We start from the raw sequence: 69,681 nt of genomic DNA, 5'->3' as shown, positions 1-69,681 counted from the left end.
GTCGTCACGTCCCGCGCTCCTCCGAATCTAGTCTAGGTAGGATCTCGACTACACGGGTCCTCATCGATACTAACACATTAGATCTAGCGACAAGAACTCATGAAAAAAATTAAGCTCACCGTTTCCGCCCCGTGATCAATCGAGCGCTGTGCTGTGATCAGTCGAATGAGTATTGGAATTTTCCGACGTCGAAAAAATACCGCTGATCCTTTTTTTCTAGGGGAAACTTCACAGCAACACACAGCTAACTGAGTTAATAATAATAATCCTAATGACACAAGTGGTGCTCGTCGAATATCAGAAGATTTCTGAAAGCTTCGTCCGATCCGAAATCCACGCAGCAATAAAAGCAGAGGCCACGGGCCCGGCGCAGACTGAGAGCACGCGGGAAGGGAAGCCAGAGGGAAAGAGACGGGAAAGGCGCTCCCAGCTGGAAGGGACGACCGCTTCTCGACGAACAAATAAGCTTCCCGATCCCAACATATATCTGCTAGAACAACAGTCAGCCCACGGCAAACAACAGAGCCCTTGTCCCAGAACGGCATCAGTTTTCCGGTCGCGTCGCCAGAGTCGTGGTATCCCGCGTACGCCGGGCCGCCGTCGCGTCGTCGCCGGCGAATCTTCTTCTCGTCGAAAGAGACTCCTCTATCTAGAGCGTCCGGATGAGGTCGATCGAGTCGGGAAATTTCCCGCAAGTTGGGAAAGGGTCCGACGGAAGATTACAGCGGGATCTTGGTCGTGGCGGGAGACAAATATTTAAGTTCTGAATGATTGCTGGGGGCAATGAGAGCAAGCTCATTCGATCAATTCTGTCCCATGGGGCTAGGGAGCCCGGTGCAGTTCCAGCATCTCGTAACCTCCGTTTGCCGAGTGAATGAATGAATCGTTCGCTCATTCATTCAGGGATCAGAGCCTCGGTGAGTCGGACGATGACTCCGTCCCGTAACCGAACCTGGGAGAGAACAGGAGATAGGAACGAACGAGCTTTCGGTTAATTCCATTCACGGTCATCAACAACGTCGCTTCATCAGCGCCCGACTGTTCTTCGGCTTCGGTAGCCGTGGCTCTCCACAGAGCAAGGAGCTTTATTTACTGTCAGTCATGAGGACAAGCAACGGACCTTTCACGTCAGAATCGGATTCGACTCAAAATGGTGGGCAGTGAGGAGGTTCTCGAACACCCGACTCACGGGGGGCATCTTCGTCTCTCTTGACGAGCTCGAAACGCCACAAGTAAGCATCGGGGGAAATTTCCAATAGAGATCTCTGCTCATGAGGATCGTTTTAACACGAGCACGGAGTCCTCGAGCGTCCAGTGTATAGAAAGAAGAATGAGAGTTGGGGAACGGGAGGAGTCCAGCGAGGAGGAGAACTCTGGGTTCCTTGGAGAATTCGCCGATCCGACCCTGCGCCGACCGTGGACCGCTGAACAAAGTTTTCCTCCGCAGCAAACTAGCATTTCCACTCTCCTACTCAGGTTAATATATTTGGTTAGAGCAAGTCTACTTCGCTCCTGCTCATTCGTTTTCCAATCCCCCTGAACCGCACCATCCCGCCATCAGGAGAACAAACGTTTTCGGTACAAACCAAACGAGTGGCGTGAAAACCGTTGCGCCATCAATATACCGAGTGGTTCCGTTTCGTTCTGTGTCACCCACTAATTGTTTGACTCGAAAGCCTCGAGCGTGAATTAGCATGGCTGCCAGTGCTTGTCGATTATGTCCTGGTCGATTGACATCGGATAAGCGGAAAGGACTCGAACCTTCCATCGGGGCCTCCTGGTACCCTCGATACCCGGGAACGATTCGTCAAGCCACCCATCCCCCCATCAATGTTGAAGTGTTCGAATATATCCAAGGATGATCGAATCAACGGATGTTGCTCTGGCAACTATATACCAGTCTTGCAATTCTGAAGATTTGAGGATCTGTCTCTCCAGAGGTTGCGCGAGGTTGAGAACGATTAAAGCCCGAAGCTCGCAGCTTTATTCATTTATCATTCATTATTCAATGCGAACGACGAGCGACAAGTCCCCAGAGGACCCTCGTCCACTGCGACTCGAGCCTCCCGCAGCAATTATATCCATGTTTACGCGAACCAGGTGGGAAACGGCGCGCAAATTACAACCGGACAGAAAACACTGGAAAATTCGGACTCGAGAAGGCTTCACCGGTGAAATAATTGACGCGGGTCGCGCTCCGGAGTGAGAAAACGCCGAGAGCACACGAACGGGCCCGAATCTGAGCGACCGGAGGTGGGGGAAACGCGAGCGCACGCGAAATGAAGGCCAGCGATACGATTCCACCATGTTTTCACGACGCGGCGGCAACGATTCCCGTGACGTTGCCCGAGGCGAGTCAGTGACTTGCTGGCTGCGGCAGATGCAGTACTCAGGATAGACGGTGTTCGAGGACGCTTGGCTTGCCCCACCTGGATACCTCAATTACCCTAATGAAATGTCCGCAAGGATGCGATCTTCCGCTCTCTCCCCTCCCTCTCTCCCCACTCGTCTCTGGCTCTCGTGGGTTTCCGACGTTCGCCTTTAGCTATGCTCCATCGGCGTCGTTGCCACCGTCGCCGCCGCGGCCGAGTCGGAGCGAGGTCGTCAGGTACGCGGAGCGGGCGGCAGTCTCATGCCAGCCGCCCTGCAAGTCGAGATCTGATATCCATCGCCAATCTCTCGGAGGCAACAGCGGCCACTGTATGCTAATGATCTTCTTGGAGATTCCGCCGGCGGACGGTCGGTCGGTCGGCCGATGGGCAAGTTGGCAAGGCGCCGGTGGCCGATCATTCGGACTCATTGTTTGCGGGGAAGCCGCGTCTTACATGTATAGAATCAGGAAGTGCTTTGAATAATTCTCCGCTCGTATCTGGTGAACAATAAAAAAAAGTAATCAGGGTGGCTGTTTATCACGAGGAAGGATCGCACCTCGTGCGCACGCATTTGTTTCCTCCCCGACGGCAAGCGCACAAGGGAATCCCCATTTTTCGGCTCCGTTCGCAAGGGAGAACTCTTGCAACCCGGGAGCTTGGACTCGGGGACGCATCGGCACCATAGAGAGGTTTCGAGGAGAAAATTGATCAATCTATTGCATTCATGACCTACTACTCTATTACTGTCGAGATCATTGACAGAAATCGATATCCTGCCGGAGAAGATTCCGTTTCAATCGAGTACGAGTCTCGTACGTAGAGCTCCGAAGCGTGTACTACTACGTGACCTTTCCCGACTAGCCGGGCGGCAGCGAGCTCCAACAGGGATGGGAGCTGAGGAAAAAGAGACCACTATTCGCTTCGCAGTTGAGAAAAGAGGGCAGCGAGCGCAGAAATGGAACGGCGAGTTGGAACGAGGGTATTTTTAGTCGACTGTGAAAGCACCGCAGAAAGAGATGACGACTCGACTCCTTAATCTCTGCGTGAGGATAAGTGGGAGGAAAGGAACGGTGTGCCCAGAGATGGGCCCGGAAGAACTGCATGCACGGCCAAGGAGCCTCAGCAGCGATCGAATATTCCTCCGGGTGTCGTATTCCCTCTACAACGGAGACCTTCCGGCTCAGAAAGGGCAAGGAGGGACATTGGCGGAACGGTCGCTCCCAATCCTCGTCGGATGTCCGGATGCTCCTGGCGTCAGCCGTCTCTGCATTTTGCTCCAAATGGAACGAAAAAGCGGTCTAGGTCGGTCAACGTCGAAACATGCGGCGTGTCTTTCGCCTCCGCTGTGTCTGTGATCAGGTGGAAAAATCGTCCCTCCCGGCATGGTCATCGATTTCAAAAATACATTGCTCTATTGTTCCATTATTCGTTTCCCTCCTTGACACTCGGTGTCGAACCGCCACCGTCATCCGCTCACTCGGAGTTTTCTATGCCCAGTGCCCATATTCAGAAACTTTCGACCTCATTTAGCTAATAGTTCGTCCCTCGTTTCGAAGTTCCATCAAAAGATATTTTTTTCCCGGCTGTCGAGGGCCGAATCAATCTCCGTTCCTTTCCCTGCGGCCCCGTCTCAGAGCTTCCAGCCTTCCACGATCCGTTCGCTCGAATCTTCTGATCTCCGCCTTTCTAGACTTTTCTCCGTTCATTCATAACACTACATCAACTCGCAGTTCAGTGTTCGTCCATCATCTCGGAGTCACAGGGAGTTTTTTTCGGCAAACTGTCAGCATAAGAACCCTTTTAAAAAGCCTCGCTAAGAGTGAGGGCTACCGGAGAAGCGAGACTTTAGAATTTCGTGCGTGGATTGAGATCCTTCCCTGAGAAGAGGTCTCGCGCCTGAGAATGGCATTGGCTCAACCTTCCGAGAGCTACGAAAAGCCAGTATTCTCTTGCGTCTGATTCATCGCTCGAAAAGCCAAGCCAGGTCGAGGAAGAAGAGGGAGCGAGCAATTTGCATCATCTGTTTTTATTCCAATCGTGATTGATGGATTGATTAGGTAACTATGAATATCATTATTATCCTGTTACAGCATTTAGGCAATTATCGCAAAGATGATTGAGCGGAAGCTGCAAAATTAACTATGCACAAGAGACTCAGCATTTCTCCCTCACGGAATCGCACTTTCTGATTGGTTCCTGGCAAAACAGCAGGGCCGATTTTGGGTTTTCGCAGGTCTGCAAGACCGCGTCGGGACTGTGAAACCCCATTCTTATTCCGAATAGACATGCTTGAGAAACTGAATTCCCAGGATCGCAAGGTTCTGGAATACTTGATGGGTCCGCCTTCTCCGAGACATCGTTTTTTTCCTCCGATCTCGTCCGGCTAACCATAAGCTCCATCGGTAAATTGGCTTCTCTAGGGTACGTTCGGTATATCTTTGTTGATTGCACTCATAATGAGTTTCTCAAGATACGGCCGCTTAGGGATGACCCGATGCCGTGAGCTCCGTTTAATCACAAGAAAAGACTGACGCTGATGTTGTTCATATTTATCACACACTTGAGCAGCACGACGTCAACCCTCGCTCGTACCCGACCGGAGAAGCAAGTCGGAGCGCCTCAAGCAACACCGACGTACCTTCAGCAACTCGAAGCCACTCAACACAGCATAACGTAAGCGAGGGCACTGCCAGAGTCAAGCAAGGAGGTTTTGAATGCTCCGCAAACAGGAAGAGAATGCGATTCTCGTATACTACGACGGAAGGTGGCTTTGCGACTTGAGATGACTTGTGATGCGCCGAGAGACGACGGGTGAGATGCGGCTAGCATGATGATTAGCCGAAGGAGTGCAGGGTCGTTGTCGCCGCCGCCGCCGTCGTCGTTAAGACGGCCAATGGCGTCACGTTAACGAGAGCGACCAATAAATCGAAGCTTTTAGGGTTTCACCCTAGGGGCCAAATATCGCTCTGTCGGTCGGTCGATCGATCCGTCGAGCGGGCGAGTAAACCACGGGGACCCACTATGAGGGCGGCGTGGAATTTTCTTGTAGTTTCATCGAGGTCTCAATGGCGATGACGGCGACGTATTCTCATATTCGGGCTGTGTGGCGAATGGACAACTGGTCGAGTTTCCCATGCTCGTGGAAGGATCGGGTTGCGAGAAGGAGCCGTTTTCCGTTACCACACCCTCGACGCTAACGATGGCGGCACTTTATGGCAATGGAAAGAGTGAATTCAGACGATCTGCGGTCGGAGACCGCTTCTCGGTCTATCGGGACGGGTTGCGACTTTTTAGAATACTTGAATGCGATGGTTTTCCCGATCGCATGCGACAATGTCTCCTTTGCTGCTGACAGCGAGGTCCTCCAGACCCTTAAATTTACCGCTCTCGGCACCCCAGCTGCCGAATGCTTTGATGAAACTTCCGTCCGGCTGCGAAATGAGATTTCCGATCGGTTAGGAGCGGAATCAACCTTCTTCTGATAGCTGGCGGATAAATCCGCCGCGAGAAATGATTCGTGTGCGTTCCTTAAAGTGCGCCAAGAAATCAGAGATGCTGGATGCTCGATTCTAACCTGGAAAACTTGGATTCTGTTGTTGCCCGAGTCGGAAACAATGATATAGCCTTGGTCATCCACGGCGATGCCTCGCGGAAATCGAAACAGGCCTTCTTCAGAACCCTCAGCGCCGAACGTGAACTGACATTTGCCGTTGACGTCAAACACCTGGACGCGGTGATTGTTGGTGTCACTCACGATTACCCGGTTGGTGCTGGATACGGCTATGTAGGACGGATGTTCAAGACAGCCGGGCCGACATCCAACGCTGCCCATTTTACCTACGAAACTTCCATCCGACTGAAAGACCTGTCAATAGAAACGTCAGCTCGGGTTAAACTCGTTTTCGACAGGTTCAAACTCGTCTCGAGCTGACGCCGGTTGCGCACCCGGCCGTTCGTTACCAACTTCCCTCTACCCCAAACGCGAACAAACTGGAAGCACAGAGTCGTTTCAATCGGGGCCGAGACGCGAGAACTGGTGAGTTTCCATAAAGATAATGGATGGCGAACGCGAAGGATCGGAAAATCACGTGTAATCGAACACCGGAGGAGCGCGAGCACCGGCCGAGACGCTGTTGAGTTTCGAGATTTCGAGGAACTCTTGAAATTTCCTCTCATGAATTCGTGGCCCACCGATTCCCTCAATTTACCTGGACACGGTGATTCTCTTTGTCGCAGACGTAAATGAATCCTAGACTATCTGTGGTGAGACCCCAAGGGCACTGGAATTTTCCGTCGCTGCGACCGTCGCCTCCGAAAGCTCGAATGAATCGTCCACTTGCGTCGAAAATCTGCACTCGATTATTGTACCTGAGGATTAGAAAAATTCGGTGACCTACCGTTCTGAATTTGTAATTAAGAGCTTTTCCCGGGTCCCCCCGCAGTTCCCGATATTCAGAAGCCGCGTTTGTCTCCGATTTCGTTCGAAAATAATTTCCCTCACGAAACTCTTGGGAGGGGGGGTCGGCCTCTAGCTCGTCCGGATTGGATAATCGGACTTGTACTTGTTATCAGCAGCTCCGGGAAAACCCTCCCCCATGCCGCAATGCTTTCGCAACGCAGATCCCCTTTATTGCCGACAATTTTCCGCGACAATTTTGATTCCGTAATGCGATACTTCGGAGAGATTGGACCGACGCTCTGTGACCAAAGACCATTACGGTAGCCTCTCGATGCCGTGTAAAGGTATCCCGAGCTGAAATCTGAGAGCAGAGAACCGATGCCTCAGGATCGGCGGAACTATTAACACTGAGAAAAGACCGCATCAGGAATCGGTTACGTGTGCCCACGCTCTCCCGCCGGAACCTTTCGTGCTCAATGCGGCATGCACCCTCCGCTCACGTCGTCGTCGATCACATTATCGCGGAAACTCTCGCCATCCCAATCGTTTTTCCTCTTTTTCCTCATCGCAATCTTCATCCACGGCGTCACTTTCATCGTCCCCGTAGATTCGTTAAATCCGTTCCGCTCCGGCTGTCTACCAACTCCGCGTGCAGCGACTCACCTATCCGAAACGATTATTTGCCCGATCCTGTTAACGGCAACTCCTGCAGGATTGTCGAGTTCTCCATCTGCACTTCCTTGTTTCCCGAATGCATGCAGGAACCTCCCATTCGAGTCGAACACCTGCACTCGATGATTAGACGAGTCGGCGACGACGAGCGATCCGTCAGGCCCGACAGCCACGGAACGAGGCCACGTGAAGCTGCCGGTCTCAGAGCCTCGCTTTCCGATGCTCAACTTGCATTCGCCCTTCTGAATGTACGCAGTCCGGGGGTTGCTGGGATCGGAGAGGGACGAGAGAGGGAAAAAAACGTTCTAGAGAATTCCTCGCATCTATCGATTTATTCCATTGGAAATTGAATGGGATCCGAACCGAAATCATCCGGTTCGCCGGCCGTTCCGAATAGCTGCTGACATAACGACCGACGACGGCGCCAAAGCGAGGGAGTCTGGCAAGACAGGCATTGTAACATGTTAGGGATCACAACGCGGCACAGCATGGCATAAGTTAAGCGAGAGACGCCCTGATCCGGATTGTTGTCACGAACGGCAGCGTTCTCGACGACTATCACGCGGGAATCCCCGTGCAATTTCATGCATTCACATTCACGCAAGCACAATAGAGGTGGGAGATATTTTCGCGATGTCGTGGAGCCTCGTCTGAAGGTCCTTTTTCAGCGACTGACAACGCCATGCCATCGTCAACTACAAGCCTAATAAGAAGAACTTTGTGAGTTCCGCCGAATTAAGCCGGATAAGCTCCCGTGAACAAAAGTATTGCAACTCCGCGCTGATCCGTCTCCCGACTCGGACCGACGGACTCAAATGTCGTGGTGATCCGAACGCACGTTATCCCATGATCCGCGTCGATTTAAGTTCTCGCCCTCGCGGCGAGCTTCTTCCCTCTGGGAACCCCCCGCTGGAATCGACGTGGTCTCAGACTTCCACCGACACGCCATGTGGTCGGATTTCCGGGTCCCCGGCGCCGGAATTCCACGCCGGAGCTGATTATGTGGTTTCTGCCGCTTCTCCACGGAATTTCCGCGGGTCATACGCTTTCAGTTGCGTGATCGAGTTTTCAGCTCCATCTCGATCGGGGAAGGTCTGCGGCCGCACTCTGGTTTCAACAATAAATTCAACTCCGGTCCCGTTCCCCAGGATCCATGGGATAGTCTCGTGAGGTGAGTGGCTGACTCAAGTGTACCCATGGAAATGCAACGCACTGAATATGTAGACAAAGACTGCCTGTCTAACGGTCGAGCCATTCGTTCTCCATGCGAGGACAGATACGGAGGACGGGTTCTTTTCTCCGGGCCGTAAACGTGAATGCACCATGTCGATGTGAGGTAGATAATAGCCGACCGGCCGAACGACCCACCGACCGACCGCGGGTGCCCACGACGAAAAGAACATGAGCGGCTCGGGTCCGCGAACGATATTTTTTTCCATTCGCGGAAACGACAAGCGGCGACTCCATCTCGAGTTCGTCGTCGGAGATATGACATTCCACTACGACGAGCTCGCCAACGACAGAGTGACGCCGCGGCGTGGCGCCGAATATGGCGGCCCGAGTAATCGCCGATTTTTTTTTCATGCGGTGTCTCGGGTCGTCTCGATGAGGTGGGGCGACTCGCGCGCTTCGTTGGTACCGGGGCACGGCAAAATGACTCCTCACACAACAGCATCGAAAGGTGGGTCGGAGGACCCACGCTTCAGAATGAAGTTTCCTTTCAAGAACGGCTGTCTTCGGCCCACGGCGACAACATGAGTGACTGCGAAGCCACCGGAGCCTGTGATACAGTAGACGACGTCTTTGGCAACGCTGGGGTCTACGGAGTGGATGAGCGGAGCTCGAAGTACGGATCTTTTGTGAGGGAACAGGAGAATAGGGAAATGATGCACGGGGGGGAAACCCGCGTCGCCTCTTTCAATGAACTGAAGACTCCCGAACGGTCGCTCGCGGATATATGTACATGAGAATGTATCCAACACGGCACCGAGGGATTTGCTGGGCGGGCGAATAAACGCTTTGGTCATCAACATAGCAGTTGTCAAGGAACCCTCAGAGGGCATCAGCAGGCAGGACGAAAACCAGTCAGGTCATCTGAGGCTCCCTCATCAGAGAGTCAAGAGGTGGCATCGCTGAGTGAGTAGACGACAGCAGTGCAGGTATTGCTTACTAACCTCGATCAACTGGCAGGAAAGCTCTTGGTATTTGTTTTTTTTTCTCTCTTTTCACTAACGAGGAGGAGCGTACATAGAACACGAATATTACTCTATCTAAGCGATCTAAAAGTTGTGTCTGTAGTAACGCCTGGGGTAATACCTGAAAATACAAGATCGACCGATGAGAGAAGGTCTCTCCTCAACGAGAGGTGTGGACTCAGAGGACGAGATCCGCTTCTTCTAATCAAGGATCTCGGCAGGCAAACAGGCAGATTCCGATATTGGGATATAAACCAAGAGAGAGAGAGAGAAGGAAATCGGATCAGAGATTCGAAATTCGTTCAGACGTTTCTTGAACCCCATGCGTTATTACAAACTAGCGCGGAGCGCTCATTCGGGGCAAACGGGCCCCGCTCTGGGTACGAGTTCAAATATCCAGTTGCATCTAACTTCGGGAGAGGAGACTTGATTCAATCATGCGCTCCGATTCGATAACTATTGGGTTTCTCTCGGATATTTCCCCGACGTCGCTCATTGTTCCGCATGCTGAGCGCTACCTGGTCCGGGCGAGAACCGGCTCATCGAATGCTCATCCTTCGACCACCTACCGCTCATCACTCACCCCTAGTGTGAAGAATCACATTTTAAATCTGCATAGAAGCCTAAAGGGTTCAAGTACCTAATATTTGGAATAATAGGTGAATGATAGACCCTACCTCTCAGAAAATCACTGGGCAAAACATCTGCATACATGTGGCAACTTGGCACATCTACAGTGTATCATTCACGGAAATCGATCAGCGGACGAGCGCGAGCCATCCACTCTGACGACGTCTCACATTCGCAGTGAAAAGGAATATTAGGGACGGGATTGCGGCATGCGTCGGGTTGCGTCAGGCTTGTCTCGTCAGGGACGCACTGAGGTGTGAGATGCATCCGAAACTTATCGAATCAGGAGATTTCGCTGTCGCTTGTCTGCTACTTGCATTCGGATTGTCGACTGAATGAAAAATGACTCACCCGTAGCCGCCGCCAACCGTGGTTGTGTCGGGCCCGCGAGAATAGCTGCGGCGCGAACCGATGGCCTTCTCCTGTTCGCTATCCGAAACGTCGTCCTCGGAGTTGTTGCCGGCCGAAGAGCCGAGCAGGTGTCCGGACGATCGGGACCTTTGGAAACTGGATGAGCCTGAACGAAAATAATCTCGTCGTGAGCGTCTCGGAGGAAGGCGAACATCAGAAATTCCGTGTTTGAGCGGAGCATTCCGAAAGAATGAGTCGAACGAGTCGGGGCTCCAGACTTATTTAATGTACGCCTCCATCGGCACGTCAAGTTTCCGTAGATACGTGTAATCTATACTTCTTCCTCCAGAGCCCGGTGAATTAGTGGCGAGCCTCGCTCGGAGAGCCCGCATCCACAGCACCAGTTCCCCGCAGACGGGCTGCGGGGTCGCCGGAATAAAAGTGGAAGAATGAAAGAGCATCTCTGTGCACAAAGGAAAGCTGATTCAAAGTTTGCCGGAAACCGCGAGCAGCTCAATGAAGCGTTATCTTTGGCTGAGGCTTCGGCGAGCACAGGCTTCTCCGAATCATCCATCGAAGGTTGAATATTTCAAAGCCACACAACAAGCGAAGGAGTAGACGGGGGCGGCGGATGGGCGGCACCGAGCAATGGCATCGCTCCGACGCATTCTGTTCGGCCGACGTCGGCACCTCCTCGGCTGAGTCTCGTGAGACCCTCCTCAACAAACTTGGCTGCGGCTCTTCTACCGAGCAGTTCCTCGCAAGTCGACAGCCAACACTGTAGACGTGTAGACTGTCTGAAACAATTTCGATGAACCTTTCCCAACTGGCTCTTTCTTCCTCCCCCAAGCTGGTCGGTCGAGTCGGGATTCGTGATTGGAATTCGGAAGAGGAAAGCGCGAAGCGAGCGATATTTGAGCCAGTGACAACGGGCGCCTTCCGCGCAGCAAACTTAATTTTTCTCATTCGAGGGTTGATTTGAATCTTGTGAAAAATTATTTTCTTCGAATCCGCCTTCTGCGATCTGAACGGCGCTGAGCTCTGAAATTTCGCGATTTTTCTTCGAGTATGCGAATGAGATCAGCGATAGCTGACCATGTCGTTCCGAAAGCCCGACCCGTATTGGAGTCTCAAGAGGACAGCTGATCGCGATACGATCAGTTCCGCAAACGTCGTCTCCAACTCGTAATATGCGCGGCCTCTATCGAACTTCGGAAACAGTTCATCCATTCGACCATTCCCGAACTGTTCGCAGGGCATCACGCTGACCAGCCCTCGGGGTATTCTCCAGCACTTGCGGATCAAGCGAATCGAAGATCCATCGGAGAGCTCGCGCAAGCCGATTCAACGCTGTTCAATAAATTGTCGATTGGCGGACATGTCGCTCGAGCTTCGTGTGTGAACCCGATGTAGCGATTGCTCGTACGCTCTCACGCACGCCACGCCGCTGACCGGCGACCAGATGGACGCGTGAACTATCACGCAGATCTAGTTTTCCCTCGGCTGTCGAATATACTCTCATTCGGAGCATATGAGACAATCATGCGGCCGCTCGCCCCACGTCGATGAACTCGTTCGACCAGACGATCTGAACGACCGAGAAAGGCTCTAACGATCGGCCATTCCCATATCTTCGTCGCTCATTATCTCACTGGCAGTAGTCGCAGTGAGGATACGTGTGCATGTACGAGTGTGATTTATTTGAGTTGAGAACCACGGAACTGTGTACGCGCCGTAATACGAGAGCGACTCGCGCTAAGCACCAGCAACAGCGCCGGAAGCTCACCAACAGCTGTCTGATAAGCAGCCGAATACGACAGTCACCGAAGAATTCTACACCGAAACAAAAGTTTCTCAACGAATGAGAACGAATTCAGACGCAGGACGTGAAATGAGTGGAGCTTGCTTAATAGGGACAGACGGGCGCTGATCATTAGCGAAGAAAGGCTCGGAACAAAAAGCTTTCACTGGATAAGCGCGCGAGAAAAAAACCCGATGAATTTTTGCCTTTGAAACTCTCGACCGCCACGGCTTTCAAACGAGGCGAAGCGGTCCCCGCATCAAAGTGAACGAAAGAAAGGGCTCCGCAACGACGGTGGTCTCTGGGCCGCGAGGGTGTAACTGTGTTTTGAAAAATCTCTTGCTGGTTCTCCGTTCGGGTTCCCTTCCTCCCGCTCTTCGTCCAAGCTGCGACCGGGAACCTGCTCCGCTAATTACATGAACCGGTGACCTCGGCGCCAAGAAACTCCGTCCCCCGGCCGGACTCATACGCTCGTTTGCTCATTCATACGGTCGGTGGTAGTCCACCGGGATCTCTGGCGAGTGAGTCTGAAAATTGTCTCGCAGCCTCCGATTTCGGACCACTGAATAGCCCTTCGGGACCCGTGGTTCTCGACGAAAATACGGAATCGACGACACCCGCTCGACTAATGGCTCCGATTTTATGTGGCCCGGCTCGAGTTTTGGGAATAAATGCATAAATATAAGTCCGTCGGTGAAGCATCGAAAATGAACCCGGCTGCGTCGGTTCGGATCAACGAAGCGGCTTGGAGGCGGTGGCGGCAGCAGCACTCGCGGAATGCAAACGAAGCGCGGGAACTACACAGGCAGCGTTAAACTTGAAGCATTATAGCAGTAAATCTTCTAGAATGATTCTCTGGAGACTCGGGATCGTTAATTCCGTGGAGCTCCGTCTTACCTCGGCGGCGGTCAGTTTGAGCGAATGAATGCAAACTACAGTAATTGGCTGATAGCGGTCTGAGCCGATCCCATTCTTGGAAATGAACAGGGTCCCGCTCGAGCGGCAACCTCCGAGAGCTGTGTTTCGCAGTTGATAATTGCTGAGAGTGTCACGAAGGGAACGCGATATGCTCCTTTTTTCAGAAACTCTTTCCGAATCCGGGCCGAGACCCCGCAGCGTCCGAGACGATTATCGAAATATTCCCGGCCTCGAGAGCTCGCCGGAGGGGCAAGTCATCTAAAGCTTTAACAGCATCGCGAAAAACTTCAGGAATAGTCCCGAATGGCCGAACACCTCTGACCGAAATTCTCGGCTCCAGAATATTCGGAAGTCGGGCCGCCGAATCGTGACGGACTCGAGGCTCATGGCAAGCTCCGTGGGAATCGGAATCGCGAAGCAGAAGTCCGGCCGAGTCAAGCGATCAGCCGTTGGATCGGCGACCGGCAGTATCAAAAATCCAAGGAATCTCATTCAGGGATCGAATCTATGGAGTTTATGGGAGCGGGGAAAAATCACTCTACTGGTATGAAGATGCAGAAACTAACGAGCGGCGAAGCGCGGCCTTTATACTGTACCTGAGTATCGGCTTGGAGAGTCTGAGTTCGAGTAGGAAGAACCGAGGCCGGAGGAACCCGTCCGGTATTTACTACGGAGATATGTTGCCCAGGATGACGTGCGTTCAGGGGCGGGCTCTTCCTCCTCTTGATCGAGCGACGATTTGAATGTGTGCGTGCTCCTATGAACGACATCTCGATGTTATGTGAGCGGCTCGGGCTGTAGCGACGATCGCAACGATCGATATCTACCGAGCGATCGCTCGATTTGGCGGATTGTGCGCCTCGGGACGGCCGAAACTGCCACGAGCAGAGCCGGCCGAACGCCTGGCGCGAGCTCGAGAGCATCATAGAAGTCGGCACTTTCTCTAGAGAGGTGTCCGAGCAGAGTCCAGACGAGAGCTCGAGTCTCAGAATGAAAACGAGTCCTGGGTCGCGTACCTCGAGCGGAGGACATTTGAGGTCGAGCCGGCTTGTGGCTCGTCGGTGAGGTTGCGAGCGGTGCTCCGGCGACGGTAGGTCGACGGGCGGTCCTCGTCGTCGCTGTCCCCGTGGCCTCCTGCTCCTCCGATATCGGCGGAACTCTTCGAACGACTGATGCCGTACGAAGCGCTGGTTCTTCCGACGCTAGGTCGATACTGGCAGGGGAACGAGAGTTACGAGACGTTCGGAGATGGAACGAAGAGGGGGCACTCGCAGAATAAACGCTTGAGGACGCTTTCGCGGTGGGGAAATGCAGGCGTTGGGGGCTGGACGATCTCCGCGAGACCTTCCTCGGACAAAATCGTGCCAAACCGAGAGTCAATCGAAGTCGAAGAAGACAGTGGAACGAGCGGAATCAACGAACCAGATACGAAGAGAGAGAAAGGAGAAATAGATACAGTTACATTAAATCAAAAGACGACTATTGCCCACAGAGCTCCGACACCTCGTCTGTGGCGCTCCCACTTGAACACATGCTTGACATCGAGTCCGTGCTGAAACCAAAAGTTCTCCCCATCGAAATCCGCTTGCGAGTTCATCCCGGGGCCGGGCGGCGATTTCATCCTTTCGTCTGCTTTTCGTTCGTCCTCCTGTTCGCCCGCTGGCTCTGATGGTAGGTCAGCCGGCCGGCTGGCCGGGGGTGCATTTGAATGGGGAGAAGGCCGCAATTGTTATTCCGTAATAACATCCAGGACTCCACTCAGTCAGGCAGGCATTACGCACGACCGCAGACGGGCACGCAAGCACGCATGCTCGCACGCAGACAGGCTCCTCCGTCGCGTGCTCGTTCCTCCCCCGCAGCGGTTCAGCCCGGCCGAACTCTGTCAATCATTCAATCAGTGGGTCAGAAGTCAAGCGGGCGGCATTTCTGTCGTCCACTCACCGATCGCGAGCCGTATGTACGCGGGGGGTCTTCGTCGTCGTCTTGAACCAGGGCCGAACTTTTCGATCTCAACAGCGAGCCCCGCGATCGTTCTTCTGAAATGTCGGCAGTCGAACGCCTTCGTGAATAGTCGTCGGACGGCGAGACGCCATCGCCGGCGGACTGCCAGCGTGAGCTTGAATACGTTGAGCCGGTGGATTCACGTTGATATGAAGAAGGCCTCTCGCTCGAGCTGTATAAGTACGCTGCACACAAGAAAGCAGTAGTTGAGCGAGCTATTCGGAAAGCGTTAGTGCGTAAGATTCAAACCCCAGAGCCGGGTCCAGCGAAAGAATTTCGAGAGGAAACGCATTTCAAGGTACCGAAGCGTTGGGTCGGAGCATTATGAGAAGTAGTGCCGAGCTCGTGTATCCAGGGGCGGCAAACCCCGATATTTTTCTTCGCCAGCGATTCGTTTGGTGAAAGGTTCTCGTTCGAAGCATTTGAGGGGATATTGGTCGAGCGGTACTCGACTTCTAGATCGGGCCCGGAACGCTTGGCTCGCTCTATGGAGGTGGTTTTCCACCAGAGCACCGGGCTTTGATTTTTACCCGAAAACTTCAACATGGAGCCCATACCCCCCCCCTGACGCCTCCGCTGCAATCTGAAATTCTTCCCGACTCCCATCGAGTTCGCCACTGGCGAAGATCATTCTGTCCGCATGGAAAGCAAAGAAGAGACGCGAGAGCATAAAAAAGCAAACAGATCTTACGATTTCGACGTTCTCTCGACGCGTTCTCGTTGGCAGTCGATATGCTCTTCCGCGCCTCTTGGCTTCGGTTCAAGAGAGCGCTCACGGCCGAAGTCTCATCAAATCTCCGAGAGGCAGGCTGCCGTTCACTCTCCTCACTTTCACTATCGCTGTCACTTTCCTGGGCCTGAGAAGCGTCCAAGATTGTATAATACATCTTCCAATCCAGCACCGCCGGTCGCAGCAGCGAGCGGTGGCGTCGGCGGGACGTACTTTATAGAGCTTAATGACCCACATGGTTTAAAATTTATTAACAAATCGCCGCTCTCGTCCAAGCTACGGCGTTCTCTGAACTCGAACGCCAGTGCAAAGGTCTTGATTATCCTGTCGGGAATTCGGACGTCGACGGCGGGAGAGCGAGATTCGTTCGCCGGGCAAAGCTCTCTATTCTTTCCGAACTCATAAAACTTCCCCTACCCTGGATGACTGCCGACTTCCGTAGCTCTGTCTCCGGGACGTCGAAGAAGCTCCTACCCTTGAGGAGTAGTCGTTTGTAGAGCCCGACCGGTATGAACTCCCTCGGTCTTCGTTTGATTTATCACTTGAGAAATCTCGGGTGACTCCCCTGGAAATACCACGTGTTCAATTGAATGCCTGAATTGTCAATAAATCTAAAGCTCCCTGCACGCCTAGGAAGAATTTATGATTCTCAACCGAACAGAGGTCTCGCGCTCACGATGAGAGAACTACAGTAGAGACGAAAGCGGTTTTCCAAGGAAGCAGCTAGAACACGACATATTGCTCATTCGAATTTCCTTGGAGATAATGAAATGAATTTCCTTGCGAATGAAATGGAATTCCTATCCGAATTTCCGGAGGGAATATTTCTCCCGACTATTGATGAAAATAATCACTTTCGATCAACGTGTAGGTAGCAACCTGTTTTCTCTCGGCCCCATCTGCTTGCGCTGGCACACCTCGCACTCGGGGGCATGGCATCGAACTCGAGTCGGCCATGGCCCGAGGAATTTGAGCCGGGCAAGAAATTATGGGAACCGAGAGAAGCGTTTCGGGTGCTCTGAGGCTTCTCCAGAAAGTAACCGGCTGCCGGAAACTGGACTGCGGTTTTCCACGAGAGACAACGTCTACTGCAAAGGTCGATGCGCGTAGGCTGCGCGAAGCGTTCTGAGCGCTCGGCGATCCGTCAATTGAGCTCGAGGCTCGAGCCCACGAGCTGTTGAGAGCCGGGAATCCCGTGGGATCTCGGCAGATCCCAATCGTTTCCCGTTTGTTCCACCCCGAAAACCAATGCGATCCCGCGCGGACTTACCTTGTGGAAGGCGAATCACGTGACGAAGTCCTGCTTTCTTCGAGATAAGGTCTTCTGGAACGCACTGAGCCGGAATCGCTTCCACGGTCGTCATCGAGCGATGTGGTTCGGGGTGCAGCTGTCGTCGTCGTCGTCGACGAGGAGTATCTCGGCTCGTCGTATGCGGTGGTCGTAGTGGTTGCAGCTGCCTGGCCGGAGTGAGTCGTCTGGAAAAACGAGCGATCATGAGCTCTATTTTGGCAAGCGGGCCAGATCCGTCATCCGATATTCTCGCTTCTCCCCCTTCCCCCGCTGCCAACCAGCCAGCCCGCCCGCCAGCCGGCCTGGCTGCAGTTGTCGTTCTCTGGATGGGGAACTCATCTGTGTATAGACTTGCCGTCTGCCTCGTATATACTCTCATATAAGTGTTTATCTGTCCTTATGTCTATCCATCTGGGCCTACAGAGGCACTTCCACAGAAACACGCTTTTCATTGTGAAACTTCATGCTTTCAAGTGTCGGTTACGGACTGCGTCGCCACCGTGCCGGATGACGGCAGCTGCCGTAAACATCAACAGCAACGGTATGAGCTACACCAGCGACGTCGACGACAGCAGAAGCAGCAGCAATAATATACGCGCACAGGAAGCCGGCTCGGTGAACCTGTTGGCGAGTTTCAGGCGGCCGTTCGCTTGACAGCAGGAAGACGCAGTTCCGAGCTCGTTTTTGGGAAAAGTGGAAGGGAGTCACCTTCCGCCTTCGGCGAACGCCGACGTCGTAGACATTGCAGATGCGGGGAAACAAGTTGGATGTGAGGTAACAGGGCGCACAACGGAACAAGTGGCATACGATCGAGGTAGGGAGGGGGGGAGGGGACATATGAGGAGGTGATGTCGCCTATCGTTGCCGTCACCGAGAATAGACAGGCTCGGAACGAGCGAGCGCGGGGGACGGCGCCGGATAGTGAGCGGAGAGAGAGAGGTGGAAAAAAACGAGGACCCACAGACCAAGAGGGAGCGGACGGGTGGGTGAGGTAAGATGCTCGCTCGGCTGGGTGATAAAGTCGCCTAAACAGCCGAAAGGAGGGTCCGCTGTCCGGGTTTTAGGATACGCAGTTATTTACGACAAGTGTGCTGTCAACTACGACGACTCGTACCGTGGACGCAACAGGTTCACTCCTGTCCTGTTGTGCTCTGTCGGTGGCTTCCGAAAGCTGCGATGAAAATGCGGAGGAATTCCTCCCTGCCGTCGCTGGCGATCCCGTCGTAGAGGATGTCGTCGTCGCCGGGCTGGGATCCGTTTCGTTTTGTTGTTGATTTTGTTGTTGCTGTGAAGCTCTCATCGCCGCCATCTGTTGCTGCATTCTCTGTGAAAGAAGCGGATGTTACTTTCGATCTCTCGGCTGAGACGTTCCGGACGCGCCTTGCCGCCGGAAATCGCTCCGTTCGAGAAAAGTTGACGACGCCATGCTTGACGGGGTCTCGAGGAAAATATGCAGTCGATGAGTGGAGCTCGATGAGAAAATGTTCCCCCTCAATAAGGACGTGCGTTCGGCTCGGAAGTTCGAAGCGTAATACGATCACGGTATTTCTGATTTGTGTTTGTAGAACCAAGACGAAGACGTTCAAACCTGCTCAGCGGAAGCGCCAGAACGAGCAAACGTGCAAACGAGTCGACGTACTGGAGTCCGTTGGACCGAAGACGACGTCGACGATGACGTCGACGACGACCACACAGAAAGGACTCGCGAACACAGACTGCATCGAAAACGTCTGATTGTCGCCGTCACACAGCTGCTACCCTGATCTTTCGGGTCTGTGCTGCTCTCAAAGAGCTCGGGATGGATGCAGCCTCGAGTTTCGGTCGTTTACCGCGAGCCAGCGACCTCGAATCGCGGGGAACGCACCGCCACCGGAGCACAGGTTCGAGTGGCTTGTGTCGCCTGAACGAGATTGGATTATTCATCATTCTCAGCTGAATCAGGGATATCGTATTTGAATGAAGCAAGGAATACGACGGAACAGGTTCCGCGGCCGCGACAGGGTTATCGGTGCTCGATTTCTCCGACATCGGCTGAGATCCAGCGCGACCTTGTCAATACCATCTTCGCACCGGCCCAGAGCTGAATGTACGCATTCGTTTATACGTGCGTGAGTACGTGAGCGGGCGAGAACGACGGCGAGAGGGCAAATAAAGCAACGAACAACAACAACAACTGCCTCGGAAAAGTCTACCGGAGCCAAGAGAACCGGTGCTTTCTTCCTTACGAGCAGTTTATAGTGCTATAGGGTTAATGAGGCCAACTTTCTCGCAAGAAAACAGCCGATCCGACCGAGCAACACTCGTAGACCTCCCGTACTTGTGTGTACGTACGTAACATACGTTGCAGTGGCCGGAGGAGAAAAAAGACCAACAGAGGGAAAGACGATGCAATAGCGGCGGCCTGTGCGCGCCCACTCACGTCTCGCGTGGAGCTTCTAATCTACTTTCGGCGTCGTGATACTTGCAAACCACTAAAAGCCTTCCTGCCTCCAGGCTGATTTGAATCCCGAACTTATTATTCAGCTCAGGCTGTGCAACAATTAGATTGATGAGCTTTGCCCACCTCCCCGTCCACCCCTCCAGCCAGCCGACCAGCCAGCCCGCCCCCCTCCCCACCCTCTGACACCGTCGCGTCGTCCAAAGAGCCCCACCGTTCCCTCACTCATCATTGAACAAGAACCAGGATCACGACGACGGATGGCATATCGCATGGAATCGTCGCTCACCTGCTGGGCCATTTGCGTAAGCTGTTGTTGCTGTTCCTGCATTTTGCGGAGATTTTCCTTCTCGACTTTTTTAGTTTTCGCCTTCTTTTCACTCTCGAACACTCGCTCCATGAATTTTCCCGAGTCGTCGATCTTGACGATGCCGCTGAGTGGAGCCCGAACAGCTCCATCGACGTCAAACACTTTGGGGAGAGGTTCAGGCTCCTTGGTCTTCTCGTCGTCGATCCGACTGCAACGCGAGGAAGTGTTACGCAGAGCCGGCCGCGAGAAAATGCGTCGGAAGGAAATAATGCAAAAGTATTGCCGTTCTCGTTATTGAGTGAGTTCCTGTTCCAATCTGAGCACTTGCGCAGATTGCGTCAACGACCTCTCTTCTCCAGATAAGAGGACAAACCTCGCTGTGTTGAGAGACGGTCTCATCAGACTGTCTTGCTCCTGTAGGAGGTCTCGGACGTATTTCGATTTGTAGCCATGTCGGGAACCGCCGTGACTGTCCTCGTCACCGAGGAGTCCGTATCTTCTCAGAATGTCGCTTTTGCCCTGTCCGCGTTCCTCATCACTGGCGCCGTCACGCTGCAATTGCAAAAAGTCCATGCGATATTGACTGCGCCTCGTCCGGGAATTTTCGTCTGAGTCGCTCCAAGGAAGGGTTCTCTGCTCGAGCACATTCGGAACGGGAAAAGTCCACGGAGTCATGAGGTTCTACCGAGCGTCTGTCGTCCATCAATCTCGAATCTAACGGCCAAGAGTCGGGGAGCGGAGTCCCGATGAGGGGCATGAATAAGGAGAGTCCCGATTCGGATCAAACATAGAACTCCTGTTACCGAACGGAACTCAAAAAAAGCCAACTGCGGAGGAAACGAGGGAGCCTTTTGCGTTTCTGGGCGGCTCGGAGGACTTGAGAGGTTGCGGGCAGTGTGGTAATCTCGACGAGCGCTCGGGATAAACCTTCCTTCCCTTGGGAGATACTGGGCCCATTCAGACGGGAGTCCCCCTGTTCATTTCCGAGACATTGACGCAGTCTGTGCGTTGATGAATTCATCAAACAATTTACCTCATTGGATCAGATGGAGGAATTATTTAGAACAACAAGCAGTCGATAAGAAAAACAAGACGCCTTATTATTAGGTACCTGCATAAGTTTTTAGCCCTCTCTGTCGATCCGCGATATCTCGGCGCCTGGAGGCCGTAGAAACTTCCCAATACATGCGTTTTGCGCGCAAAGAGGCCAGCTTTCACACAGACTGGTCAAAATTGTGGTTGGACGAGCTGTTCTCGCGGAATCGCCAAAATACTGAAATTCACGAAATCGGCAAAATTGACTTCCTGAAGTAAATTTTTCAAAAAGTCCGAAATCCCCCGAATTAACATGCCCATTCGAAAGCTCGGCGAAAATGCAGTCGATTCATTTTTTTACGAAGGATTTTCGCCCATTGGAAGATCTCGCAATCGAGATCCGAAGGTTGAGATCGAATCATAGCGTCTCATAGCGAATCATAGCTCTCAGCGCGTCCACCGAGCCGAATCCCGACCGCCCTCTCTCAAAAAGAGAGAGACCGCCTACGCGCGAAGAATTCAAAAGCTCGAGACTCTTCGGACTGGCTCCTTTTTTGATTTCTTCCTTTTTCCCTGTTCGGAGTGACGCTTCCAGTGGCACGCTGGGTAGCGTTCCCATCGCTCCTCGGTCGCTGCTGACGTTAGACGCCGTGAACGAAGTGGGGACTTCCAGACGGAATTAGAGATGGAATCGAGCGGAGAAAAATCGATCTTGGGGTCTATATTTTCTGCGTTTTCCACGAGGAGAACGATGCGCATGTCGTCATGCGACCAGGGAAAGCCGGGAGCGGCGAGACGCTATGATTCGATCTCAACCTTCGGATCTCGATTGCGAGATCTTCCAATGGGCGAAAATCCTTCGTGAAAAAATGAATCGACTGCATTTTCGCCGAGCTTTCGAATGGGCATGTTAATTCGGGGGATTTCGGACTTTCTGAAAAATTTACTTCAGGAAGTCAATTTTGCCGATTTCGTGAATTTCAGTATTTCGGCGATTCCGCGAGAACAGCTCGTCCAATCACAATTTTGACCAGTCTGTGTGAAAGCTGGCCTCTTTGCGCGCAAAACGCATGTATCGGGAAGTTTCTACGGCCTCCAGGAGCCGAGATATCGCGGATCGACAGAGAGGGCTAAAAACTTATGCAGGTACCTAATATCATCGGCCTCACCTGGGAAATGTCGAGCATAGAACGCGAATCTACTTTCTTGAATTGACTCGCCAAACGGTGGTCGGATTGAGATCTCATCAGAGCATTGGGAAGGGTCTGGCCCGCCGGAGCAAGACTCTGGTTGACGCTCGTGGAAGCTTGGATTTTGAGTTCTAGGAAACCAGCCAACATCTTATGCACCTGGAAACCATTATCAGAATTTCACCATTCGTACAACTAGGTCATGAGCCTCTCGGATCCCCTTCCGATCGTTCATTTCCACTCCTCGATCATCAGAGCCTACGAACCTGTTCCGTGTCGGTCAGAATATTCAGACGTACTCTCCGTCCATAGTCCGTGGTATCGGCATCGAAATTGCGGAGGAACTCGAGAGTTTTCACGAAGATTTCCTTGTACTCTACCTGCGTCGGAGAGGGAATCTTTACCATTTTTTTCATTCTAACTCCCATGGACTCGTTCGCGAGCTCAAAGCGGAGCCGGACGAGCGGACGGACGGGCGGGCGTCCCCGCCACCGTTCACAACGCTCCGTCTCACTAGTCAACGAGTGGAGACAAAGCGAGCGGTGAAATGAAGGGTTTCCCACTCCGTTGTGAACAGCCGCTTCGAGAGTCGGGTAGTCTTGGAATTTGGGCTCCGTTGATTCTGGGCTCATTTGCAATTTCCCCGTTGGAGTCAGTGACGGCGCTCGCTCCGTTCGCCGGCGGAGGAGCAGTCGGCACCGGGGGGACCGAATCGAAAGACCGAATCGCGACTGAGCGGAACGACCCACATTGAGATTTTTCCCAGTCATTCAAAATTAAATTCGATTGCAGTTCAATTTGGCTCCAGTACAAACAAAGCGTAGCCCGTGGCGAAATTACAGCACTCGCCTCCCGTGTTGCGGGTCGGTCGGTCGCTCAAACGCCCCCATCGTAAGTCCAGAGAGAAGGTCCCATGCCTCCATGAAGGAATGACGTCCTATTGTCTCTAATGAACAAACGACTCATTGCTTCTTTCTTCCAAGTGGAGAGCTTGTGGAGAGCCTTCTTAAGCAGCGAGGTCGATCGGTCCACGAACATCCTTTTCGTTTTGGATTTCGCCGGATACGCTCTCGCCGATCGGCAAAATAAAAATTAACGATATGATAAGATACGAGGGGCATCAGCAATACACACCAATTCAACGTCGGTCCAGTCGTGGTCTTCGTCGATGTACTTCTCTACAACGTCGCAATTCGCGTTGATTGTCGTGACTTCCTGATCGAGATTGTCGGAGAGCTTCAACAAGGTACCGCTCTCGACTTCTTCGTATCCTTTAACTTCGCCTTCGAGTCGCTCCTTGAGTTTTTCCAAATCTGGAACGGGAAAACCACTGATGAGATGAAAAAGGATTTCGAGTGAAGAGAGACAGAATTGGGAACATCTTCGGCTTTTCCCGGAATTACGCGTCGTCATAACAATAACTCAAGGTTCCCAATTTTCCACTTCATACGATATCGCCGACATGGAATGGTGGGCGCTGAATTCCCTGTAGAACATTCCCAGCCGCGTATCACAGAGGTATTCGATACTCTCGAATACCGAGGTATCTGTGGATGTTTCGTCCATTATTCAGAGCGAAGCTTCTCGTGGATCGAGATCAAAGCCGCCTACCCTTGACTAATAGAAACCTTCATCAGCCGGATGTTCACGTTGGCAATGTCACGTTTAATCAGAAGCGGCATAGTATAGGCCAACTGCTGCTGGCGTATCGCATAGGAAGCGAACGTACGCGAGCTTCCACGGTATCCGATCTGACGGGAGAGAGATAGAGAGCGGACGAACAGGAAGAAAGTGGAACAGCCGTCCAGTAGATCACTTGCCGCAGGAGCCAAACTTCGGAACATTTGCAAGTCTTATTCTCTGACACAGCGGTTCTCATTTTTTTTCTTGCAGTTCCCGACTCCCTCTTCCCCTCTTCTGCCCATCAGCTGGCCATCCCTCCGCTCCCAGAGCACCGACACGAGCGGATCCTCGCTGCTTCCGAGGCCTTCTCCGAACAAGATTCCATTACGATCTAGACCTGCATGGACTCGGTACCTTTGCGATAGGACACGGAATGAGACAAAGACTCCCAGTATCATTACTCATCCATTCTGGACATCGGTATGCCGATGCCCTGCTCTCGGATCGAAATTCAGATATATTACTCGAATACTTTGTCGAGCGTGCGCCAATGCAGGAAACTTCGATAACCGTCAGAATTTCCAGCGCTGACATTCTCGGAGCTCCTATTGTTTTCGATACGGCGCCGCGGACCTTAAGTGAAGGACCGTTCGATCGATACCGCATGGCATCAATCAAATCACAATCAGCCCTCCGCTATCATGGGTTCTTGCCGGGAGAAAGTGGAGGATTGAACAATAAGATTTCCGATCGAAGGAGCCCGGCTGTGCCTGCGAGCACCATCGGGAGAGGTGCACGAACACGAAACAAGATAAGAGGCTCAGGAACTCCAACCGTCTGGGATGCGGTCGAGAGCCGAGCGGAATATCCCTCGCCGGAAATTCGGGAATCGAGCGTGGACCCCGATCAAGTATCTGATACCTTTGACGCTCCGGTTGATGATATCGGAGATTTCCTCTTGAACGTTGACGCAATTGGTGATGAGTTTCTCCTCGTTCTTCTTGGTCTCCTTCAGCGTATCCTCGAGTCGGCTGACAGATCGCCGCACCTGGAAGATAGGTAATCGAGTCTAATTATTATTATTGTCCCTTCGTGGTCGCAGATTGCTCCCCGACCGACTGTGCTCTGACCGATGGCTGGTCGAGAGTCGGAGCGGCTGCTCCATTTCGGCTTGACTTGTTTTTCAGCCAATATCCGCGAGTGGCACAGATTGTCCCAGGACTGTGGGAACTGGTCACGGCTTAGAGAGCCACCGACGACGTGCCCACAGAGCCTCGACTCGGCGACCACCTAAGCCGGAGCGTTAATATCGCCCGAGGAACAACGGCAGTTCACCAAATTGATATGCCCAATCACGATGCGTGGCAACAGTCGGTTCGGGTCTTTTCCTTCACTGAGCCGGAGCTTATTCCTCCGGTTGTCTGCTCGTGTGATAGTCCCCCCTCGCACGTCTCGTATTCCCTCACTGTATGCCCAGCAAGAGCAGAGAAAGTCGCTGTCTTGCCGCATGCCGCAAAGTTTTCATTGGCCTCAAGTTGGGGCGTTGAATTTCCGAATTCTTTCCTTCGTTCGTTCGCTCGTGGTGCTGGAATTTCTGCACGCATACCATCACGGCGGCGGCGACGGCGACGTCGGCGGCGACTACTCCTACCACTACCACCACTACTACAAGCGGGACCTTTCCTCATCGGCTGCGGGAAGCACACGCTCCGGCGGATCGTATTGCACTCACATATAAGTGAGAGAGGAGGGGACCGCAAATTAAAAGATGGCATGGGAACATTTCCGGCATGCGTAGCAGCTACTTGACGCCACTGCTACTCGAAGCGAGTCTCGAGGGCTCCCAATGCGGGATTGAGCACACGCTAGAGTTTCACTCGGTTTTCTGCCCTGTGCTCGAGTGAATAGTCAGCTCGGCGTTCCGAGGTCAGTTTGGCTCGACAGACGGCCGAGCGAGGTGAGCGGACCGCTCGCTCCCGGAATTCATTAGGAGAAACAAACGTTCGAATGCCCTCGGGGTTCTGCTTGACCTCAAAGTGTTCGAACAGTGTTTGCCAGCGTCTAGTTTACGCGGCGGGGGTTTGCATGGATCCGAGATGCTTCGGGAAGGTTCGGTCTCGTAGACAGACCTTGCGCAGAGGAATAGTGAACGTGGAACAGACAGCCCCGAGGGGAACTGCGAGCCCGCATCTGGAATCCAGGTCGGGATGCGGTGGCGCGGCGAGCGCCTCCTTCAGATTTGCGTATTTGACGCGTTTTCTACTGAATGTTCAGACTCAGCCCGGAACGGAACCGGGCCACCGAATTTTATCGGGGATGCCGTCTGGTCGGGGCTCAATGTTCCCAGGAATACTTTGCAAAGCTGGGGCTACGAAAATTCAAGTTCTGGCCGATGGATCACGTAGCGGAAATCCTCAGGAGAAGACCTCCGGCTGGGAGAAAATGAAGGATGGAAATCGCAGTTAGCTCATCAATAAACGACTAGGAGCCATTTCGAGTCTGACTCGCTCATCTCTACTATGACCGTGGCTGAATATCGAATGATGCACCAATCATTGAATATTCTCGCTCTGCGCGCTCGCTAGTCGCAGCTTTTAGCTGATGTTGTTTATACAGGAGGACCTGAAGGCCACGCTTCCTGAACTTAATTAGAAGTAACGACATGTGCAGGCTCTGCTGACGTTCGTACGTACGTATGTGTGTGCACGAAGCAACAGACTCAACTCGTTCCGCCTCGGAAGTCGATCGTGTCGGAGTTCTAATAGCTTGTTAATCTACATGCATAACACGCGTCTTGGGGCGCGCAAGTCTCATTTCACTCTCGCTTCCTTTTTTTCCATTTCTCCTCTCGCTATATCTCTCCCTTCTTCTCGTTTTTGCATCTCGCAGGAAGGAGAAACCCGAGCTGCGAGCTGTATATCGTAGAGTACAAACGGAGTAGCTCGGGGAAGAATTGTTTCAACGCTGGATGGGTCGAAGAATTCGACACGAGCTCCGAGATCTCCGATAGCCGAGCGCAGAAAACCACTCGTGTTAATAAGCGCAGATTCTCTCGAGCTCCCCCGAGCGCCGCACCCCATGCCATTCTCTATTCGAGAGCGCGAAAAGTAGGATCTGACAAAACTTTCAGGAACCGGGAGCCGCTTGAAAAACTGTCGGACATTTATATTTCTCGGATCTGGAGCGGCTTCACCGGAGGGAACAGAGCGCGTAAAGCGAAGCCGTGGGAGACGGGGGAAAAGGGAAGGAGAAAAACTTGAAAAGCTACCGGCTGACAGATTGACGGTCATAATTTAGAAGCTAGGCCCCACTTCGGGAAACGGGGGAAAATTACAAGAGGAAAATTTCTGTCGGATCAAAAGTTCCCGCGGATTTGCCGACGGGAGGTGTTCTGCCTCGAAAGGAAGCGGCTGCCGGGAGAGAATTACAATACGTTTCCACATCAAAGGCTCTACATTGGGAAGCGTATTACGCTTATGGAAGCATTTCCATCTTCCCGGTAATTGAATAAGGATGAACTCGGGAAGATGAGCTCCCGCGATATCGCCGAAGGTGGAACGACTCCGAAGGAAGATCGATACTCACGTTGGAGCAGATCCGAGATATTTCTCGGCGCATGACGTCGAGGTGCGCCTCCTTGCAATCGGCGCAAATTTTCTTGTTGCAGTGATGGCAGCTGATGAGGTGTTGTTTCTCGGAACAAACGGAACATCTGCCCATCATGGCTTCTTCGGGCTCGGGTTCTTCACCTGCGATACAGAGTGGCGGAAAAGTTACGATCCCTCATGGTTTCGCTTGACTTCCATCCGGCGGAAATCGGCGTCAGCTCCGAGGTCGAGCCCGATATAAACTGGAGTCATCGATCGAGATGCGATATACGAGGACACGTCCTTTCTCCCCTTTGCCCGCTCCCTCCGCTCCTCGAAAACGTCCGCTTCTCGGAATTTTCGAAGTGGAATTTTGTCAGTTTTTGGCGCTAATTTCGATTGAGAATTGAATTTCCGCGCCATATCTCCGTTTTTACGCCGAGGTTTCGACGGCACGAGCACGAGCCGGGGCTTGATCGGAAACTTCTTCCTCACCGAATCGATTCTGTACGATCGTATACATGAATATTGAAGTAAACCCGAGAGACGCTCATCGGGGCAATAGTTGGAGACTTAAATTAATTCCATGGAAAAGGTCAAAAACAAGGATTGAAGTGTCCGCTTTCGACGTTCGCTCTCTGTCCGGATATCCATGCGAACATGGTTTTTTCTCGAGAATGAAATGTCCTCTCATATCACAACTCTAGTCGTCGAGCCAGCAAGGAGCCTAGTCTCCGCGCTGGAAGAGGAGACGTCCCGCAACCGCAGCCGTTCTTCCAGATTCCGAGACTTGATCCTACGAATTGGATGTTTTCGTCTCTCCTTGCTCCTGAGATGTCCGTCAGCTCGCAAAACGCGCATGACGTGATGAACGCACCCGAGGCCTCATTCCTTCTCCCCACTCAATTCGGAATTCGGGGAGAAGCATTCGAGAGTTATTACGGAGCAGATGATGAGTAAGTCGAGTCGAGTTCGCATCGGATTCGGGAGCGTATCACTGCTCTCTTATGCAATCAGACAGCGGGGGAATCGTGATCCTTGATGGCCTACTCATAAATCTGTCTCGAGTCGACGAGACGCTCGGAGCTATGCACAAACATTCAAACGTACGCACGCACGGAAACAAACAAACAAACAACGGCACCGGCGTAGAGAGCAGCTCATTTTTTCTTCCCTCGGATGCAGCTCGAACATTCTCTGACTCCGAGTAATTCTGCAGCGACAACTCCGCAGGACGGTTCTGGACCCGTTCGTCTTTTGAGATTCACGTACGCTCGGTCGAGTTTCGAAGCGGGATGTTCCCCGGGTCGTTTGCTTTTGGAACCTCTAATTTTATTGCTGCAGGAATTCTCATTCGATTATTCTCGTTTATTTTCTCATCTGCAGTTTTCCGGAGGGAAGAACAGTTGCTCCCTCCTAGTATTCATTTCGAGGGTCAACTTCTCGTGTCCTGAGATGATTTTCGATTTGACGACACCGAACTCATCCTTAATCTACGAGCGGTATCGTTGGCGAGTTCTGTTTCCAGTATCCGTTCGTCTCCAGCTCGAACTCCTTAGTCTGGGAGCTATCGAAGGCTCGTAGCTGGAGCCTCGTATCGGGCATAGCATAGGCAGTGAATGGGGCGAGCCGACGGATATCGAGGATTTCAGTCTCGCGGACAGAAGTTTCCGTCTCTACCGCTACATCGGACCTCATTAACATCGGAATCGCAGCCCCTGTTCCAATACGGAGCGTTCCTCAGCTGTTGACGTCTCAATGGAGATGCACGACAGATCCTATATGCAGATAGTCGGTGATGGTGAAATATGGCTCCGCTCAGCGAACTGTCCGTCGATCAAGCCCATCCGCGATATCCGACCTCTCTCGGCACCTTGTACAGGGCCCCCAAAGATTGGCATGTGGGAGGTAAGGCTTCGAAGGCTGGAAGATGGAGAGCAACTCTAGGCTCCAGTGGACGAAGGATGGATAAGGGCAAGTAGGGCTCGAGACTGACCATAGCTATATGACTTGACGAAGGCTTCTTCGACACCCAGCGATTATTATATGACGACCATAATGATCGGTGACTGACCAACGAACTGACAGGTCCCCCAGCTGTCCGATATGCTCAGCGAAACGAATGGAAGACTAGACTTATAGATTGATGGATAGATGAGCTGATGCTCAGCAGACAGTGTCTTGCGCTGCTTCCACGATGGGGCGAACTCCGACTTTGTCATCCGGAGACTCGCTCTAGGACAGGAGCGAGACTGAGCGTGCCCGCGAGCGGATGCACCCGAGTTTCTTTCGAGACGATGATGCACCTCTAGATATTATAGAATCGATATCGATCTCGATTGAGACTCATCCGCAATTAATTATCAAGCCCTTCTGGCCTCAAAGCCCTCGAGCTATCAACGATTCGTTGATTGGATCATAATCGGACAGCGTCGAGATCGGGGTTGATGTGTGGCAGATTCGAGCCCTAGGAAGCAGAGTCGATTTTCAGGCGGGATTTCGATCATGATTGGGAGAGCTTTGGAAATTCGAACGAGCGGGCGAACGAGCGGACTCAACGACGCAGTGTACGGTGAGACCTTCAACTTTCAACTGACTGGGTACGCGGAGCACTTGTGCCCACTTTTCAAGACAGCCCGATGTATGCCGCAGTCTTTGCTGCTTCACAGACATTTCTTCGAGAGCGGGGGGGAGGAGATCCCGCCCCGCAAAACCCTTCGTGCTACATTGTTCGAGGGATTGTGTAGCAAAGTCGTCGTCCTTGTCGGATCTCAGGTGAATAGAAGTCATGCGACCCGGCAATACAGGAGTTCCAAGTCAAATAAGGTACCTACGCGGCTCTGCTCAAGGCCATTCCACTTTAAACACGCGGTGCTTTTTTTCCGAGCGACTGCGGCAGGAATGGCGGCAAGGCGGTCGAGCGACGAGAATTGGAGAATGTAAAAAAGAAACCCTCTTCATTCTCCAATTCACAGCTGAATTCACAAACGCAACGAAGCCTGGCTTCGACGACCCCGACTATTACGAGAAACGATTCTCATCTTAGACTCCGTCGCGTCCTGGAGTTCCCGCTTCTTCCGACCTGCCTTCGTTCGCACAGCATTTTTCGGTCCCCACCGCGACTTCTTGGGACCCCTCCACGTGTCCTCTCAGGTCTGACCCGGCCTTCGTATAGAATTTAGTTCCTCGCGAGCCCCATGATCGAGCTCATTCGAGCGCGTACACCTTAGGGCGGAGACCTGGCTCCCAGACGGAAGAGATAGAGCTCTATCCCCAACGCGCTTGGACTTCGTTCACATGCTCGAGAATGGAGAAGTTCACTTAAGCGATCAAGGAGAGAGTCCATATCGAACAAGCGACCTCGCACTCATCAGGGGCATCCTGCGAGTTTTTGAATTCATGGCCAGATGCCTAACGCGAAGATACGAACGTGGCGACGAAATACGATCGACCCTCAAACCGCAGGCTCCCAGAGTCTTTAGTGTAGGGGTAATCTATTTCACCGGACAGCATACTGCTCTCTTCAGCAAAAATAAACGAGGGACCTTTTCCTCTTAGGAATCTGAGATTCAATGGAGGAAGGAGTCTCAAGTACACAGCGCCACACAGCGAGGCATGAGGATTTCCTGGAATAATCTGCCTGGAGATACGTGTCGAAGATCACGTTAGCAAAGCTGCGAAATTCTCGAGGAACTCTCGTCAGCGCCGTACCGTGTCGGTCGGGTTTCCTCGATATCCCGGCCAAAGCCTCGATCGTGGCCCGTGCCGCAGATTCCGAAACTTATTGCTCAGCAATCTGCATGCCGAGAAACTCCAAGAGCAGCCTCGATTCCAGAAGTTTCAACTTCTCCGCGGACGAGCTCTTTCGTTGAGGCATTTTGATGTCCCAGGAACCGAGTTCATGCGATTCGTTCGGCTCGAGACCATCTTGGTGGGTCTGACAAGTCTGATGAGTGAGAGGCCAATGACGCCGGCGCTGCCTCGATGGGACTTTGAATTACGAAGTTTTTCGCAAATTGATAGGAATCCGCGAGCAATTTTCCCAAAATTGACATGCCCATGTGCATCCATGTGGATCGTTCACGACAGGTTCGAACATGACATCGTGTGGATGTCAGTTATGACTCGAAATCAGGGATCCAGTCGAGCTCCCAGATTGGACACATCTCGCGCTGTGCGAGCTATGGTCATAAGAATAATATGTACATAACGTCCGACGCAACCGGCGAAAATTCGAGCCGTCGTCGTCTTGAGTACTCAAGTCCAGGGCCCATGATGCGGGACAGCGCCATCAAAAGTAAAACGCCAGCTACTCCCCGAATGCGGTTCGATACAAGTTCGTGAGGCTACGGCCCGCCCGACCGACAGATCGATCAAAGTTTTTGTAGGACGGCGTCGAGGAGCGCTTCTCGCTGTCTTCTTCACTATGGTATTCGTTTCTCCGCTCAACCATCTTCGTCAATCCGCTTCTGAGAACGCTCAACACAAATCTATCTTTCTATTCAGTCGACTTCTTCGGAGCCGGTTGTCAGCATTTTCCCTTAGAAAAATTTTGCAATTCAACTCGTTTGTCTCTGTAACACGGAGTTAGCTCGCTCGCTCGTTCCTTTCCCTGCGACTCGTTCTCCCAGAAAGAGCGGTCGAGAATCGTGACGAAGCCTCGCTCGCCTGAGCTCACTGACGCAGAAAGCATTCACTTGACTCTACAACGTCCGATGTCGTAATGTTGACTAGTCGAAGGAACGCACCATACTCATACGGAGGGTGGGCCGGCCGGCAAGCCGACTTGCCGGTCGGTCAGTCAGTCTGCCGCCCGGCCGGCCAAGAAGGCGACGGCAGCGGCTTGTCGACCGACTCATAAACATCTACCTTGAACCGGTACATGAAGCCTCCGGAACGGATCCGGCAACGAAAAGATATACGAACTCACCGGTCATACTGCGATGGAGCTCCAAGAACCGCATAAGGGTCACGTTTGTAGGGAGCGTCTGAACCCCGTTGTACGGAATGCGGTGTTCGGTTCGGCATTCTGGACACTTGATTTGACGTCTAGCGTAATCGACCAGGCCTTCCATGCACGGATCGCAGCAATACGTATGCTGACAGGGAAGCAGTTTGGGATTCTTGAATCGATCCATGCAGATGGCGCACGTGAGCAGCTGCTCCAGCTGCTGCCACGCTCCGGACATTGTGACGAATCGGCAACTTCTCCGTTCGGGTACAAACGTTACAATTATCACAGGATCAGCGGGGCGAACGAACAAACGAATGGATGCTCCAACGGCGGGTTCACTTATTGGGACTGGGTCACGAATTTTCCACTGGACGAGACGGTGGGCTCTACTGAGGTGGAATTTCCGGGCGGGACACGATTCCCGAAGGTGAACCCGGGTAGGCGTTTCTCTCTTCGATCACAGACTCTGCAGGCTATGCCACACCTAGACGCTCACGACGATACAGATCGCAGTATTCACGGATACTCCTCGAAGCTGGAAACTAGCGAAGATCAACAATGGAAATTCAAGGGAAACACGGTGGACACCACCGTGGAATCAGCGAGGGAGCCCCTGCCGATAACCACAGCGAACCATCTCGTCAGAAGCGAACGCGGCCGCCAACGGTAAACCAAAAATAGAGTGTGTGTTTGAGTGCTAGGCCCTCCGAAGAAAGCACTCGAGCGCCAGGCTCTGGTAGCGCGAAAGATGGCGCTGTCGTTGACTCTCTGACTGACTGAGCTACAACAGGTCTTCCAGTGCCGTTCGAGTCTGGTTTCCAGCCGGCAGGCCGCGGCGTGGCGGTCGCTTGGGCAGACGAGCGACCAGCACCACGGTACCAGCAACCCAGCGGGCATGGAGACAACGGCCGACTCACTCGGTAGCGGACCCATCTTTGCCAGCTTAGACTGCAAGGCTAGGATGATTCACCGCAGTCGACACAATCACCCACATTGCCGGACAACTTTGTCCAGTGGAAAAAAATCAGCGTTGATCCCAAGCTCTGCGTTTTTTTCCGGCTGATCACCCGCGGCTCTGTCCGAAACACGAGGTGGAAATACGTTCGTCCGGAAAACATCCATCACGATGATGCGGAAAATGAATTTTCTGCACGTGACGGACTCAAACTGTGCCGCGGGACGATTGGGCTATCGGTGGGCACTCGAGTGCTCAGAGCGTTTCAGGCTCAGCGTATTTACATTCCACGTCGATAAAATTCATTTCGCGACTTCAGTCCGTAAGGACTCGAATCTGGATTGATGATTGGGTGAGTGGGCAGCCGTCCCTTCGAGGGTTTTCACAGTTCTGCTCGAGAGCTCAGACCCTGCTTGCAGTGAGATTCGCAGGCCTCGGCCTCGATCGACACGGGAACTTTCGCTTCGCGGATCCCTCCTCGTGAGCGATGCCTCATCAGTCAACGATAGATGAGACTTGGAGCACCGGGCTCTCGGGAGCCATGGTCTCATGTTCTCCAGCCTTGACAGACGTACAGACACATGCCGGGAATGATTCATGCGGTACAATGACTTGCGGGAGAAGCCTGACCGAACGCTGTTCTGACTTCTGACGAAGGCGTCTTCCGCGTGGATCTCTGTGCGTAAATCTCTGTGTGAGGCGCTCGAGAGGTCTCGCAAGGTTGATTCCTTAATTGGTTGGAGCCTAGTTCGGATTACTTCGCTCTGACGTAAAGGGGAAACCCTCCCCGACAGGAGCTGCTCATGACATCTTCATAAACACGCAGCTTGATGGGGAGGGGAGGGGGGTTAAACGCTCCGAACGACGGCCGCAGCTTTGCTCGCGGTTGTGTCATTAGTTTTTTTCGTTCTTGGAGCAACATCGGCGCGCTTCAGAAATTTTCTCTGCCGCAAAGAGCTCTCACGCGAACCGAGTCGAGCCGGTCGATGGAATGGTGCGAAGAACAATTTCCACGTAACTGTATACCGATTTTGTCATCATGAATGGGCGGTGTGTGAAACTCGCCCCAGTTGCCTGAACGGAACCCCGCGCAGTATACGCTTCCCACCTCTGAAAGGGACACGTGCGAACGCCCGCCTCAGACAGCGCCCCCATCGAAGTTTTCATACAGTGCATTTTTTCCGTTCAGTCATGACACGTCAGCGAAATGCCAGGTCCATATAGCGTACGGGCGGCAGAAAACCTCTACCGCCAGCCAACGCCTCGCTCCCTCAGAAGAGTTTGCTTCACGGAAATGAGACGGATGCCTCTCACTAGAGTGGCACAGAATAGGAACTTGCAGCAAACACGTTCGTCTGAGTGAGAGGTTCCGATCCTCGAGACTGCCCCTTGAGGGCTCCTCCCGCCGCGGTAATTCTGTGCAAAGTGTCGAGGTGACCTGTCAGCAAGGCGACGTAATGGAAAGCTTCTCGAAAGTTCATTGTACCCTAAAGGCTCCTCGACGACGGCGGGAATGTCCTTGTGTTTCCCGTGAAACCTCCTCGAAAGCGGAAGATTTCCTCTTGGAGTGAAACGACTCGAGTCGAATTTGCGACCGCCGGTCTGCTCGGATTCCTCGGGAGAACTATGTCGTGGCAAAAAATTCGTAAAATTGTCTGAACGTTCAACTGGTCCCGGTAGACGATCGAGTTCTCCTATCAGTCGCTATAGACGGGGCTTCGTCGGCTCTGAATCAGTATGCGAGATGAACGTTGGGTGCACGAGGTCTGTCTTGACTCTTGACTGACCCAGATGGCAAGTTGCTGAGTCAATAGCAGAACAAGGCTGTGGGATGCATTCAAAACAACGAGCATGTGCTTTCTGCGATGGTCTCGGCGTCCTTATCTCGTGCGAGTGAATCTCGCTGTTCCCATTCAAGCCTTTTTATCGGAATCGGGCAGACACTTCGTCCAACTGGTGCGTTCACCGAATGACATCATGGCGTCCTCGTCTGCCACCTGATTCGCCCTCTGACGCTCATTCGATTCCGTGCCGAGACCCTAAGCCGTTTCCTTGTCGGATTGATGGAAAGAGCAAACCTACACAGAATATCGAGAAGAATCGACGCGCTGCGCTGGAACTTTTGCGGTGTACTCGGAGAGGGGGGCCCCTTGACAGAAACCTGTTGGGTGGGTAAAACACTCCGAAAGATTAGATTAGGGCATGAGTAGACAACAGACACGGGAACGACATTCGCTTGTGGAAAAATCCGCTACACGCGCTGTTCCCATGAAAAAAGTCACGTAGTCCATTTGCTGCTGTCGGAAATCCTGCAACGCGGAAAGTACGTGCATCGGACACCGTCCGGACCAGCGTCCCTGCATTTTCTTGTTTTCCAACAAGATAGGTGAACGGCTCGCGGACGGCCAACGTGGATCTGATATCGAATACGAAGGAAACGAACTACCGTGCGTTATTTTTCTCGTTCTTTCAATCGTGTGAAGATTCACGCTCGGGTGACGCGCATCGAGATGACGGAGCTTCGACGAGAAGGGCCGCGTACCCGTCCAATGTTTTCCGCAAACATCCATTCGTCGCGCGGGGTCAAGGAACGTAATGACAGTGTTTGCTGAGAGCGCGACTTGGAACTCCAGGAATAATCCAATGCAGGAGAGGACTTCCGGCTCGCTCCGCATGCGTGTCCGTCAAATCAGGATAATAAGTACTTCATGGCACGCTCTATGCATACTACATGGATATTATGCATTCCCGTCTCTTCGGCTATTCTCCTTCGCGTCCTGGATCTCCCGGCGTTGCTTCCATCGTCTGGGGCCGAATCCGAGCGGGCGTCGATAAAAGATTTTCTTCTCACTGGAGCACTGGAACGCTGTTTTAAGAAGGCTTTTTGCGAAATTGCCTTTGTCCCCGGCGAGTGAGAGGGAAATACGCAAAATGTACGACGCCTCTTTCTTACTCGAAAAGTTTAACGTGCACTCGTTACGCTGCCGCCCTCCGAGCGTGCCGTCGATGGGGCCTCTGAGACTGCAACGCTACGTGCTATTTTGTTGGGTGGACCAGTCGGGTGTCGGTCCAGCGGGGACAACATACGGCAGACAGATGGCGGCTCGTTCAGGATACGAACTGAGGAGCGGAGTGTTTTGAGAGGACGGCCGGCGCGGGCGTTGGAGTTTTCTGACTTGAGCAAATCGTGAGGCGGCAAAGTTTCCAGCTGTTAGCGTGCCTGCTCGAGCTCCCACTTCAAATAAAGAAATTGAGCGAGACTTCTTGTTCTCTCTGCCGGCGCCGCCGTCCCTCTGGTACTTTCCCGAACGCAACGTATGAGCTCATACACTTGGTCACCCAGTTTTGAAGTGGCCGCCGCGACACCGGCGCACTGTGCGTCGGTCGCCAGCGACCGAGTCGACCCACCAGCGAGGAAGCGAGCTGTCGAGTACAAGGCTGGGCGAACCAGTCTCATGATGAGCTCACTTCGGAGAAAGGCTTCTTGAATCATTTGACAACGCAAGACTGATAGTCTCGATAGCAGCCAGACGTTCGCCTGACCTTCGAGATCAGCTCCGAGGCCCGGGAGAGAGTTTCCGCTCTAGAAGGGTATCGGAGCTCGAGGCAGTATTGGGGATATTCAATCGGTCAATAGGGCCCCGCAGGTCTCTCGGAGTTTCTGTGAATAATCGCGGTCTCATGAATTAGTTATCACCACCACCTATATTGAATGCCCCTACATCAGTATGTTTAGTCCGGTCTTCCGTTGCGTCAGGACGCGTCTAACCCTCTCTATGTAGACTCTAGACACATAGGACGAATTTATTCGAGCTTGGCCCCCTTCCTCGAAGTCATGAGCTTTTCGATTCGGAAAACAGATGATTTCCGGGCGGGGGAAGTTTTTTTTCGATCGCAAGACGGCACAATGTGAAACGTGTCTGCAGTAAGCCACTGGCTCTTGCTACAATCGCAGTGGACATCCTGGTAAATGTCCTGTCCTGAATTCCGTCTCTGAAAACCCGGAGGAATGAGCATGACTCGGAAGTGTGCCGGTCCCGAAAGCGAGCCGGAGCCCATAAGATGCAGCGGGGCCGAAGTTCAGCGCTGAGGCGGGCTTAAATAGAACCTAGACTTTCACAGAATTCTTCCGGAGGCCGAGGAGGGCGAAGAGCAATACGGGAGTTTCTCGCAAACTTGGGCCCGGCTGTGCTGCGGAGCGAGCCTCCCGTAGGGGCAGAACGGCGACAAGCAAACTAACGTCGTGAGAGCGTTATAGATCAATCCCTGGCCGTACCTCTAGTCTCGGCTCGCGCTGTTTGTTTCGTGGTCGGCCGGCCTATCAGTTGGTCGAGCGGTCGATTAAAAGAACAGATTCCTCCTCGTGAAGACTGTTGGTAGAGGTAGAACATGCCGGATCGTGTTTATCTATCACATTAATTGAGTGCCGAGCAATGCAGATGTATGTAGATCTTCCCGCCGTCGCTCACAATCCTCTCGTTTCCCGCCGGCTCTCGTTCTGTTCCCCCGTGGACTATCTCGGCAGCGGTCGTTCCCCTATCACGGTATCTCATTCTGCAGCGCATTTATACAGAAAGTCCCGAACATACCAATACGGCATCCGATGTGGTTGCATATGGGGAACTAATACGGCCCGTTCTAGCCACCTAATCGAATGGCATTCGTCCACGTGGGTCAGTGTACTTTGCGCGACTGCGAGGCCGGCGGATTCAACGCAAAACGAGCGGGTACAGCTGACTCGATGCTGTCAATCAGACTTACGCTCTTTGATCCCAAATCAAGAGCTCAGGCACTCCGCATAAAATTCGTCGTCGCAGCCTGATGTGAATTTCGATAATAATCAGTCAGAAGCGCTTCCCATTGGACATAAGAGGGATGGGAAAGGGAAGCGCGACGACGGCATTGTCCGTCATAGATTTGCTTCCCCAGATGGGAAGAACCGAAGAAAAAGAGGAAAACCCGGAGTCTCGGCAGATTTTCCGGAAGGACTGCGCGAAAAAGCGTTTTCTGATCGTCTGGGAGTCGTTTTCCAGCCCTCCAAAGCCGCGCTTCGGGAGGCTGCCAAAGCCTCGGAGCACTCTGTCCCTCCAGTGGAACATTCGAAATGAATTTCTTTGTTAAGTATTTGCTCGTGGCACGAGTGTCACTACCGGACTCGGAGGACTCAGCCGGCACTCGAGTCGCTTGGTAATCTGCGAGTGTCTGTCTATCTGTGTTCCAGCGTATGTGTGCTCGAATCTGGGACAAGGTTGGTCGTTTCAAGAAGAAACCAAGACACTTACAGAAAGAGTCGGGCGGAGAATCGCAATCAGGTTTAGGATGGATAGTGAAGATCCGAGCACAACAGGGAGAGACATGTCTTTAGAGTTTAGAGAGACCGCGCTCATCGGACAGGATATTCAACTATTGGTCGCCTGTCGTCTGACCGATTAAGTCAGCCGCCGTCTGTCGTGGTGTGTCGCTCCGTTTCCTTCTCAATATTTCATTCTTCGACCTCTGCCGCTCCCGCTGTGGGACAGAAAATCGGAATTCGCTAAAACCAAGGAAGCAATGATTCACTAAGTCCGGACCTGATAGCGAGTTGCGATTGAAGCGATTCAGCGTTTCCTCTCCTGGGGGAAAGTCAGCGTTCTAACAGTCCAATGAATGTCGTGAGCATACTATATCGCTCCTCGAGTTAGCTGAGGAAGCGTCCTCCCCGGCGTCGTCGGGACAATCCATTGGAAGATGAATATTCTCCACCCCGTCTCATATTCAGATTTATTCTTCAGTGTGATATGCTTGTGCATCGAAGGCATCGAATCCAGGTCCCGGAGACTCGCAAGACTCTCTGGAATCACGTTCGATCTCCTCCGCTGTTCGCGTGATTCGGCGGAACATTTCAGCTCTGTCCCCACTCTCCTCGTGAGTCATCGAGTTTGTCGTCTTCGGGGCGAATCTTGAGGCTTCGCGGAGGAACGCGACGCCCCGTGTGTTCGTGGGGGAGATGTGTCTTTTACGCACCTTTCTAACCAGGAGAATCGTGCACGCACTATCTCGTCCTTGGAAGAAATGGCATCCGAATGGGACCGCAATTTACGAAGCTTTCGGCCAAGAACGCGGAACGACTCTCCGTGGGAAACGAGGTGCAGCCGACGAGGTTGTGTGCAGCTTCCTCTAGCTGACTAGGAACGACCTCTTCCGCGGGAAGGTTGACCGGATGAAATACTGCTTTGTAGAGGATGAAGGTCACAGAGTGCTCGCAAAGTGACGTAGAACTAGATGAATAGCCGAGCGAAGTTTGGTCGGGATAGAAACATGACGGAAAGGAGTACGCCAGATGAAATTCAGGATCGAGTTGGGACCATCAGCATGGACACGCGTCTTGAACAGAAGAACCAACCTTAAGCCGACTGGAGCTGGAGCAAGGCGCGACTTCTCTCGGGCATAAAGACTGGATAATGAAGCCTAGCATTGCGACGGAGAAGAGGCGGTCAGCTAGTAGCTCCTGAAATAGTCGATCCTCCCCAACTAGGAGCTGATTGTCTCCTCGGTCTACGAACCTACGGCTTCGAGACGCTAGCGCTCTGGTCTTCTCTAGTACTCGGTCCCGATGGCTATATCCTGAGTTTCGAGAGATTCTCCTGAGTCAACCGATTCATCCACTTCCCCCTGTTGACCTCTCGGATCAGTAATTGTCTCGGTAAGTTTCTCTCAGGTACGTCGTAAAGGTCGTCGGCGGTCTCCCCAGTTCGTTAATCGGATTATTCGGCCTCGATGCTGACGCCGCTCACGTTCCACAGGAGCTACTCCCTAGACAGGAGCTACCCGCGGAATTTTTTAGGACAAACTTTCTCCCGGTCGTCGCTTTCTCATCGTCAGATTGACCGACCGTTTACTCGCCCGCCATTCTAGAGATGAGCGCTCAACGTGAAGTCAGCCGGTAGCTGACAAAGCAGATCTTGTCTCCGAAGTGAAACTGCTTTCGAAAATCGCTGAAGTGGGAGCGAGAAGTTTGGATCTCGCCTACCACGCCTCGCTTCGACGTCGTCGTTGTCGCACGGCCCAGGACAACCTACTCGTCTGATGGGGAGCTAATGTAGACGAATTGAGAAACACAGAGGGAACTGTTGCGCTTGGCGGGGGATAATTTATTATTTTACGCCACGGATCGACGTCCGGAGAACTTTCTCCGGCACACACTGATGTTGGCAAGTACACTTATTGTCAATCAGGGCTGAGGATCGAGGAAACCAGGAGCAAAATAACACCCTGCCGCACTCCGCGTCGTGTGCGGTCGATCATTTCGTGCGCGGACACCGCAGTGACGATCGCCGGAATCATCCCATTCCGTCTAAAAGTAAGAATTTATGTTCACGGCCAGTCTGACAACCCTTCTTTGCGGAGCGGTTCCGTGCTGATTTGATGGAAGTCTGTTCCAACGGAAACATTGAGAAAGATCGTTGAGGCGTCCAACTCCATAGGCTCCAGAGCTCTATAAACAGTCGCTCTGTCCCAAACATCGTCTGGAAGTCTTCTGTCCGCTCTTCCCCACCATTCCGATTCTCTTGCCGGCGCAGAAGCGAAAACGATGACGGCAGTCCCTCCCGGAGCATGCCCCTCTTTCATCTAGATATAGAGAACGGTAGTGAAATTCAGATCCTTTTTGCATATCGTCGCCTTTTGCCGACAGGCTTTTCACGGAGCGTGCCAAGCACTTCCATTAGGCCCGCATTCGATCGAGACATCTGAAATCAGTAGCATTCAACGAGTGCAGATAAAGGTTCATCAGCAGAGCTCAAATCGCTCGGAGGAGATCTTACGCCGCTCCTCCACAGAGTGACAGAGAGCACTCGCAGCTTTGCTCTCGCGTCATTTACACTGGTGACGGCGCAAGTCGAGTATCCGAAAAGCTCCGAGCGAGTAAGCGAAGAGTGCTACTCCAAGAGACCATCCCTATAAATAGAATCTCAATCAAACGAAGTAAGCGGACCTCGTTCTCGAGCCGTACCCATTGCAAAAACTTTAAACAAACTTCTCATCTCGCAAGCTGTACTCCGCAAGCCGCCGCTTCGATGTGCTCAACCCCGAAAGGGTCAGCTAGCTCGACTGTTGGGAGATTCTAACGTGACCGGGTGGAACTTCTCGGTATTCCCAGACACAGCTCCCGGCATGCGCTCAGTTCATCCTCGGAATGAGCGGGTACGCTTCCACTAGATCTGAGTGAGAGGATCGGAAGGAGGATCCTCTTTCAGATGACGAAGATAAATCATCCGACTGGAGATCATTGTACGGGCTCGTTGAGGTTCGTTACGAATCGCTTGCGCACAGTTTGTGAGTCGCGGCGCGCTGAAAACCGTTACCTCGGCACAGCGGGGTTCGTTAAGGGTGCGTCGCGGATCGAAACCCAACTATGATAAGAAAGTGGAGGAATCGTGACCGGAATCGAAGAATCGCAATCAAAATTTCTCCCAAGCAGAGTTCCACCCAAAACGATTGAAATCGAATTTCAGAGAGTATTCAAGATCGTGAGCTTGAGAAAAGAGCGCGGAGGAGAGAGTGCGAACCAGGGACCGAGTGCCGGAGAATGTTTTCACCGTCTTGCACGATTTCGCGCGGAGATAACAGACACAATCCAACGAAGCAACGGAGAACGGAGCTGCAGAGAGCAGAGGGGAACAAAAACGCTATTGTTAGGCAGCTTGATTGAAAAGCTTTGAGAAGCACCACTGGCACAATCCTTAGCTCGATCCTGGCCGAGTCGTTGCATTTCGGAGCCTTGCTCGGAGTCATTCTTCGGAGAGCCAATTCACTCTCGATCAGGCGAGAGTTTCGCAATGTTCGGCCCCATGGATCGCAGGAGACAGAAATCGGAGCAACAACTCTGGCAAATCCTGACAGCTTTCCCGCTTCCTCCCGCCTGGGATCTTAGTCCTGGTGGAATCCGTCCGATTCGTTGGCTCTTTGGGACTCTCTCGATGCGTTTTAGTCATCCTCGAGAAAGCACTGGACCCGAATCCATTCCATGCGATAAACCTATGAGGGGTTCTCCCTGCTCCGGCTAGCGTCTCCGGCTTGGTTCTGTTGGGCAGTAGCGCTCCGCGTGAATCGAAGAAGTACGGTGCAATGGTTCAGGGAAGAGTATCGATGAGTGGATCGATTTACGGGTCGCATCTCGATCTTTTCGAGAAGCTTCCCGATCTTTTTGTGCTCCTAATTCGGGAAGGAACGAGAGTTCCGAGACTACCGATCCGATCAAATGTGTTTTATTTACTTGATGAGATCCTGGAAGCCCACGGAGGAGCCTTGCGAGTTTGTGATACCTGGTTCCAGTACGACAGCAATGAACGACTTAACCGATCAGCCGAGTCATTGATTCCCGGGAAAATCGCGCGCAGATCCCGCGGAGGCTTCGGATTAAGATAAAATATCGGAGTCGAAGACTAGATTGGATCACCGGATGTTCAGAGAAGATTCAAAGAGCTGAAGAGATTGATGTTCGGGAATGAGACGAGAGAGCCCATCGGAACAACGGGGTCTGAACGTTTCGTGAAAATCCACGACGACGTCGTCCCAAGTCTGAGGTTTCGGAGCTCGATTGTCGCAGGAGCGATGAAGTTCCAGCAAGCGCTCTCGGCAAGCTCTGAGTAATCCAGCATCGAAATTCAGCCGAGAGCTTGTTAGCCTGGGGGAGCGCCCTCCATATACGACATCGATCGGAGCTCCTCTCTTCCACAGTCTTCGTTCAGTTAGTCGGAGAAGAATGTATTCGTCATCCAGTGCTGTTGATTCACGGTGCGGAACGTCCACCGAGGGGTCAGAAGAAAGCCTCGTATATCATCAGAGTCGAACCCGGAATGTTCGCACAGGCATCGACTACAGTATGATTCGCGTATCGTTGGAGGCGCCTTCCGTGGTCGATGATTCGTGATTTGTCCCGAAACTGTCGAGGATCCCGAAGGGAGAAGATAGCAGAAGGCCTCCAGGCTCGATCGAGATCAGCCCATGTCCCACAACGACCATCGCGGGAAGTCGCTTTGATTTGGAGCCTGTTCCCGCTCTCAACTTCAAGTATTTCGCCAGGGGCCTTTGAAAGTCACGGAGGCACGCACGCATGCTCGAACCGAGCTATCCAGCGAAATGAACAGACAAACACCCGGTCCCGCACGTCCTACCGCGTCCATTGTCACGCGCGCCCCACGTCTAGTTAACAACTCTTTCAGCGAATTGCCACGCAATTACACGGCGCGATAGCGCGGCAAGATTAATTGATCGCGAACACTCGCATGATCAATCATTCCCCCGCGGAGCTGGGAATCGATTTCGAACGAACCTCAGTATTCTCAATATGCCACATGTGAGATTCCCCAAGAGCAAGACCTAGTGTCAGGGAAACTCACCCAAGGGTTAGACGAACCTGTTTGACATGACCTACATCGTTGAGAGGATCAGCGATCGGCTCGAAGAGAGAGACAAGATCATCAATCGACGGGTTCTGGTTATCCAGACAAGCGAATTCGCAATACATCGAGCGTACCCGTAGCCCGAACTTTCAGTGACGGGAAAATGAATCTTTCGACTCATATCACCTCGGAGATTTTATTCCATTCGCCGAGAGATTCCGATCGGGCTAGGTCGATCCGTTCTTCCGAATCCTGAACTCGCCGCAGATTAAGCTAATAAAATGCCCTCGGGCCAGTTACGAAAATTCACTCGAGCAGAATGGCGAAACCCCGCTTCATACCTATGAGATTTCAGAACCGCTACCCGACCGGATCCTGGAAAATCAGCGATGGGAGAATCTCGTAGGGTAATCGGAAATTCGTTTCCAGACTCCCGTTGCGTTCTTTCTGGTCGCCAATAGAAGTCTACGAGCGTGGAAAAAATGATCTGCATACTTCGAGGTCTTCATTTAATGCGGGGGCTCATGCGAATTTCCAGAGTATTTCCTCGCAGCACATCTGATGGCGTCAGAGGAAGAGCTCCAAGCGTGATCGTTCTCCCGTTCCTTCCGCGAAGAAACAAATTGGATTCGTCTGAGAAAAGGTTTCCCCGGCTGAGTGGTAGTGGTCTCTTTCAGGACTAGTCTAGAATGGGAAAGAATGAAACGAAAGGGAGAACCTGGATCCCCTTATCGAAGCTACACATTCACTCTTTCGGCAGGAGCGGCGCCGAAGCAGAGAGAGAGGAATCCACATGAAGAAGAGCAGAGGGAGAGGAAGAGTTGCCTGGAGCGCACTCAACTTGACAAGGCACTTCTGTCTGGGCGACCCACGCCTTGATCTCCTCTTTTCCATTGATACATCAGATGGCCAGATCCCGTCTTCCGGCTTGTCGCTCCCTTCAACAAGACCATACCTGCTGTCAGGAACAATCCGTTCGGATCAGTAGAGAATCGATGCGGTGTGGGGTCGATCACAGACACTTCCGATGTTTCCTTCTGAGGAGAATCGTGGTAAGGAGCTCGCGGGGCGACGGAGTTTGGCCTCCAGGAGATTTTGATCACAAAACTGTGCCCGTCACGGGAGTAAGCTCAGGAGAAATCTCTGGAACGCTAGGCGCTCCGGTGGCGTTATGGAAAAGCTTCAAGCGCAGAAATGATTCGGTGCCTTTTTACCACATCGTTCCACCCCTCGTGGAGCTTTCGGTAGGTATGTAGAAATGAGGCTCGCCGGAGAGGACCTGATTCATGGTCTGCTTTCAGACCCGGAGAAAGCATGGACGGTGAAGCTTTTAGAGAAAAATTGGGGCCGCGAGAAAGGTTTCCCTTTTGTGAGAGTCGAAAAGGATCGAAAAGTGGCTCGCTAACAAATCGCCATGTAAAGGAGTGCTATTGAAGGCACAGTGCGAATACCCGATGACAAATGGATGGCAGTGGCGGCCTTAATTTTTGCCGAGGGACGTTGCTTTGTCGGCCTCTGCCCTCACACACGGCCTCTCTCGTTTGTGATATCTGCAGCTTCGATATCACAACGGAATAGGACCCACCGCGCGCTCTCATTCCCGGAGGCAATGTCTCCGCCAGAAATTCCAACAAGCAGGATACCCGCGCGGAGAGGATCCTCGTCAATGGAAGCGAGCGCAGGGTCTCTCGATGGGAAAAGAGAGCGCGAGGAGCGGAGCGTTGTTTTCCGGAACTCGGACTTCACCCGGCTTCAGCAAATCTCCGTGTTTCCCAATTCTTATCCACATTTCTACAGGAATGCCGAGGACGACCCTGTGGATGATAAGCAGAAGGTATTGAAGTCAATCGAGAGCGGGGGCCTCTCATCCTCAGTTTTGGATTGTTGTCACACCGATTTCTTCGTCGTGCACACCGTTCTTCGTCATCATGGACTCCGCAAAGACAGCCAATCCCTCCGGAATCCGTCCCCACTGGAAAATATTCCGGCATTCGAACATTTCCGGCTCCATTCGAGATTCGTTAGGTTCGCATCCACCTTCGTCCGCGGATGTTCATTACTTGATGCTTCGTCCCCGATTCTGATCAGAGACGCGGAGGATGCATCCCTCGCGTCCCCATCCTAATGCAGTCGCTCCCCGATACCCTGCCGCGGAATCGCGGAACGGTGTCATTGGACCTTTGTAGTATGAAGTGCTCGCAAGCTCACGAATCCGAAGCTTATTGTCGATTGGTGCAAGCGACGGGTATCATTGGTCTCAGGTCTCGATGGAAGCCGCAGCCATTTTTCCTTATCGAGGTTCGAGATCTCATGTTCGCCCCTTTAGGAGCCGCATGGGGCTCGGTTGAGCAGCGGGCTTGCAGCAGTCTCTCACGGAAGCCACTCCGGAGACGGTAGCGAGGACAGCGACGAAAACGAGAATATTCCTTAAGAATATTCTTGCCTCATGTTATGATTGTTATGATCCAGATATGTATAAGTCTAGTTTGCTGATTGATCCGCACCTACAAAGAGTCCGAAGTTTCGATCGGCTCTACCCATTGCTGTCCTTCTGATGATGGAAGTATGAGCAGCCGCTGTTTGAAGGTCGCTCTTTGATGTGGCGGAGGGTTGACCGTTCGAACGAAAGCATTGTCTCCCGTTGCAGCCCATTTTTCGCCTTGCATGGATCGTTACGAATAGTTCAATGCCGAAGCACAATGCCATCGGGAGCAGGTGATCCAATGTAGTCCGTCTGCAATTATGACAGCCTCCCGATGGGCTGGACAAACGCAGCCGTCTTGCGTACACGTTGCGAAACCTCCGAGAGGACTTGCGCTGCCGAAGTTTCATAGTCTATTCTGAAGCGGCGAGCGACGCAGAACAATGAAATCCGTTTTTTGGATTGGTAAGCTTTCCTTTTTCACGCTGCCTCTCCCCTGTCAACGTCTCCGTCTTCCGTGTCTGGGACGTCGATGGGACTCGATACGGTGTGGCCGAACTCCGCAAGATTTCGGAATATATTTGTTCCGTAGCGATCATCCTGGGCGTCTTCGTGCAAAATCTTTCTGGTGAAGGGGAACCGGAGGGCAGCGAGGAGGAAGAAAAAATTGGAGTATGCGGTCCAGTTCCAAGTATGTAGACACCGAAAGAGATTGGAAGGCTCTGAGTAGGAGAGGAATGTGAGCCGCGCAATTTGCGTTTCCCTTTCACGGTATTTTTCGTCCAGATCACGGACAAATGATGGGTGTGCTCAAGCCCATGTCTCACGTCGTCGTGTGTGCTGTCAATCAGATCATGGACTACGGAATCCTTCTGAAAGATATACAAAGAGTTCGTATCCGCCAATTTTTCTACCTGTGATGGGCTCTCGTCGAGGGCGTATTTCTCGCTGTACTCAGTTCCCTGTATTCGATTCTTCTCTCCCGCAACACTTTGGGCAAAGAATCGACCGTTTGAGATTCCAACTCGATTCCTCCCTATTTTCAGGTTGTGGAGCGCATATGCGTCGTTTTCGATAATTGCGTCCCTAAAGGGAAACTGGCGAATAATGTGAGTCGCGCCCTACGTTGCAGGGCTCTTCGCACATTTTCATCCAATGAGTCCATGGACTTGCCAAATATCTCTGACAACATTGCTGAAATTTTCAGAAAGCGGATAATCCTGAAGTGGTCTGTTTGAAGAAAGAGGTTGAAGCTGATCCCGGAAATGCAAGTATCGGATAATTCTCAGTCAGATTGGAATGTGGATGATCCCTCGTCGGGACTGGTTATGGTGGCTTGTCGGAGAGCACAATCGTATATTCGGATAACAATGATGATGATATGCCGATGTTTCCAGACCCAAGAGGGACCTGTGAACAAGACCGCAGTCGATCTCGTTTTCCGATGCTTGATGGTGCCTCTGCTGCCACTCCAGAAACAACCCATCTGGTCGGTGATTCATTGGGTGCTACAGATGACCAACATGTAATCGTGTCAGCTCCGATTGAGGGAACTCCAAGAGTTCAGAACGGCTCAAGATCAAATCCTCTTGGTCCCAATCCGAGGTACCTCGCTCCCTCTCCAAATTGCGATGAGGCGTTTGCTGAAGATTTCCGGAGCACCTCATATTACCTTCTGGCACCGTCCATGCGTTTTGGAAAGAGACGGGAATAAAGAAAATATAAAGGTCGAACTAGAAACCTGAAGCAACTACGGCGGGAAAACAAGGGCAAATATTTGGATTGAAGCTCCAACGCATAGTCCAGAAGAAATAGGAAGATTGAGCGCTGCCCCGCTCAGTCGTTCGCGGTTCTTTCGGATAGAGCTTCGTGGGAGGTATTTCAAGTTTTCTGCCCGAGTTCAATTGGCGAGTCCGTCGAGTATTTGTAAACGAAAGCTTTTCATCTTTTGGGAGTCGAAACAAGCAAAGCTCACCAAGCCTCCACACACAAAAAAACGCGGTCCGCACCCACTTCCGGTCGCCACTTTACTCCCGTCCACGGTTCCTCTCTAATAAGCGAAAGCTACGTCAGCTGGGGGTGGGGATCTCAACGTTTGCCGAGAGAGAGCGGGAGAGCATCAGACTCCCTAGGGAGATATGAGCGCGGGACATGGGACTGGGCTGGGGGAATCCCAACAGTACGTCGCACAAACTGAAAAATCGTCCCGACTAAAGTTTGATTTCGAAAAGCTCGATTCTGTTATGGGGGGAAAAGAATTCGTTCACTCTCTCAATGCCGCAGCTTCTATGAGATTGCTATCCATCTAGGAAATAGAGAGCGCAAATCCTCAAACAATCTCACGCGGGAGAGCAGAGTCTCTTCGTTGAAAGTGGGCTTCGTTGCTCCCCTTTCTCGGATCCCGAAATCCGCTGTCGGAGAGCCAGGTCGGACTCCGGTCATTGATTCACGCTCAGGAGTTTTGATGCGATTCGTATGAAAGCGTGAGCGAGAAAACGGGAATTTCCGCTCAGTGGGAGCCGGCTTCGACGTAACAGCTGTTGTTCCCGGTCTGACTCCACACTGCGAATAAGCGCAAGATCGAGAAAAATACCTCGACAGGCAGGGCTTTGGGAAATGTGGCGACGACGCCGACCGGTAGAAGGAAACATCAAAGGAAGGGATCTCTGTTCATTTTGCGAGATCGTGGCAGGCTGACAAGACAAGCTGCTCGGGAACAACATGCTCACCGGCTGAGTCGTCCTATCCGTTTTCGCACGAATGGAGCCACTGTCCTCGACGAGAGTGAAGACGCGACAGTCGGGAGTTCGGGAGACGAAGACAAAACATTCAAAACCAGCCGAATGGAATAGAGCACTCTAAGAGCTCGCCCACGAAATTCGCGCGATCAGCAGCTTGCCAGTGCTCTCGCCACTTGGCTCAGAAAGTCGAATCACCTCATGACTTTTTCATCTATTCATCATGAGTCGTGAATCAAGGGCTTCGGGAGTCACGCTCTTCAGGAAGCTCTGCGGAGCAATAGATTCATGCCATTTTCAAGGTACATAGATCGGGCGTTGAATTACGGGGATTTTTCTTTACGCGAACCTCTCACGCAGGGAAAGGGGCCGCCCTCTCATTCTAGTAACTCGATCCTGTCGGGCTAATCCTCCGAATCCTTTCTCGCTCTGACATCTCAAGCATCGCTCAGCCTTGCATCCGTAATCGGCTTGACTCCGACCCCTCTTGCCCCGTCAAGGCTTCGCCGTGATTCGGGAGGAATCTCGGTCGGACTCCAGCATTTCGCGCCTGCTAGCAGTTTCCTGAGGTCACGAGGGGCGATAGAAGTCTCCACCATAACCACGAAGAACGAATCTTCCTTTGAGATGCGTCGGCAGCCGCGATGGGGTTTTGGGTCATCGACGCGCTGAGGGAATGGCAAGGTCCACTTTCGACCATCTCTTCCATCGACGCAGAGAAACGTCTGACGCTCCACCAATCCTTGATTTCATTCCTCTGATAGCGAATATTCCCCTCATATTGAGGTGACCCCAAACCTGAAGGCTGAATCGTTGAAGGCAAGTTTCTCCGGCTGCCGATCTCTCTGATGCATACTCGACAGCGACAGGGTCACAAAAGCTATCATCGTCGCCTTCTAAGAGACCGCCCGCGCCGTTCCGTTTTTGTGCGTTGGTACTTGAATACCAATGGGGGAGTGATTCTCTGGGATGCTTGTTGGAAAGCAGACGAGAGCCCTCTTATTTATCCAGGCGGTCAGCTACTGCTTGGGATGAGTGGCCAAGTTGCTTCGTCAGAGCTGAAGAATTGCTCCCCGGCAGATGGTAGCCGGCTATCAACTTGAGGGCATTCATCGGCTATGCCGAGAAGCGACAGACGGGAGTCTCTATATCCCGATTGATAAAAAACGCTGTTGACGGTGGGATTCCCATCCGGCGCGGCAAGGCTCTCTCGACATTCCTCCGTGGGTATGGCGTTATGGATGCGGCTGGTCCTCATGCTCCCTCGTCGGAATCTTTTGGACCTTTTTTTGCGGTCTTCTCCGGAGACCCCATCCTGGAAATCCGATCTAGGAGCATATTCCTCCGGTTGTCAAAGTGGAGGATCCAATTGGGTTCTGTTCGGGGCTTCGCATCTCCCACCGGCCTCATCCCTTAACGTCAGTGAGCGATCCGGAATCACACCCGATGGTGCATTGACGTGAGAGCTCCTCAAGGGTAGGACGAATTCCGCCGAGCATTTCGAAGAGAGAGCAAAAGCTGCCATCGAGTTTGTCTGCGGGATCCCCCGGAAATTCGTGTTCTTTTTCTCTCAGGGAAGATCGAGGACTGGGTTCTAGCAAGAGATAATCATGAAACTAGCTGTTCATTGGTGCTTCATGGGCATGCTCATTCCATCCAGGTCGCACATCTTCTCAGGACGCAGTAGGGTATTCTCCGTCGCGCGCTAATCGCGGCTCAAGGCCCTGGCTTTTTCGAAGAGAGTTCCCCCTTTCCTGCTTCGAATGAGCAAAGCGAACAAACCGCGCTCTCTGCCACGTTCCTCCTAATTGAAGATTGCGGCGCCTCCATAAGTGATCACAGTGACATAAAGCAAGAGCGAAACCTTTGAGCGAAACAAGTCGGAAGATTTGCATAGGTCCCTGCTTGTCGATATTGCTTCCCTCTGGGAGACGGCCCGGAACAGCTTGAGATCACTGCTCTATACCGGGGGTGGCCAATTGGTGGACCCCGGACCACCTGTGGTCCGCCACTAAGATCCCGGTGGTCCGCGGAGCACCCCAAGCACTTCCCGGAAGAGACGTCGATGATATCTGAACGCGGCCTATGACCTTCGCAACGAGAACTCCCTTGTCTGCTCAGCCAGCGATGAGACAGCCGCACGTGCTGCACAAGGCTCAGTGGATACGGGGCGGCGTTCTGGATGAGTTCGTTCTCGTATTCCGATTCAGAAACATATGACCTATAGCTTGGTGGTCCGCGGGCCCGGTCGCCAAGGCCTTAGTGGTCCGCGGGAGCAGAGAGGTTGGCCACCCCTGCTCAATACAGTCGAACCCGCTCAAAGGAGAATCACTGCGGATCCGGGAAAATTTTCTTGAACGCGGTCCCTCATTTCACGATCAAGGTGTGCCCCCGCGCGTCATTCTAGTAACTTTCCATCCCCTTCATTCGCTGAATCGATGTATAGAACGTGTCTTTGCTCCTCTGGGAAATGCAGCCTATTGATTCACACAAAGGATAACCCTATCCGATTGGATTCGATGTGGTTTACAAGTCGTATCGTCATCGTCTTCAAGCAGAGCTTTGCTTGTTGAGAGTGATCGTCCATTTTCTTCTGGTTACAACCTTCGAGAACTCAAGTCAAGACTTTGGAGGGCGGACTTAACGAGGGTTCCTCTCTCAAGCGAGGCTTCCATCATGAGATCCTATGGGAGCGAAAACCCGGAAGATTCCGCTCATACACCCTGCCCTCTGACATGCGGGTGCTCATAAACTCAGGACCGAGGTTTCCTACATTGGAGTTCACGGAGAATAAAACGGTCTCTCACATCACGACTCAGACCCTCAAAGTTAGAAGACGCCCGCTTCGGGAGAATCCATCCAGATCGTACGATCTCGGACCAATCTTGGGGCAGGAGTCGATGGTGGTCAGCGCAAGATCTTGCAGACCGTGATCGATTGTTGCATAAGGAGACCTTTGCAGTGCTCGCTCCTCCGGAGTCACGGAACACGACGGGGAAGCTGAGGTATTTGATCAGCTTCCTCAGATCAATAAACAGGTATTGAGCTGACATATCCGTTCACAGCAGGGTTGCTCTTCCACGAGAAAGTTCATACGACATCTAGGCTTGGGTCACGGCACAGAAGTACTTAGCACACATTGATCATCGGGAGACATTCCAGAAGACAATCGGTGGACAGCTCATTTCGCTGAGAATCTCCCGGGGTCCGTAGAAGACTTTGGGGGCTTCCGATGGAGAGTGTTCGCAGCTGGAATCGGGTTCGGAGTCCCCAACGCGGTTCAGAGTCGCCTAGGCAACCAGGTCGACTTCTTGTTCCGCGGAACGCCCTTAGTGTCCGAGGTCTAATCTATTGTCTTTATCTTGTCGTTATCTTATTATTATCGCTCTCTCTGAGTATCCTCGACGATACTCGCGATAAGCTTCAGGAGCGAGTCGGCGAAAGTCTTCCTAACTATAAACCTTCGACTACGATGGAGAGCACACTCCGCAAACCAGTATCATACCGCAAGAATGTGGTTGATAGTTGAGAGCCTCGGATCGATTCACGCCAGACTTTTGATGGTAAGCAGCATCCAGAGGGGGCTCGTTCCGAGGAATACATGAGAGATCAGACAGGGAGCTCAATACCACGAGTCGTCTGGAAGCTCCCATCGGTTGTCGCACCGATCCGTTTATTATTGTTCACCCCGGGATCATAGACCCAACGGAGGCCTTTTCTGGGGCGCTCCTTTGGCTAAGACACTAGAAGATTCGAGACCGGCATGGATTTCTCGGCTGCGGAACCGAAAAAAGTCTGGGTGGCCGGCATCGGAGTTCACCGAGAGGGATGCGACGAAGGCGAATGAGCCGACTCGGCCGTCTTGAGCGATGGCCGGTGGAGTCGTTTGACTGTCGTAGATTGAGAATACTGCCTTTGGGTAATGCTTGAGGAGCCCGCTCCGAGGTTCCCCTCTGCTTATGGTCTTATTGACTCCGGGTGGCGGACAAATCAGTGGTGTTACATCGGTGGGGTTACATTATACTCGTGTATCTTTGGCGACGTGGGATGTCTTGTATAATGAATTCCTATCTGCAACCTGGCGATTCGGGGATGGAATTCCTTAGCCAGGGTGGTCAAACACAACCCGAATGTCACGTGCGAATCGGCTCTTCGCAAGAGAATCGATGATTAGACCTCCAATATCCCAGCTAGTGGTTCCCTCACCTAGATGAAGGGCACGAAACGTCGCCTAGGTCAGGCCGCATTACTTGTAATCGCATTTCAACCAGGAGAAAAGGAGACGCGCCGCCTGATTGATTGTCGAAAATCACCAACCCCAGAGCCTTTGAGAAGCCGTCACACCGAATTCGGGTTCTGCTCGTAGTTGACTAGGAAAAGATGTCTTACGAGGCATCCTCATTGGAGAGAATTCTGAAATTGGCGCCAGAGGTACCCGACGGATCATGTCATTCGTGATTGCACTGCATCGCCTCGAAAATCATATGAAAATTCGCTCCGTGTGACGTCGACCCTGTTTCCGTGCTCAAACACCAATCCTCCTGTCAAGATTCTCGTGTCGCTGCCCTCACGCAGCCCGGCACGGCGATAGGTTCACTCTTTCCATGACGTCGATTGCTCATATTCTGCATACTGCTCGAAATGGAGTGTTCATGGCCACAATACGACTCTGCACCGAATAAGCGATTGCCAAGCTTATCGATTGGTCGAATTGTTCTCCGAGTACTCATTTCTTTACACGGGGAAGGAAAAAAAGCATAAAGGTCATCATCGGCAAAACCTTCTCTCAAGGCTCGATAGAGCATTTCACCCCTCCTCTGTCGCGGCCAGGTAGCCTCCGGAGTATAGAGATCGAGTAATCAGTGTTTAAGTATTCGACGTCAAGGAACGATAAAGATTTCAGAGACATCGAGTCGAACCAATCAAGCGACGAGGGCAGAGGCTCAAGCAAAGACCTGATACCATCGCCGAATCGGCTCCACGTGTTCATGAATTCTCACGCGATGTCGACCCGCACTATAAAAGACGTTTCGAGGGCAGAGTTCACCATTTGCGCCATGATAGTCGAATCAGTGCTGATTTGCGTGTTAGCTTCAAGGGATGTTCTGTCCCAGCAGAGGTCAGGAAAGTTGATCTGAATCGAGGAAACATGTGCTCTAAGCATGTGGTTTCCGGAGATTACTTTCCATAATTTTTGAGGGATTTTCCATCAAGAGCTGGGAGATGTGCTGTGATTCTTTTGTGTACACCGATGGCTGGAGTAACGAATCACTGTTTTCAGACCGGTACTTGCGAATGGCGCCGGCGTAAGTATCTACCATGTTCGGTGGGACATTGAGCGACATTTCCCGTCGATAACTCGTGGGGAAACCGCAGGAATCGATGCTCCCATTTTTCCTTTCGCAGACATACATGGGAGGTGGTGCCGTGAGAGGTGGTGGAGCCGCTAGAGGCGGTGGAGGAGTCGTGAAAGGTGGAGCTGTTAAGGGGGGAGGCATGAGGGGTGGATCCAATGTCTACAAAGCTGGAGTGATTGGCGGCAACGGTGGAGGAAACGCTGTCATGATGCGGAATGGCGGAGGCGCTGGAATGGGGGTGAGCTCCGAGCTGTGGCTCATCGATGTTATTTCGATTAGTATACAGTTACGGAGGAGCAATAATGCTGAAACTACATGGGGCTCTTCGCAGATGGGCGGAGGGTTCGGTGGGGGCGGAGGTCAAAATGTGAGTACAGGGTTCGATCGAATCTCCGCGCAGATATCTGCAGCGGCCTCTCAGCCGACATCTGCCATCTCGCAACCCTTTCTAGAGAATGATGATGATGGGCCATGGTGGCGGTGGAGGGGGCGGAGGCGGCATGGCCTGGGGCCCGGGTGGAGCAGGCGGAGGAGGATTCAGCATGGGAGGAGGCAATCAAGAGCAGAAAACGATAAAGAAAACGGTCCGATACTACTCGAATGGTCCCGCGCACGGCGAAGGTACGAAATCAAGTCGATGTGGAAAAGTCATCCGGAAAACAAAATTTATAATATGCATAGGGATCGGATGTCTCCGAGAATAGGATGGTCCATTCATTGTATCGCTACCACTACTGTTCTTTCGTATAACACGAAAATCCATTGCCTCCAGGTGAACAGTCCCATGCATCTATGAGCCATGGCGGTGGTTCTAAGTCTCAGGGTGCCTCACATGGCGGAGGCGCAAGCCTCTCGGGCGGATCTGCCGCTAAGGGCTCCTCCAAGAGTACGAAGAGCTCACTTGCGCTGTCCGGCGAAGCGTCTGGTCATTCTGATGGCCACGCGGCAGCAGAGAAACACAGCGAATCTCACAGCGCAGGAGGAAGCATGAGTGCCGACCTTCACGGCGGAGGCGGCATGAGCTCTCATGCGAAGTCTGGCGGTGGTCTTGACCTCAGCGCCAAGGCGAAATCTGGAGGCGGGCTAGATCTCGGCGGTGGGGCGAGCGCGAAATCCGGACTTGGACTGGACCTCGGAGGAGGAGCGAGCGGAAAATCTGGCTTGGGACTGGACCTTGGCGGAGCTGCGGGTGGAAAATCAGGATTGGGATTGGACCTCGGCGGTGGTGCCAGCGCAAAATCTGGCTCGGGACTGGACCTTGGCGGAGCTGCGGGTGGAAAATCAGGATTGGGATTGGACCTCAGCGGTGGCGCCAGCGGAAAATCCGGCGGTGGGCTGGATCTCAGTGGCGCATCTGGCTTGGGTCTGGGAGGCGGCCTCGGCTTGGGTGGTGACGCTAAAGCAGGTTCATCCCTGGGAGGGGGATTGTCAGGAAAATCGAAGAAATCAGGGAAAGCGAGTCTCGACGGTGGCTTGTCGGGAGGGCTCGATGCTAAGGGGAAGAGCAAAGCAAAAGGAGGTGGTCTTGGTGGACTCCTCGGGGAACTCGAAGCGGATCTCGGGCTGGACGGAAAAGGAGGAGGAGGAGGCCTGGGATTGGGTGGTAAAGCAGGCGGCAGCTTGGGCCTGGACCGGAAAGGGGGAGGAGGCTTGGGTGGAAAGGGAGGCTTGGGCCTCGGAGGAAGCGGAGGTCTCGGAGGTAGTCTTGGATCGGGCGGGGGTCTTGGGGGTGCTCTCGGATCGGCTGGGAGTCTGGGGGGAGGTGGAGGTCTCGGAGGTGCCTTGGGATCAGGAGGAAGTCTGGGGGGAGCTTCGGGTCTAGCCAGTGCTCTGGGAGGAGGCTCGGCACTCGGCGGCGGTTCGGGATTAGCGAGTGCTTTGGGCGGCGGTGGGGGAGTGAGTGGAACCTCGGGCCTGGCGAGCGCTCTCGGCGGCAGATAATCAGCGGTCGGCTCAATGGATTCAATATTTCCCAACTATCTTTCGGGAGGACAACAGGATTTCTGCTTTTGAATATTTCGGAGCTATCTTCAGCAAGGTCTAATCGATGATTCGATTGAATAACAACTCAATGCCGATGATTGGAATGGAAGGAAAATCCAGCAGCTGGATTCGATATAAAACCATTCGGGACGCGGATATCATCACGTCAGAGCAGTAGTCGACTAGATCTTCGTGGAAAACTACTAAACGGTGCCTGAGGTCGTCGGGACGGTGAATTTAGAATGATACAATTTCTATTAAAAAGGAGATCTCACCTAATGGTTGATAGCTAAGTATTATAAACCTTTACGGTCGTGTACACATGTAGAAAGATGGAGGCGGAATAAAATACTATCGGCCTGAAGACATTAGCTCCCAGGATGGATTTGATATCCCACTCGAAAAAGTTAATCTAATGATATGCCGTGAAAGTCTACTCTCATGCCCGGGCTTTTGTACGGCGAATATCTGATGAATGCATCATGATCAGTGCGGTGATGACATAGTCACGGAAACAGCCGTGAATATTCACGGCATTCTCAGGCGAGCCTCCATAGAGACTCTGAAGGGGGCGAGAAGTCTTATGAATTTTCTGAAAGAATGCCGCCCTAGACTGCCAGCCTCAATCATGATTCACTGCGCGACTGAATCGTCCACGGAGGTTCAAGACTTCCGCGGAATCTCTACAAGAAATTCCGGCGTTATATTGCCAGTGCATTGGTTAGCGGAGTGCAGCGGTATTGATATCCATTGAAAGGTTGTTGCATGTCAGATTCACATCCGAGAAGAAGCACCGCTTCCGTCATGGAATCTAAGCGGAAGTCAAACCATTTTTCGATACTCCATCCGCGGAGAAAAGATCGGTTCTCCTTCCATGCGGAGGAGAAATGTGGTGTCAGAATTCCGTTGCTTTGCACCTGCTCGGTGAAGGAGGCTGATTCGAAGGGGAAACAGCGGAGCCCGGGAGCGGCCTGCTCCTATAACGGCGAGAGGGGACCCGAACTCCGCTTGCTAGAATGTCCGGGAATCTCCCCGGGGTGCACAGTCGGCTCAGGGCTCGAGCAAGGAAGCCGAATGAATCTTGGTCTTTATTCGTGTTCGTGGTGTTCCATCCATATATTGAATGTGTTCCGCGTAATACCGCTGAGTTGCGATTCGTCGACGAGAGCTTCGAGAATTTCACTTGAAAAGTTGAACACATCAGGATTACCGCGGGGTCTGAGGTCGGAGCCATGCTTGCTCCAACAAATCTCGGCTGGAGATCATCTAACGAGCCGTTCACAGCGAAACCACAAGCTGTAAGAGAAGTTTCTCCCCCATTCGGGGTGGATCATTGTAATGGGAACAATTGACGAGCGACACCATTTTCTTCACCTGTAGTCGCTGATCGATCCACGATAAGCAACCCCCGAGTCAAAACGAAAAACGATATACCATGAGAAACATTGCTGAGGACTGACATTCGCTTATCAAACTGATTTTCAGGGTGTTACCGTAAACGTCGTTCACGGTTTTCGGTACGGCAGAGTCTGTCGGGGCGACGCTGAGGAAGGACTCATCGACCGAGACCAATTATTCTGTGGGATACGACGAGAGAGGAATCCTTCAGCCAGAAATGCGTTGCACTGTAGAACTTTCGCTCAAGGAGAGTGACCTCTCGTGATCTAGAGTCGTCTGCTGAATATTTTATTTGACAGGATGATTCATAGAAAAGTTGTGGGCGCGGTCGAGAACTCCCTGTTCTCACAGAGGGCTGAAGGCACGTCATGCATCATCAGGAAAAAAACATTCGTACGCAGAAGATTGCGCACGAGCATATCGATATGCATCCTTCGAAATACCATTTTCCAGAGCCTGCTCTCGATCCTCCGCACTACAGCCCTAAGAGTCGTAGATCAATCATGCATATTTCGATTATCAATGTCTCTCTAGGGATCACAGTGAGTGCCCAAGCATTTAGAGAGTCCACTTATGCCGGACAGGCTTGAAATCGAATACGTCTGGGTGTCCAAGAGGTCTTTGGCTGAACACTGACTCGCTCCACGAGAACGTCGGCTGGATATCATTCGTCGGTCCACAGATCGCGAGGAAGCTGCAAGGCGGGCGTTAATGAAAAACGAAGTTCATTCGTTCGTAAGATTGCTCAGAGCTCAATCTTCGGCCAGAATATCCTACCTGAAGTCACGTATCGATCTCGCATCAGCGACTTTGGCATCGATCGCTCCGGCTGCTCCCAGTTTCATGCCCTCGTGGTCGTAGTGACCATCTTTCTCGAATAGATCGTAACGGGAAGCGATCGCGTAGCTTGGGCTGTAGGGGGGAGTGCAGTTGCATCGACTCAGAGGGTCCTCCTTGTAGTCGTTGTATCTGGAGCATGAGAATTCCGAACAATAGGTGGATGTGATGTAGGCAGCTCTGATATTTCCGTTTCGGACATTTTGCCACAGAGGCGCGGATCCGAGACCAGTTCATCTGCAATGTTTTCACCTGAGGAGGGACATCATCGAAGCAGCGTCAGAAACTCTGAACTCGTCTCTTCTGAAAATTTTCGCTCTCGGACAGCTGTCATGACCGTAAAAATCTCCGTGCTCGCGGAATTTGGCTTCATAACCGCTCTCGTTGTAAATCGCCGGAAAATACCTGGGATCAAAAAATTCTGATGGCAGCTGTGCGAATTCGATTGAACAGATACTGGAAGTCGAAAGGGTGAAACGATTCTGTCGCAACTTACGGGACGTTGTAGCTCGCCCAGTAACCTTGGCTTTGAAGAACTTCTGTCATGTCTTGGGCTACGATAAGCGTCCTGTATTCAGGCGAAGAAAAGATCTTGAGACTGAAGAATACGCTGGAGCCGACGCGATCTCCACCCGAAACAAGATCGGAATGAGTCCCACGTGCTTAATGGAGAATTCCAGAAAAGCCTTACGGTAGTTGCTCGAGAATCCAGAAAGCTTCGTTGGCCAGAGTCACTCCCGCAGCTGTCAGCTCGACTTTGTTGTAATCGAGAACCACCCATTGGTTGTTGTAAGTACCGCTGCTGTGTTTCTCGAATGTCCGGGTCCAGTGACGTCCATCTTTTGCGAGCCGATTCGCGACCATTGCTCGAAAACCCGTGGGTACAGTTTCGGTTCCGAGGTCGAGAAACAGTGCCTTGTTGAAAACATTATTCGTGGTTTCGGAGACGGCAAGACCGGTCGAAACTACGTAGAAGTCATCCATGGAGTTCAATTTCCCCGGATATGAAGACATCGAGATCGAATGGCCTGGGACGCGATACCCTGGAACCAGAACCCCTTATTCCTTCGGACTGCTTTCACGCCAGTCATCTTCACAGAGTCAGCACGACTCAACAAACAAGACACGAGGGGGATCTGAACTTCAGGAATGACCCGCTCAATCGTTCTGTTTCACTCACCAGCACCATGATAGACCTCGAAGGGCATCATGTATTTCTTCTGAACTCGGAGCATGGTTCGATAAGAAGTCCATGCGCTATGACCGATTATGACGTCCTTCTCCGCAATCTTGACGAGGAGCGAACACGGCGAGATCAAGCTGATGCTGTTGTTGTCCGGGACCCGTCCGAAAACCGATTCCAAGTCGAAGAGGGCTCCCTCATTGTTTATGAAACTTGCATAGGATGCTAACTCAGACATCAACCCCACAAAAATCCGCATCGCCCATGGGAAATCGCCAGATTCTGGCATTGACATCCTCTGAACTTACTAGAGAAAATCCAGGTCCTCGTATCCCCCGCTGGCATTCAGCATCGCCTGGCTGTAGCCGTCCCTTATGCCCGCCATTTGTTTCAGAATCAGATACACCTGATTCCAGAAGGGAGACCTATAGCGTTCTTCCAGAGATCGCTCATTCATGAACTTCAGCTGTCTCGTGAAGTAGGTCCGTAGTTTGACACAGTATTCCGCATTGTTCACGCAGTAGTCACCGAACATATTCTTGGAATGATTCCTTATCAGATCGCGACTGAGAGTTCCTTCCAGAGCCCCCGCAGCGTAGGCCGTGACCTCATCTTCATAGGAGGGGTTTGTCCTTATTTCGAGGTACGACCACCTGAGTCCGGAGCACAGGGGTGGTTAGTGTGTAGCACCCATAGCATATTTCCGTTCATCGCCGAATAGTTCCACCGTTCACGCTGTTCGGCATAGATGTCTGATCAGCGTTGGCGACCGCAAGCCGTGGAAAAAAACGGGATTTGGGACGAGGAACGAACTGATTGAGACCTGGGGGTCTCGACTCAACTTATTGACTAACCCTTCCTTGGTGATCGAGTTCTGGTAACTGGCCCAGGCTAAGGCTCCCGGTGGCTTACCGGGCACCAGGCTGATATCATCACCGTTTCGGATAGCAGACAGGAACACGTCCACTGGTTTCTGCGAGACACAAAGTCCGAACAGAGTTGAGAGTGCGACGAGGTTCCGAAGCCGAAACATTCTCACGACGGATCCCGCCTTCGGTGCGAGCGATTCGTTGAGAAGGCTCCTTCACACTGCTCTACCGAGCACGGGAGCGTTGGATGAGATGGATCCCCAAGTCGAGGCTGCAGATAAAGGATCGATTGAGACCGACGATTCCTTTTTATCTTGTCACACTCGGCTAGAGCAGTCGTTTTGAGACGCTCATCAGATTCCCTCCGCTAAGCGCTAAGTCCTATTTATACATCCTGATCTCTGTGGCGACTTCCTCATGAGACAAGGTTCTGCGAAGGTTCTGATTTTGGCTCTCCTGTGAAGGAAGTTCTCCCACCCCTGAAATCTATAATTACGAATGCTTCTGAGGTACTTCTCCACAATACTCCCGGAGCAGACAGCAAGTCAGGTTCGGCTCGCGAACAGGAACGTATCTTGATGATGACATCAGATTCTACATCAAACTCGACCACAATCTCACCACTGCAACGATCGAGTGATCTCCAGTACAGGCATACCGATGATACCTAGGGGATTCAGCTGGTCACCAAATTACAGCGCTGTAATCGGCCCAAGGGATCAGCTGTAAGCTTCCTGAACGGTTTCAGGAGTTCGAATTATAGGAGCTGCCAATAGTTTTGTGTGTAATCCTTCGCGAATACTGTGATGTCGAAAAGAATTTATTTCGATGCAAACGTAAATATTAGACATTCCCGTGCTTGACGGATGAATCGACTAACCGGCCGACCGGGCGTGTTTATCGGAGCTCTGGATGGAAAACAGTCTCTTTGCGGACAAGGAGATGAGCATGGAGTGCATCAACGAGATAAACTCTGAGCCAGAGATCCTTAAAAGACTAGGCCTACACGAGGTCTCAACAAGAAGAACGGTAGAGCGAACGAAAAGAAGTCTTGAGAGACGGGAGCGGGAGACGAAAAGACACGCTCCCGCACGCGTCGGATCCACCAACCACTAACGAGCTGAGAAGACTCGCCCCCGCACATGGGGTCTCTTGGATGCAATGCAAAGCATGTACATATTACCAGGAATGGTTGATGATTGATGAATCAATCAATCTATGAAAGGTGCTTGACACGAAGATCGACGCCACGGCGTCAACTCACGGCTACGGCGCGCTGCGGACATGATTCCGCATACGCGAAGATCAATATCCATGGAGAGACTCTGCATCAGAGAAACATACCGCTCACGATCCGCAGGGCTCCGAGAAAAGAGCTCCACAGATCGGAACATCCGAGACTCCCGTAGAGTAGGAAAGAGAGCATTCTGAATATGAAGAGCGAGATCGGGCTTTCTCTTGGTGCTGACATGCGCGGAGCAATCGATCTTTCGAGATGCGCGGCTCGTATTTCCAGACAAGCCAATCGGCACCAATATATTGATTACTGATTACTTTTCATCTAGCGGCTCGAGATCGTCGTTAGGATATTATTCGGTCCCGCAACCCAGCTCCATGAGGTGGAGGGAGGAGAGGTCGAATGACTCTTTGCAGGTCAGCGACGGGTCGAGCGCATGGTGACAATCTCGGGCAGGCGGTGCTAAGCCAGGCGCTCTGAAGGGCGGTGCACGCACGTCTGTCGACGACGCAGCGCCGAAGCCGCGCCGCGTGGCTCCAGCAGGAATGAAAAGCTCCCCCGAGGACTCGACCTTCGGAGCCGAGAGGCTTACTCGATTCAAGAGATGACCCACCCCCAAAAGATCCAAGGCTTCTCTTCGGACCGCAAGCGTATCCATGTAGCGTCTATCGAAAGCCCCTCGACCGTACGCACAGGGCTCCTAAAAAATCTTAGGGTTTCATCGGCGATTTCTCAAGGTCTCATGGACGATTTTGCCGGGCTCCACGCTCGGATAACTGTGGGTTGCGTAGGCTCCATGACTTGACTTTGCTTCATGTGTTTTTTATAGATAATGACTCGTAATGCCGTCTTATTCCCTTCAATAATTCCCTGTGCCGGTAGGCCCGAGTCTCAATGACAAGATAGACTGATTTCCGACAAGCCGGTGATTGGTCTGGAGTTCTGAACACATTATTGAAATACATATTGGATACCTAGGGGCTCCATTAGGGATGCCGCGTATGGAGGGAGGACCAAGAAGGGTGCCACAAGAAAGAAAATTTGGTAATTGCTGCTATAAGGGCCCAAGATTTGGTGCCCGGGGGCTCAGCTCCGGAAATGCGTCGAAATTGCGGCTCATTCGTAAGCACGCACAGATCAGCGCGTACACGCGAGTTTCGATGTGATCTCGGAGAGAAGCTCGATCGTACATGATCCGATTCCAGGCTTTCCGTCTTGGATTTATTTCGCAAATGCATTGGCATTGGCCGGCTCCTCGCCTGCTACTCAGTCCATAGTCCGCATGGATATTGTGAGACCGAAAACTAAGGCCAACGATGGGCCAGCCGATGACCTCGATTCGGAACGGATGCACGGAATCATCTGGACCTGGCGCATGTCCTCAGCGAACTAGCCCGGTGAAGGCTGAAGTCTAGTTCAGTCGCGGGTTTCGAGCCCTCGTACCCAGTACATAAATGTGTGTGTAAGTCTGAACGATCCCAGGTCTGCTTCGGTATTCGTCGCCGCTCGAACCTGCGGCAATCAATGTCCGGGGCGGTGAGGGACGCAGGCTCGCCAGAGAGTCATTCGGCATGATTTCCAATCGAATGAAGAAATACTTATCCCCTATAAGCCCCCACATAAGCCCCCTGTATATTCATTCCATTTCATTTATTACATAGGGATGAGTATGGGCATGGAACCCGCAAGCCCTACCGGGCCGCACTTTAGCTAGACATAACATGAATTCGAAGTTTACGTTTAAATTCACGGTACTTGGTAATTCCTCGGAGATCAGCAGGGAAATCATTCCATACATTAGAAATTTGGTATTTGGGCGACGCTCTGGAGGACGAATGAACTACTCGAGCCACCCTGAGACGAAAGTTTCTAGACGATCTGAGGGAGTCGACGAACTCCGAGATACACGACTTGGGAACGGACGCAGGGAAGTAGATCGACAAGAAGGCTAGGCAAGCTATGCGATAGGCGCAAACTTGACGAGCATCGAAAAATGAGAGTGACTTGAGCAGAGGGCAGACCGACGAACGAGGTGGCAGTCCGTAGATAGCTCTAGTTGCGCTACATATCGGAAGCGCTATGTCCGTCTGTACGCCAGTTATCAGCAGAACAGGAATTCCCTCGCGTGTATCAAGTTTTTTGAGACGGACCGGTGCAGCATGATTTGTAGTTTTACAAGTTTGAGCTTGGTCCCGATTGTATGCACTCTTCACTGCTGAATGGTGAATAATAGGTCCACCCCGAAGGTGATAGGGGCAAAAAGGCGAGATCGTCGATCACTTGATCCCCAATCGCCTCGAATGATACCAGAAACGCATTCACTGGAGTTGATAATGATCAGAAAGATCATCGTCATGACGATGCGAGTTCACGTCGGAATCCACGATTCAGCTTAGAAGCGGAAATCATGAATTTTGCGCTCTGTCCGCAGGGATACGTATTCGGCGTGCCCACGCTTCTGCGAAGAGACACGAAAGCTCCGAAGGTTGCTTGTTTCATGAAAGCGTTGAGGGATGTATCATTGATGAGTGCGGGCAATCTCAACAAGTGAATGGCATTTTGCAACATTGTGCAACAAAGCTGCAAGAAGTTCACGCTCGAGTTTTCGCGTGCTCTAATAATATTTCGACAGCTCCCGGCGTTCTCAGTCGCTCTGCTCCCGGCAATTCGCAGCCGAGGACCTTGCCACAACTCGCGATGCCGGATTACGGTGACTTGTCCGAACGGGCCGTAGCTTTACCCGAATTCCTCGCAAACCTTCGCTCGCAGAACGAGTCTTTCGACATTACTCTACGACACCTCCAAGGATAAGAATGGCTCGATCGCCATTGAGTTGGAGGACCTCGTCTCGGCATGCGCAACGGATCGTAGAGCGCTCTCCGTGTATCGCAAGTCGATCAAACCTCGATGAACAAAGTATCGCCCAAGAACGGAGTCTAGAGCACGCGAAGGGAATTATCGACCGTACTTCCTTATTCGTCACAAACCCGGAAGGAGCGCTCCAGTGATCGGTCAGACGGAATCCTCTCGCGAATTAATCGATACTCCCGACGAGCTCATCCTCATGATCACCTCATTCATTTACGCTCGGTGCCGAATGCACCATCGATTGGAGAAAGTGGGCTCCTTCTTGTCGGATCACCACGGAAACTGGCCCCATCAGACAGCTGGTCGCTGTTCCCTCGACGTCGTCGCATCTGTCGGAGGAAAGAGTGTTCATGAGGGTCCAATCAACGCCCTGGGGTGATTCGACCACCAGGTTCCGCGTTCAGGTTTTCTTGGTGGCTCGACGTGAGACTTCCGATATGCCGAGATTAAGTGGTCCGATATCCGGCTGCAAGATACTGCGACGTCATCGATGGGACACAGAGCCAAAATCCCGTTAGTTCACTGATCCAGACATCGAAATTGTTTATTGATGTATCTATTGTCTGCTTCCAGATGAGAAAATCGCGAAAATCAATGTCGCAAGGGTATCCGATATCCGAGGCCATCTCTGTAATATTCGAGGCCTTCGGGTTGCCGGAGACTCCTTTCGGCAAGAGGGAAAACCGTGGAGGGTGATATGCAGCTCTTGATGAACTGGTTTCCCTGATCCCTCGGTGGGGAACGCATGAGGCCAACAAGCCAGCCTTTAATTCAGGAGTGGATTGAGCTCGGGGAACGGACCTCGCTTGCTCATCTGAGTTCCGGAGGCTGTGAGGAAAGGCTGACGAAGACATCGCAGTGATGGAGGACCGACTCGTCATTCATGGCGAGCCGTTCGCAGATGAGGCCATTTCCCTTACCGTCGAAATTCCGTGAGACGGACATGAAGGAGGAATGGGGGACTTCAGGGGAACTGGCCTTCCTCAACAATGAAATCCTGAAAACATGATTCGCGTCGAGCGCAATAATCTGTCGACGCGTGAAAACGTCACGTCTGCGACATCTGACCCGAATAACATTTCCCCGGTCCCATAAGGCAACCTTAGAGATACAATCTATGCTCGAGGCGAGCGTCTGACTGAGCTACTTGGAAGCTTCTCATCCGGTGTCGCGACCATGAGACGACATTTTCGTCGATAGTTCCTCCCGATCTGGGGTCCGATGTTCCCCCGTGGCAGAAAGTGTCCGCTCCGGTGTCAGAGAAGCTGATCACACAGAAACGAACAGCCTAGACGACGGTGTTCGATCCGAAATCGCTTCCTCTGAGACCATTGTCCCGTCACACTCGACGACAGCCAGAACTTTATCAAATCGTGCGGAGGAAATTCCCCGTCAAAACCCAGTGAACTGCATATTCGAATAGACGACCGATGCGCGCTCCCCGACGGAGCCAACAACAACGACAGAGCCGCCGTCGCCGACGACGACGATTTATAGTCTGTTCCTCGCCAGCACCGCGGGCCACGGAAATTGGCTTTATATTCTCGTAGTCAGCCGTCCCCCCCCTTCCTCGGACGGTCTTTCCCTCGTGAGGTGCGCGGCGAACTGCGTCTTGTTCGTGGTTGCCAATATGACTCCTCCTGCGGCCCACTAAATCTATCGGCATTCCTGGCGAGGGGCCCCCTGTTGAAATAATTAGTTGTCAACGCTGTCGAGTGTTTGGAAAATTAGCAAACAATGTTCGTTTGCGCCTCGCCGGTCGAGTTTGCTGCTGTTACGAAGCGAGCCGCGTTTGTTCAGCTCCGGTCGTTCGCGCTATCGATATAATAACCAGATCTGATATAAACAAGCTTATCTTTCAGGCTTAGGTTATGAATCAGTTTCCTGCGAGCGCTGAACCACGCATAAACCACGCGATCCCGTTCCGGCACTCGCGACGACGAATAAAGGGATTTCGACCCGAGCGGGAAGCTTTTTCCGCGTGAGGTCAACGCAGGCTACTACATACACAGAATTCTCATTACCCAAGATGTTCCGGGAGGGACGATTCTTCCCTAGACGCGAGAGCATGAACTGTCGTCGTCGTCGACAGATTCTCCGACATCTGGTACATCGCGGAGGACAGCGATCGGACGATTCACTTCAGCGTCGGTGAGTGAGGCGAAAACGCTTCCGATTTAGAGGTTTTGGAAGTTGGGTGGGAATTCTGTTCTGAAATGAAAACTCAGAGGGAGGCGAGACCTCCTGAATTCGTCTCAGGGAGGAGGCGAGACGAAAGGGGACATCGAGTGGAGAAGCAGTTCGAAACCGCAGCGAAAAGCAGTCGCTGCCTCATAGAATTTGCAATGCCGTCGGGAGCACGCAGCATCTGCAGGCACTTTACGGTTCCGTTGTCCTTACCCTTCGCCGATCCCGGCAACATCTGCCGGATTCGCTGTGACCGGAAATCTGCAAGTATAACAACCGTTCAACTCTAAACCGGTCACGCGTGAGGATAGTCGTCGTCCGGAGCCCCCGAAAGCTTTGGCGTCGACGGCGGCGGCGGCACAAGGAGCAGAAACCAGGCTGCAAACAAGGCTCACAGAGATTCCAAAGCCACCTTCCAGAGGCTTTCCGAATATTGACTTTGCTCAATTGTGGTTCCGTTCCAATTGCCTGTTTCTGTTGCCGCTGCGGCCGCTTCTGCCGTTGCGGCTGATTCCACCGGAACAGCTGCCTTCCTGAACGAGTCTGGCGAGGTGAACTTGTTCTTTGACCGGGTTCCATCTATTGCCGGCCGGTGTTTAGTGTCTCGTTTGTTCGGGAGTTTGTTCGTGACAGCCGGCCGACCCTACTCCAAGCCTGTGGTCCAGTTCGTGGCGTCGCCGCGCAACGAACAATGCTCTCACCAGCAGTGCAGTTACTTAGACCTTGCACTGCCGGTCCTCCGGAGAAAGGATTTGCAATGTTACCTGGCGGAGACAATTCGTTTCGCTGAGCTGTGAGTCTACTTGCTCCAATAGTCCGTCCGACGTCGCAAAATGCAGGAGGAATTGCGCTTGAATCTCTTTCCTACCCCAGGAACCGCATTGTCAATGGGTTTCTGTTGAGTAGGTGAATGATCCAAGCGGTCGGTAGGCGTATCTGGGTCGGACGCCTTGAGTTTCTGATGCTCCTCTCCGGAGCATCCCTGTAGGCACCGTCAGCATTGGAGACCTCGGCGAAGATCGGACTTGTGCTTCGCCTGGAGAGCTGTGCATCCGGAAAGCTGATGAATTCCTGCTCTGAGGCGAATTAGTCAAGAATATCGGAACGGAGATACATTGTACATGGTAAGGTATTCTTACGCGTTATTGTCAATACGTATACATACATACATACACATAACAATCTCTGGGCTTCCTCTGGCGTGAGCGGGGACAAGTCGTTGGCGGGAGACCTGATGGAGTTGACGCAAGCAGGAGCAAAGATGGTCACTGGGAGCAGAGGATCTCGATTTGCCGATGCATCTCAGAGTCAGAGGAAAGAATATGCGCCACGGCGATGGGATGTTCCGGAGAGGCGCGTCTTGTGCTCCGTGAGCATGGGTAGAAATCACTCTGACGGACCCGCCAGTCGCAGATCCGTTAGACTTGTTCGATTTCTGAGGCCCGCCGATATTTTCCTTTCGAGAGTCCGAATCACGGTGCCCGCGGCACTACAAGTCAGTAGGACCTCATCTCACAGGCTTCTCTTTTGTCCGGTCCCCTCAGAATTCAGACTGTACCGCACCGTGTCTCCACTCCGTGGAACCTTTCTCGCGAAAGCTATCTCTACGACTCTGTGGAATTCAAAGAACTGTATCGAAAACAAGGTGGAAAACGGGAAACTCATTCGGAAGTACTCTCATCTGAGGACCCAAAAGTCTTAGAAGGGTCAGTCGTTCACAGCGAATCCAAAATCGGATTTCGAGCCTGGAGAGCATGTTGTTAATCGAGGGCTTACACAAATTCTCGTCGAATAGGCGAAATATCCGGATTCTCCAGGCGATTTCACAATTATAACGATTGCGATTAGCGAGTTCACAGGATTTAATGAGCCTGAACGAGGCGGCGTGAGCCTCGAACTTCAAACATCGGAGGCCGAAGATTTAAGGGAAGAGACCCGCGTGGTCATGCAATAGTCCCTCTTTGTGCTCTCCCTTTGAGGCTAGGTCTATAAATCATCGAGAGGCCAAATCGTTTTTTCCTTTGGGACACGACTTCCATTTTGAGCGATGCCTCTTCTCCCCCTTTGGCGAAAATACATTAAACTTCCATCTGTATCTTTTCAGCTGAGCGCATCACGCTCTCAGCAATTTCTCAGAATTTTCCAGATGCTCGCTCCGCCAGGATCGTAACGACTCGATCCATTCCCGAAAGCTTCTGACCAACTTCCGAGATACACGCACGGAGCAAGGGCAATGTAGCTTCTGGGTCGACAGGCTCGTTCACAATCTTCCTGTCCTTCTCCTCCTTCATGAGACATCGCATCTACGCGGGTCCGGCCACCGTCCTAGCGTAGGGAGTCACGCATTGCATTCTGATCTTTCCGAAGGCAGAACAGTTTCCCTGACTCTGAGGATCAGCTCACAAAGTCCCTATCGTCCCAAGGACCTCGTACACGGAGAGAGCGAAGGAGGAGAAGCTTACGCACCTTCGGAAAGGGGATAAAACCAAGCTCGGACACCTCCGGACGCAAAAATCTTCACAGTCGAGACTCAGAGCTCGATCGTAGGTCTGATGCTTGGCGATCTGATCCACAGGATAGTGGAGCACAGTGAGGTTCCCCTGAGCAATTGTAGCACGAATTGGCGTCCTCCGCACGAGGGAACAACTATTAGAAGACAAGTTTTTCGGCGTTACGTTTCTGTCCGCCGTCAGCTCGCTCTCCCGACCCATGGGTGGCGAGGACGCCGAGCACGGGTAAATTTACTTTTTCTTCGATTAGATGTCGTAT

The 69,681-nt window shown here is 52.4% G+C and overlaps 4 protein-coding genes across 4 annotated transcripts; 2 read left to right on the top strand and 2 right to left on the bottom strand.

Annotated features, from left to right (window-relative positions):
- Positions 1–5,662: 5,662 nt before the first annotated feature.
- tn (tripartite motif containing protein thin) lies at positions 5,663–32,731 on the bottom strand. Its single transcript, XM_029111194.1, has 13 exons — positions 32,473–32,731; positions 27,541–27,704; positions 24,877–25,003; positions 23,467–23,645; positions 22,599–22,712; positions 22,312–22,491; positions 20,481–20,659; positions 20,087–20,315; positions 19,780–19,889; positions 7,435–7,710; positions 6,581–6,740; positions 5,947–6,237; positions 5,663–5,803 (listed from the first exon to the last, which is right to left on the bottom strand). Exons 1-13 carry the CDS (start codon positions 32,729–32,731, stop codon positions 5,663–5,665), a joined length of 2,409 nt encoding a protein of 802 aa, XP_028967027.1.
- Positions 32,732–46,698: 13,967 nt separating this feature from the next.
- Positions 46,699–47,784, top strand: LOC114828179 (uncharacterized). The gene is made up of 6 exons (XM_029111193.1): positions 46,699–46,720; positions 46,848–46,946; positions 47,042–47,145; positions 47,302–47,364; positions 47,463–47,526; positions 47,660–47,784. Exons 1-6 carry the CDS (start codon positions 46,699–46,701, stop codon positions 47,782–47,784), a joined length of 477 nt encoding a protein of 158 aa, XP_028967026.1.
- Positions 47,785–53,996: 6,212 nt separating this feature from the next.
- On the top strand, positions 53,997–56,291 carry LOC108864139 (glycine-rich cell wall structural protein-like). Its single transcript, XM_018639162.1, has 6 exons — positions 53,997–54,112; positions 54,275–54,299; positions 54,400–54,588; positions 54,682–54,717; positions 54,803–54,971; positions 55,123–56,291. Exons 1-6 carry the CDS (start codon positions 53,997–53,999, stop codon positions 56,289–56,291), a joined length of 1,704 nt encoding a protein of 567 aa, XP_018494678.1.
- A 1,705-nt stretch (positions 56,292–57,996) lies between these two features.
- On the bottom strand, positions 57,997–60,903 carry LOC100899412 (putative phospholipase B-like 2). Its single transcript, XM_003742394.1, has 8 exons — positions 60,606–60,903; positions 60,060–60,404; positions 59,749–59,963; positions 59,260–59,611; positions 59,065–59,136; positions 58,821–58,973; positions 58,509–58,700; positions 57,997–58,425 (listed from the first exon to the last, which is right to left on the bottom strand). Exons 1-8 carry the CDS (start codon positions 60,782–60,784, stop codon positions 58,290–58,292), a joined length of 1,644 nt encoding a protein of 547 aa, XP_003742442.1. The 5' UTR covers positions 60,785–60,903; the 3' UTR covers positions 57,997–58,289.
- Between the last annotated feature and the right edge of the window lie 8,778 nt (positions 60,904–69,681).

The sequence above is a fragment of the Galendromus occidentalis genome, unplaced genomic scaffold, assembly GCF_000255335.2.
Source record: "Galendromus occidentalis unplaced genomic scaffold, Mocc_1.1 scf7180000077384, whole genome shotgun sequence".
Lineage (NCBI taxonomy): Eukaryota > Metazoa > Arthropoda > Arachnida > Mesostigmata > Phytoseiidae > Galendromus > Galendromus occidentalis.
This window is presented reverse-complemented; position numbering and strand designations above follow the sequence as displayed.

What these genes read in the sequence shown, in the direction of transcription:
- tn (XM_029111194.1), bottom strand. Translation starts at nt 32,731, where the DNA reads ATGTCCGGAGCGTGGCAGCAGCTGGAGCAGCTGCTCACGTGCGCCATC. An exon ending in GCTCCATCGCAGTATGACCG is followed by an intron (nt 27,705 to 32,472) that starts GTGAGTTCGTAT and finishes TCTGTATCGCAG; the next exon opens with GTGAAGAACCCGAGCCCGAA. An exon ending in TTACGCAAATGGCCCAGCAG is followed by an intron (nt 19,890 to 20,086) that starts GTGAGCGACGAT and finishes ATTGTTGCACAG; the next exon opens with CCTGAGCTGAATAATAAGTT.
- LOC114828179 (XM_029111193.1), top strand. Translation starts at nt 46,699, where the DNA reads ATGAAATCCGTTTTTTGGATTG. An exon ending in GAAATCCGTTTTTTGGATTG is followed by an intron (nt 46,721 to 46,847) that starts GTAAGCTTTCCT and finishes TTTGTTCCGTAG; the next exon opens with CGATCATCCTGGGCGTCTTC. An exon ending in AAGGGAAACTGGCGAATAAT is followed by an intron (nt 47,365 to 47,462) that starts GTGAGTCGCGCC and finishes TGAAATTTTCAG; the next exon opens with AAAGCGGATAATCCTGAAGT.
- LOC108864139 (XM_018639162.1), top strand. Translation starts at nt 53,997, where the DNA reads ATGTCGACCCGCACTATAAAAGACGTTTCGAGGGCAGAGTTCACCATT. An exon ending in TACTTGCGAATGGCGCCGGC is followed by an intron (nt 54,300 to 54,399) that starts GTAAGTATCTAC and finishes TTCCTTTCGCAG; the next exon opens with ACATACATGGGAGGTGGTGC. An exon ending in GCGGAGGCGCTGGAATGGGG is followed by an intron (nt 54,589 to 54,681) that starts GTGAGCTCCGAG and finishes GGCTCTTCGCAG; the next exon opens with ATGGGCGGAGGGTTCGGTGG.
- LOC100899412 (XM_003742394.1), bottom strand. Translation starts at nt 60,784, where the DNA reads ATGTTTCGGCTTCGGAACCTCGTCGCACTCTCAACTCTGTTCGGACTT. An exon ending in AACTCGATCACCAAGGAAGG is followed by an intron (nt 60,405 to 60,605) that starts GTTAGTCAATAA and finishes CTCCGGACTCAG; the next exon opens with GTGGTCGTACCTCGAAATAA. An exon ending in AGATCGATACGTGACTTCAG is followed by an intron (nt 58,426 to 58,508) that starts GTAGGATATTCT and finishes CCCGCCTTGCAG; the next exon opens with CTTCCTCGCGATCTGTGGAC.